Raw genomic sequence first — 72089 nt, forward strand, 5'->3', positions numbered from 1 at the left:
ATTCCTCTTTTGGTAGTCCTTCAATTTTCAGTCAGTTAACACAATCTTTTCCAGTTCCAACAAAGTTTTATAGTTCGGTAAGGTTTTTTTTTTTTTTTTTTTAAGTTTTCAGCTGCAGCCTTTTAGTTTCAGGCCCGAATAATAATAATAATAATAATAATAATAATAATAATAAAACAAAACAAAACTGAGATCTCAGTAAAAATAAAAAAGTGTGAATAAAAAGAATATATTGGATCCCCCTTAGCAAGTTTCCTTGAGTTAATTCCTACCACCCTCCACAGAATGGCAAGGCATCCAGGAATCCACATCCAGAAAAGAAGGCATCCACAACAGCAATGGACATCCCCAGTTGGAGCAGCTTCTCCAGTCCTCAGATGTTTCTCTTAAAAAAAAAACAAAAAAAAACAACCAAGTTTGCAGTTACCACAAGTCCCAAATCATATTTTCATCTATGAATTTTATACAGGCTTAATGAACTGAAATAAACAGTTTGTTTAAGAAAGCATCTCTTCCCTCTATTTTTTACCAAAATTAAACAGCACAGAACACTGGACAAGATTCACAATACTCAAAATGTATTTAACTATGACTCAAATACATTAACATACATATTTACATATTACCTGTACTCTAGGGGCACTACAGACTGTGCGATTTTAGCCATCCTTATTGCATGCCACACTGTGATACGGATCTAATAAACTTGGGTAAAACATCAAGTTCGATGTATGTAGACCAGCGGTGGCTAACCATGTGCCATGGAGAGCCATGTGTATGCAGGTTTTCATTCCAATCCGACTCCACACCAGATGATTTCACTGATACATTCTTCCTCTTTGGTTGAACAGTTGCTCATCAGTGAAATCACCTTGTGTGGAGTCTGGCTGGAATGAAAACCTGCATACACATGGCTCTTCGTGGCATGTGGTTAGCCACCCCTGATGTGGCTGTACGATAACACCTACTGAATTGCAGGCTATGACTCAAGTCCATAAAAACGTCATCAGCATGCATCTGTACACGTAATTAATCTACGCTGCTGGTAGAGCAACATGACACCAAGTAGAAGATGGCCGCCGAGTAGACGCATTATGTACAACTCTCATCAAAATTAGTAAAATTCTAAAATAAGGTTACATTTAATGATAAATACCTTTATAGCGAACTATATGAACTTCATAGTATATTTCTGTTTCTGTCTTTTTTGATGCATCAAACTTTTCTAAGAGGCTGGCAAGTGTGACACAAACACACCAATCGACCACCACCCCTGGCTAACAAACCCACAATAGGCCAGGGGTGGCTAACCATGTGCCATGGAGAGCCAAATGTATGCAGGTTTTTGTTCCAGCCGGACTCCACAGCAGGTGATTTCACTGATTAGCGTTGAAGGGTTGCTAATCAGTGAAATCACCTGGTGTGGAGTCGGGTTGGAATGAAAACCTGCATACACATGGCTCTCCATGGCACATGGTTAGCCACCGCTGCAATAGGCATACTCACTCCCATCCATTTTTGGAGGTATTCCTCTGGCCGGTGAAAAGGGTCTCGTTTGCGGCACGCCATTCTATTACGGCCCTGGTTTCCTCAGATGTCCCTTGATTTAAGTTAAAAGTGTTACAACATTACTCAAAATGTAATGACATGACAGCAGTAGTAGTACTGCTTACCAGGGATCATTAACTATTAAGCCAGGTTAAGTGCTAGCTACTAGCTTAACTACTTAATCTTTCTCAAAAACTAATGTAACGACATCCAAAGAAATTGAATCGAGTGCAACTGGACTTGGTATATATCCGTGAAAACGTTTCGCCTCATCCAAGAGGCTTCCTCAGTTCGTGCCTTTCAGACTAGACCAAGCTAGTCTGATTGGCTGGTGATGAAACTCAGATATTTATCCTCTTTGGAGTTGTTATCCGAGCTAACGATGTCCATGGCAATTTGTATTCCGATGTGTAGCAACGCCCGTCGTTATCAGAGCTATTGATAAGCAGCGACGGTCGTTGGGGGTGTTAGTTTCGACTGAGTGCTGCTGGGCACATTGTCAGCTCTGTTGCAGAGTTCTCATGACGCTCAGTTTGTGTTCCAGAGGGTGGTGTGAGTCAAAAAGTAGATATTGGTCTGTGTGTGTAGGTTTCCTGTAAACGCACACAGACCAGAACTCTGCATCAGAGCTGACAATGTGCCCAGCAGCACTCAGGCCCAACGGGAAGAACACAAACACCTGAAGGGAACTTTAAAAACCTGCGGCTACCCCAGTTGGATCTTTGTGAAAACTGCAACACGTTCCAAAAAGACCAACCAGGTGAGCGATGAGGAGAAATGGAACAGAAGGAACATAGTCATCCCGTATGTTTCTGGGGTCTCCGAGAAACTCAGGAGAATTTTCAACAAACACCGCATCCCAGTATACTTCAAACCCAGCAACACACTCCGACAAAGACTGGTTCATCCCAAAGACCGTGTACCACACACCCAAAAAAGCAATCTGGTGTATGCTGTACAATGCAATGAGGATTGCACTGACCTATACATAGGAGAAACCAAACAACCACTACACAAACGGATGGCCCAACACAGAAGGCCAAACTCCTCAGGACAAGACTCAGCAGTTTATCTACACCTAAAGGAAAAGACACACTCCTTCGAGGAGAGCAACGTACACATTTTGGACAGGGAAGATAGATGGTTTGAAAGAGGGGTGAAGGAAGCCATCTATGCGAAACTGGAAAAACCATCCCTCAACAGAGGAGGAGGTCTGCGACACCACCTATCTCCCACTTACAATGCCGTCCTTTCATCTCTACCCAGGAGACTCAAGAAGTTTAGCCTCCAAGAACAACAGTCGGTCACTAACGGCTCCAACGACTCTCATGACCACTGAATGGAGCACTAACAAAGTCGAAACTAACACCCCCAACGACCGTCGCTGCTTAACATTGGATCACAAAGAGCCACGCATATCAATACCTCTGATAACCACGGGCGTTGCTACACATCGGAACACAAAGAGCCATGGACTCATATCTGAGTTTCATCACCAGCCAGTCAGACTAGCTTGGTCTAGTCTGAAAGGCACGAACTGAGGAACCCTCTTGGATGAGAGGCGAAACGTCTTCACGGATATATACCAAGTCCAGTTGCACTCGATTCAATTCCTTTTGATAACCATGACCTGGATGAATGAGAACATTCACATTCACAGACAGAATAACAGTGGAATGAAAATTCAAAATACCTTAATAGTTGTGGCCCTGGCTTGCCTCTGCCATCCTAACATTGACGTTACTGCTGTGGTTTGTGTCATGACTGTGGGGCAGGAGGAAAAGGAAACGAAGACGGGTGTGTGAGCAGACTGACCGGCTGGCAAGCCTGCTACCCCTGCAGGCGCTGGCCTGCTGGCAAGCCAGTCTGTGGAGCTTCTAAACGCCGAAAATGTTTGAGCAAATTTTCTATTCACCATCAATTTTCGTTAAACTGCTGATATTTGAAATGTACATAACTGATTTCTCACCTGAAAATTTCCAAGAAGTGACTTTAATGGTGAAAAAACACACGAAAATTGTAAAAAAAAAAAACTTATCGTTGCTCGCCTCAGCCGTTCTTAGTGTAATGCGAACTTGTGTATTGGGACAGAACTTGGGCTGCGACTGATGACGTTTTACAAAGACGCAAGCACGCAGTCTGAGCAAGGCCCACTGTGTTGCTCTCACGGTGCGATGCTAAACGTTTTCTAAACATCCAGAGTGACAGAACGTTTCAAGGTTTGAGTCATAGAATAGCCATCATCAACTCCCATATTTTCGTAATGTGTGTGTGTGTGGTCTTAATGTGTGTGTGTGTTAGTTAGTTAGTGTAGATAGCGGGACCGAAAACTAAAGCATTTATGATCCTAATTCTTTTTGGAGGTGGTAGGTATTGTTCCAGAGAGTACGGGAAAAATCCCAGAAAATTAAAATTATGCATAATCATTCAAAATATGCATTTTTCTAAAAATGGCTAAAAACCACTTTTCTTGGCATTTCAGATGATTCTGAGCATTTGGGGGGGGAGTTGGAGTGGGGGGGGGGTTTAGGGGCAGGGGGAAGGCGGTTAGCTGGCAGGATGAAGAGGAGGGAGATTTAGACGGGTGGATAACCAAACCGCTACATTGTAGCGGGGTTCTTCTAGTGGTTTGATATTTTACAATAGTTAATTTCTGCGCTGTTTTTCGTTGTTCCAATTGAGCTGACAGAAAGCGAAACAAGTCCTATTTTCGCTTTCCAAAGATAACCAGCCATCAAGGAGAAGAAACTCGAAGGTTGTCAGAGGAAAGAAGAAGAAAATGGATATCAAGGATAAGTCGGGCAGATCTTACAGATGTAAAATTAGAATCATGCAGAAGTCAAGATACGTACTTTTACAAAAGGGGAAAAAGCAGCTTGGTCCTTTAGAAATTGAGGCAACAAGACAAATTGTGTCTGTCCGCATCCATATGGATCATTGGCCTAGTACGGCTAAATTTTACAATGTTACAAGGCATTTTACCAACAGACTACCTCAGTAAAAAGGATAGTGCTGGTATGACAACAGTGGATAAATAAAACTGCCTTGGTTTCTTGTGCATTGATAAATGTGTGACTCAGTAGTTCCTTCACACTGATACAACGTTCAGGTTATATATTATCCATTGTATAAAGCTGTTATATGATTTCTTAAGAAACAAGCATTTAAAAATAAAGACATTTCAAATTTATTTTCAAATGCGTGTCAATCATCATCTGCTGATGACATCTTAAAATTGAACGGTTTGAATATAAATCAGTGCAAGAGGGAGAGAAACTGCTTTTGTTTTGTAAATGTGTTCACATACCGGCTTACCTCATCGATAAGTGCAAGTTTTTCCATATATCTCTCCTTGGTTTTTCCATCTAAAGCTTGCGCATAATTCTTGATCGACGCCATCGCGTAAGTGCCCGAGATTGGCCCAACAGCCGAAGATCCTCAAATCGAAACCGGTCCTTGGCGCCGTCAGGCCCGAACTTTTACCAAATTTATTTGGCAAACCGCTTTTCGAAGAGTGTGTCCCACCTGCCATGTTTTATTTCCGCACGTCTGTCCGACTTTCGCTTAAAATTTCGTTCTTGTAAACGCATATCGACCATGAGAGCGTCGGAGTGAACAGCGGTTGCTAAGGGTTAGCTGACCTGCAACATGGCGGAGACGTCGGTTGACAAAAGGTCAAGTGATCGGGACGACGGTCTAGATTCCCCCCGATTTCGCGGTTTTTTTTGCGTGCGCGTGTCTCTGCGTGCGTGTGGGGGGGCTAAAACGCGATTTCGCGGCAACTTTTCTAAAAAAAAAATGGCAATGCATTTTGCGACGTTTTTAGCCGGGTTTTTTTGCAATAAAATGGCGGAAGCAAGTGAAAATGAAAAAATCGTCTATATATAGATTTTTTTTTAAAAAATTCATTGAAAATCGAGGCAACGTGTTTCGGTGAGACTAAAACCGCGCTGTTCCGACTGTTTTGAATAACCGTAGCGAGAAAGGCTCGGGTTACAAAAACTCTTAAAACACGCTTTATTATTTGTAAACGGAGGACGCACATGGACTCGAACTCACCTTGAAATCTCTCCGCGCTGGCACCAGATCCGCATACGACAGCCTCTCGTTCATGGCGACCCGTCTTGTCCGTTGTCGACGCATTTCGGCCATTTTGCGTGTGCGTTTTTTGCTGTAGGAAGTATTTTGTCAATCGATTTTTCCTTTTTTGTTCCACCGCAACGTTGCAAAATACCGCCGCTTTCGCGCAGAACATCGGGGGATTGCCTTGCGCGGCCTTTGGCAGTATTTCTAGTTGGTAAAAATGCGAGACGTTCGTGGCGCACACGTCTCCGTCTCCGCAGCGCCACCCTCACAAGCGAGACGTCGAGTGAAGCGGACGGAAAACGGAAGAGGGGTTGGTGCCGCGTGGCTCAGTCGTTGGCGCGGGGGGTTGCTATGATTGGTGAAACTCGCGAAACGCTACGATGATTGGGCCAAATTTGCGGGAACGTTGCGGTGATTGGACAACATTGCGAGGTCGCGCAGAATTCAACGGGGATTGGCTGGGCTGGCGTTGACTGCTGCGATCGCGACGTCGCGCAATATGGCGTCGAAGCCCTTTTTTGGCCAGCGAACTCAAAACCGATACCTACCCGTTGTCTGGAACGCAAATACGCCCATTTCACGCTGCGGCCATCTTGGATTTTTTTTTAAAAAAACCAAGCGGTGGGAACTTAGCCACGCCCCCTTCTTACGTCATTGAAAGCGCTGCTGGTAGCAACATGTCGCACTGCTGTGTACCATCCTAAATTCAACTGACATTAAGATGCCATATGGCTAAATGTTTACTCCTCCTGCTATTATTGCAACAGATATTATGTACATGTAGGCCTACTGTATGCATTGAGCTGCAGAGGTTGCATGTACATTTAACGTTACTGTATGCATTGAGCTGCAGAGGTTGCACCATGTACAGCCAGTTAAATAACATTGGGGTGACCAGTTTAACTGTGACTAAAACATTAGAAGGGAGACAGAAGTTTGACGTCGAAAATTTTTTGCTCCCGTTTGTAGTCGCATTGGTGACTTAATAGCGGAAGAAGATGAAGAGGAACATGAGGGAGATAGGTGAGTTGTTACTGTCAGTACAATACAATTTTTCAAACATGTAGATTACTGCATTGTATAATATGTATGTATATATATATATATATATATTCACTAATCTTTCAATAGTGGATAGCTCTGTTCTGACACATCATCTTGATAACAGGAAAATGTGTGGATTTATATTGCTTCCCACATGTATGACATATCCTCATGTGTCCAGTGAGGTTTGGGCGACTCTACCTGATCATGACTACGACGTGAAGCCCCTTTCTGTGGAAGACCAGCTTGACGCAGTAAAGAAACGCATCGCTTTCCTGGAGGACGAAAATAAAAAGCTGAAAAATGAGCGTTTTGGTCTAGAACGCTTCCAGTGTGCGCCCAATCTGATCAGGTTTTACACTGGTTTTAAGGATTACCACACCCTCAAAGCACTCTTCCTAGCTTTACAGCCTACTGCAGAGTCCATGGTGCGATGGACTCAAATGCAAAGGAACAGCCATAACCTAGAACACATTTCTGTGTCTGGCTTCCATGCAGAGCATTTATCGCTGATTGATCAGTTTTTCCCTGTTCTTGTGCCGTGTGAGGCAGGGCTTTTTTGCTCTGGATTTATCTGTACGATTCAATGTGTCGCCGGCCACAGTCAGCAGGAACTGTACGACGTGGGCCAACTATTTGCTCTTTATGTTAGGGACCCTCCCAATATGGCCTAGTAGAGCAGCAGTAAACGAGCTAATGCCACCAGTATTCAGGGAATTCTACCCAAACACAAGAGTGATACTAGACTGCACAGAGATCCGCATCGAGACAGCTAGTTTGAAGGTTTTGAACACCATGACATACTCCCATTATAAAAGTAACACTACACTGAAATCCCTAATTGGGATCCCTCCCTCAGGGTCAGTTAGCCTGGTAAGTAATCTATACACAGGATGTATTTCTGATAAGGAGATAACTAAGAGGTCAGGTGTTCTGGACCTCTTAGAGTCAGGTGATGAGGTCATGGCCGATAAGGGCTTCCTTATCAAAGACCTGCTCGATGAAATAGATGTAAAACTTGTCATCCCTGCATTTTTAGGCCCAAGTGGACAGTTTAGCTGTGATGAGCTCACAGACACACAGAGTATTGCTGGCTTGAGAATACACGTCGAACGGTCAATAAGACTCATAAAGGAGTACCACATTTTTGATGGAGTCATACCCCTTTCACTAAGTGGAACAGTCAACCAACTGTGGACTGTGTGTGCTCTCCTAACAAATTTTCAGGGACCACCGTTTTAAACCTTTGTTAAATTCAGCTGACAAGAAAATAGTGCACACAAACCTTAGATAGATTGAAACATATTTAACTTCATTTCAGTACAGTCCCATTTTTTTAGCCCACACCTTGAGATGAGCAATCACTCTCTTAGTTTAGTAAACAATTGATGATTTGAGTTGGTAGCGAGTTCCAGTTTATTGCTACACCAGAATGACAGTTGACCGAACATATTTTAGTTTAAAATGAACCAACAGTTTTGTTAAAGTTAAAGGACAAAGAATGAAAATATTGTAGATGGGAAAATCCAATGTATAAATATTGAATGTACAGTATAAAAAATTAAATGTATCTTATTTTTTATTTTATTGTGATTAAACAGCTTCTTTGAATACAGCCCTGTGTGTGTGTCTCTCCTCACTGGCACAGGAGAGGCAGAAAGTACTCGAAAAAGAAAAGATCCAGCTTAGTTTTCATATTCTCCCATTCCTCCGCATCGAAGTAGCTTCGCTCCAGGTGGTAGTCATCTCGGCACTTCACAAAAAAGTCACACCACATCATCCCTGTGATTCCCATTTGTCCCATCATCTGATTGTAGTAGCCATGGCTGTGTTTGAGAGCAAAAGATCCATCTGGTCTTAGAGAAAGGTACTTGCACTCCACAAAGCTGTCCACATCAGGACACTTGATTTCCAGCAGTCCCTGAAGCTGACCGGAGTCATCCACCACCTTTCGGTCAGGGGAGGCACCCAAATGTGGGGCGTTGGGGTTGATGGCGAAACCGCAAGTGGAGACCGAGTGTCCAGTTACTTCCTAATACTGTATAGCTGCAACGGGCTCCAACTCAATTCCTCTCATCACGGCCTGTGTCTGCACAGTCCTCTTCGGTCTCTGCATTCTGGCTGCATTGATTTCCGATTGAGTAAGAAGGGGGCGTGGCTAAGGTCCCACCGCTTGGTTTTTTTTCAATCCAAGATGGCCGCGGCGTGAAATGGGCGTGTCGTCGTCTGTTATGAACGCTGTTCGTGGCCGCTACACGCAGGCAACCTTCAGATGCGAGACGCAATGACTTTAAAAAGTGACTTTAAAATTTATAAAAAGCAAACCAAGCAAATGCGTTCTGTCCGCCATTTAAATGTGACTGACTATGAGGCAATGACTACTACTACTACTACTTTTGGCTGCTCCCGTTGGGGGTCGCCACAGCGGATCAACCGGTTTCATTTCTTCCTGTCTTGGGACTTCTTTGAAAAACAGCTAAAAGTGAACATTAATTTCAGAATCCACAGACTGCAACTGATGCAACACAGACAGAAACCAGATGAGAATATTGATGATTTTGTGACCAGAGCCAGAACACTAGCACAGAAATGTCAGTTTTCAGACGAAGAGCTTAACAAGCGTCTGATTGAGCTTATTATTGCTAGCACTCCCCATGATGCCCTGAGGAATGATCTATACAGCAAACCAAAAGGATATTCCTTAGCAGAGGTTCTAGCCGAGGGACGAAAATATGAAGCCCTGACAGCAGGCAATGAACAGTTAGGCAAACTTAGCCTGTCACACAATGAGAGAATCCACGCTGTGGACAGGGACCGCATATGTCGTAACTGTGGGAGAAGCCACAAACCACGTATGATGCATATGATGATGAATGCAATGCGTGTGGCGCAAAAGGTCACTGGGAGCAGTGCTGCAGGAAGGCCAAACGAGAGTACCATGAAAACTCCAGCCAGAGCAGGAGTGGGGGAAGTAAGTCTCACACACCACAAGACAAACAGCACAAGCGCAAAACCCTATAAAGACAAAAGGCAACAGAGCAGGACTCGCATACATGCTGTAGAGAGTAGCAGTGAAACGGACAGTGAGAACGAAAGTACCTACCAGAAACAGTTCCACTCCATAACTATCAGTGAAAAGTGCATGCATAGCATAGACAGCAAGCCGGCCGGAGAGGAGGCGTACACAGTCCTGAAGGTGACACCACCTGACCTACGTGGTCGTGGACACACACTACGTCTGAAGATAGACACAGGTGCATCAGGCAACACACTCCCATTACGTACTGTTGGGAATCACCTTCGTGGTCCTCGTCCCCGGGTCCGTTGATGTGAAGAAAACAGCCACCCCGTTTTAGGAGATTAAAATAATTTTATTGAGTACAGATCTGGAGACACACTGCCAATCCGTCGTGTGTGTCTGACTTCTTTGTGTGTCCTGGTGGGTTATATAGACCCCCCCTGCTTCTCCTTTACGACACCTCTGGTAACCTACTGACCTTAGCAGGGGGTCCTCCTCGTACCAGACACGGTGTCTCTCCCAAGGCCCCAGGGGAGGGCAACCCCCTCCCCTACCCACATTCTTGTGGGAGACCTGTAATATATTGGTCTACATGTATGTGTCTTCTTCACCCTCTGTTCTGGTTACATACATTGGTTACATACTGAGTAATACAAAATACACTCGGATTATATTTAATATCAATCAACAGTACCTTCAAGCAGATGTACGGTGAAAATTCATGCACCCAGAAACGACTGAAAAAAACCAACAGGAGGTTATCTGCATACAGTGGTCACGCCATCCCCTGCCTAGGCACCATTGACATTCCATGCCAGTACAAAGAATCCAAATGGATCAATGCAAAGTTCTACGTTGTAGACGTACCAGCGCCAGCCATAGTTGGGCTGCCAACATGTGAACTGTTAAACCTAGTGATTGTCAATGTAGATGCAGTGACCGAGAAAGGAAATGCAAACCAGGAAAAAGTCAACACAAGACAGACAAAACCCAAAATGACCATATCTAACAGTGCAGACCTAAAGAGAGCATACCCAGACCAGTTTGACAAAATTGGCAACTTCAGTGGAGACGCCAAGCTCTTCCTGAAAAAGGATGCTGAACCATTCATAGACCCACCACGTAAGTGCAGCATTCACATCAAAGACAAACTGAAAGATGAACTGAATAACCTAGTCGAACAAGATGTGTTAAAAAAAGTAGAACAGCACACAGACTGGTGCTCGAGTCTGGCATACAGCACAAAGAAAGACGGTTCCCTTCGTATATGCTTAGACCCCCAAAAGCTTAATGCCAGCCTTAGGAGCTGCCCACACAAGATTCCTACTGTGGAGGAACTGAACCCGAAGTTTGCAAATGCAAAAATATTCAGCAAACTTGACGCAAAAGCTGGATATTGGTCAATACACCTAGAGGAAGAGTCACAACTGCTAACCACATTCCGAACTCCATTAGGTAGATACTGCTGGAAACGTTTGCCATTTGGTCTCAGTGTCTCTCAAGATCTCTTCCAGAATAAGATGGACCAAATCCTGGAGGGGCTTGACGGTGTCGTCAGCATAGCCGATGATATCGCAGTCTACGGAGCGAGCGAAGAGGAGCATGGCAGGAACCTGACCAACCTGATGGAGAGAGCAGCCAAGACAGGTATTGTGTTCAACAGTGACAAGGGCACAATCAAACAGACAAGCATCTCATTCTTTGGCAACCTGTACACAGACAAAGGTATCAAACCTGACCCAGCCAAAATCAGGGACATCCAGAAAATGCCGACACCCCAGAACAAAGGTGAACAGAGCAGATTCTTGGGGATGCTGACCTACCTGTCGCCCTACATCCCAAAGTTCGCAGACAAAGCACACACACTGAGGGCGCTGCTGAAAAGTGACGTGCCTTGGACATGGGACACTGACTACCAAAAGAGCTTTGAGGACCTGAAATCAGTTATCACCGAACATGACTGCCTGAAGTACTATGATCCAAGCACACCTCTGACACTTGAGGTCGATGCATCACAGAAAGGACTGGGCGTGGCATTAGTGCAGAACAACAGACCCATAGCTTTTGGATCAAAGACACTGGACGACTGCCAATCCAGGTACAGCAACATAGAGTGAGAAATGCTGGCCAAGTGGCCATAGTCTATGGAATGCAGTGATACCATACCTAACTGTATGAGAAGTCATTCATTGTAGTTACAGACCACAAACCCCTCATTGCCATATGCACAAAGCCACTGCATGCCGCCCCGCCACGGCTTCAGCGAATGCTGATAAAAACACAAGGACACAACTACGAGGTCACGTATCGACCAGGAAACCAGATGGTCCTGGCAGACACACTCAGCCGACTACCCAACCCTGAGAACAACAGCAACTTTGAGCAGGACGAGCGCATTGACGGAATAGAGGCAGAAGTCGAGGATCCAGAGATGCTCACTGTTGCAATGATAAACTTCTCTCCCGAGAAACAGGACGCACTCCGCACGGAAATCACCAACGACCCCAGACTCAATGCACTGAAAGGGCTGATCCACCAGGGATGGCCAGACAACATCAAAGCTCTACCAAGACAACGACGTGAGTACTGGTCATTCAGAGATGAGCTCGCAGTTGAAGCAGGAGTCATATTCAAAGGCAGACAGGTGCTCATCCCAGACTCCATGACTGATTCTATACTTGAACAGCTGCATGTAGGACACCAGGGCATCAAAAAGACACGGCGACTGGCGAGAGAAAGTGTCTACTGGATCAGAATGAACGATGACATCGAAAGAGTCTGCAGGTCATGTAGTGTATGCGTGGAACATCAGGATGCAAATCCAAAGCAACCTCTCAACCCACACAACACACCGTCAAAACCATGGCAATCCCTAGCTTGTGATCTATTCGAGATCAATGGACATCAGTATTTACTGATTGTGAACAGATATTCTAAGTTCCCTCTAGTGGATGAAGAGCGCATGCCTGTGTCCAGCCAGGCAGTTGCACAAAAAATGGAAATGTACATGTCTCTTTTTGGAAGGCCTGACGAGATACTTACAGATAATGGATCCCAGTACACAGGGCACGCGTTCCAGAAATTCACGGCTGACTGGGGAATCAGGCACGTGACAAGCTCAGCCCACTATCCAAAAAGCAATGGATTCATTGAGAGGCATGTACGACACATCAAATCCATCGTGAAGAAAACCATGAGACAAGGAGGTAACATACAAGTGGCCTTACTACAGGTCAGAGCAACACCCATCGACAGTAAACTACCATCACCAGCAGAACTGATCTTCAGAGGGCCAGTCACCACCCTGCTGCTGAGTCGAGGGGACCCAGGCAAGGAGGAAAACCGACTCCACCTGGAGCAGAGAACAGCAGACATGAAGGAACATCATGACTGCAGCAGCGGCAGAGAACTACCTCCACTCGGTCCCAGACAGCACATATCTGTCCTAAACAAGGAAAAAGGGACTTGGTATCCAGCCACCGTCGTACAAAAGTGCGATGAGCCAAGGAGCTACATTGTGCAAACATCAAATGGGAACAAACTCAGACGTGGCAGGAGCCACCTGCGGGAAATTCACCACCCCCGTGCACTGAGGAGCGCAAGAACCCGCTTCACACAAAACAGTACGCACAAAATATGGAAGAGCTGTTTCCAAACCAGCTCACTACAAGGACTATGAGTAGAGACAATCACACACAAAATGAGGACTCTGAATATGTTTATTGTTTTGTGAGATGGAAAATTCTGAGTTGTGTTGTCTAAAAAAAGAAGAGAAAAGAGAGAAGGCAACCTCTGTAATGACTGTACAATGTTGATCAATGATTGTACCACATTGGAATTGTGTGATAGGTTAGTTTATACATATAACCGAATGTTATTGAGTATTTTGATACTGAAAAACTTGAGAAGTGTTGTTAAATGCACTAGTTGACTGCTACATAGTGATGTTTACACTGATTGATCAGATGTTACATTCTGCACAATTCTGACAAGTGTTATTCGAATGTATGTTATTGCATGCAGTTCTGTCAAGGATGTTTTAGTTACATTGTTTGAAGCCAGCAGGACATTCCAGTTAAACAGGGGGTATGTAATGATATAATGTTATGTATATCCACTGGAACTACACTAGGTGTTATGTACTACCCGGACTGTTATTATGGTTACGCCACTACCATGTATGGCTATTACGTCTGCCTACTGAGCCACAATTAAACCTGAGTTCTATAACCCGGTGTGGTCATTGATCCTCTACCAATACTACCCCAAGTATTACTTCAAATATGACAAAAGGAATGATGCCTTATGACGAGTTAGTACCTCAGATGCCTTCACTTTACATAGACAGTCTCGATTTTACGGAGAAAAAAAGTGCACAAACAAAACTGCAAGGGGTGCCCTTATCTCTGTACTCTTTCCTTTCAATTAAAAAAATATCCTAAAGAGATCGTAGTATTAGAACCAGATACCTCACTCTCCCTATTTCACCAAAAGCGAAATAAACTCATTTTAAAATGATAAATGGTATTTATCCTTGTAATGAGTTTCTGAGACAAAGATTTAACATTGAAAAAACAATTGTATGTTTTGTGATTCTGTTATCGAAACGTTAGAACATTTGTTTTTTTACTTGTAATTATACTAGAGCCTTTTGGAAATTATTTCAAAATTGGATATCTGAAAAGGACTCTCATTTGCCTAATTTAGATTATAAGGATATTAAATTTGGAGTTATAATGGGAGGGTAAAAATATGGAAATGTTGTACAATAGCTTGATTATTATGGCTAAACAAATTATCCATGGATCTAGATTTATTAATGCCAAGCCACTATTCTTAGTCTTCGTGAATGAATTAATATATTTTAAGAAAGCACTGAAATGTATACAAACAAAACAAGCTTTGCATATTTACAGAAACACATATGTTGATTTCTGATTAGACCTCTGTCTTTTTATTATTATTTTTTCCTTATTTTTTGTGAAATACAAAAAAATTTGTAATAGCTCAGTCTGAGTTGTACCATTTGCTAATTTGTTATCGTTATGGCCAGATTTTGTTTATATAATAATGGTATTACAAATTAAAAAAAATGAGGGTTCTGTCCACCATCAGTTTTTTTTCCCCAACGGAAGTTCTGCTACGTCACGTTCAGTTCAGTTCTCAAACCTGTCAAAATGCAGACACCGGTTCTCAAAATGCACCAAGGGAGAACTGGCTCCGCACCGGCACCATTCTGGTGGATAAGAGGTATCTGACTCCCCGTTCAAACCAGCATTCATACCTATCGAGGATGTGCACATCCTCATCCTTGAAAGAGTGGCCACTGGCCTGTAGATGGTGTAGACTGTGGAGTCCTGGCCTGGCGTGTTAGCTCTTCTGTGTTGTGCCATCCTCTTGGTCAGCGTCTGTTTGGTTTCCCCGATGTACAAATCACGGCAATCCTCCTAGCACTTAACAGCATACACTATACTGCTGTTTTTGCCGGGGGACCTGGCAACCAAACTTCACATCTCAGTTACTTTCAAACCCCAAAAGATGCTGCGCCAGAAATTGGTCCACCCCAAGGATCGGGTTTCCTGACACAAACGATAAACGTTGTGTCCAGATCAACTGATTTAACTTTCTGTTTTGTCCTTACCTGGATTATTGAGCACGCATGAAGACATTATACATCTACATTGAATGAGGGGGACAGCCCGGCCAACAGTAGGGGGCGGTCGTTGGTAACCCAGGCCTCGACCAATCCGGTATGGACATCTTATGATCCGCATTATTTGATTGGTGGTTGAAGGTGGCTGTCATGCCAGAGGAAGATGCAGAGGACAGGAAGAGATGGAAACGGATGATCTGCTGTGGCGACCCCTAATGGGAGCAGCCGACAGTAGAAAAAGAGGGGGAAGAGCCAGGGCATATACATTTCATTGCATTTATGACAGTAAACTGAACTTGAACTAAAGTGAACTTGGTTCATAATTTTCAAAGCCAGGTTATGGTTGACTAAGTTTTTCAATCAGCTAAAGGTGTAACAAAAAGAAGGAATAATAGCATTCCCTACTCTAAGGATCATCATGGAAATTTTAGTCAACAACCTAGCATATGGTGTCACACAAGGAAAGAAGGTATATCCTTTCAATCAACAGCAATATTTTTTTCTCAGTTACTCAAAACCATTACAGATTCTTCTTTTTTTTTGCAAAATGTACAAATTAAAATTGTCCACCCACAAAATGTCTGCATCACGTTGAGAATACAAATAAAGGCAAAGTTGGTATTGGCCATCATAGCTCCGGCTGTGCTACTTGTGATGACAAATTTAGCAAACAGTTTTACTGGAACACACATGGCACTGCTGTATGCAGACCGCATCTGATCTGGACACTGTGCATGTACTCACAGAGACAGCTGTACCATAAGACACTCTTGTGCACTTGCTTTAGTGCCAAATACTAATTCTTCTTAGCATCTATCTTCCATTGGTATTGTGATTTTTTTTTTTTGCAGCATCCAAGTAATTATGACAACAGATTTGAGATCAGGAAGTGGGCTGGGGATAGCTGGATCTTTGAACATCTTGGTTCTCAGCCAGATTTTCTCCTGCTCTACTTGTCTTTGAAACTGGCCTGTCTCTTCTCCACAAATGCCGACATGCCTTCCTTACGATCCTCCTGAAGGCACAAACAGACATGCGGATCAATGTCATATCTCTCTTTCTCTCTCCCTCTCTCTCAAATTCAAATGGCTTTATTGGCATGACGTAACAATGTAAATATTGCCAAGTCTCTCTCACCGTGGCGAACGTAGAGTGGAACAACCGTTTCTCCAGCCGATTCCCCTCTGCCAAAGTCAGTTCATAAGCTGCAATTAGAGATATATCAACAAATTAAAAAAAACAAAAACAAAGCCACAGGTCAAAAACCAACTCAAACCAAAGTTGCTGCTTGGTTTTAAGGATTTCAGGTTCAAACAGAATGGCAGAATGAACCTGGCGCACCTGCGTTAACAGCCTCCTTTGCCATGGCCGACACCAGCTTGGAATTACTTGCAATTTTCTCTCCACACTTTATAGCTTCCAACACTAGTTGGTCCACTGGACAAATTTTACTGACAAGACCTGAGAGACAAAAAATAAATAAATAAATAATCTGCTCTGCTTAGAGAAACTAGCTGTGTGCAGCACGTAATTGGATTCCAGGTATGAGGATTTATTTTTCAATCAATTAAAAACAAACCTTTATCTTGATGTTTGACCTCATTAGACTCAAAGGGTGATTCAACTGGATTAATCAGTTTCAATTACAAAATTCTGATGAGCCCATGCTTAGATGCTGTCTCCAGGGTCAGGCGTGTGTCTATAAAGAGAAGTCTTTTACCTGACTGCTTGGCTTCCTGGGCATTGATCTTATCTCCTGTTAGCACCATTTCCATAGCCAGGGATTTCCCCACTGCACGGGTCAACCGCTGAGTACCACCCGCCCCTGGAGAGAAGAACAGAAATGAAAAAAACAGGCAGATCCATGTTAAACTGACCAACAAATAAGGCACTGAAGTTCACAAAGGAATAATGATAAGTGGGAGAATGGTTTACCAGGAATGGTCCCCAGCAGGATTTCCGGTTGGCCAAACTGAGCCTTCTCTCCGGCATAGATGATGTCACACATCATTGCCAACTCACAGCCTCCACCCAGCTAGAAACAGCAGAAGACAAACTATGTAGAGAAAAATAGGAGCACCTAGACAACAGTCAGAGATTTTCAACTAAAGTACGCTGTCCGTTTGAGAACTTTGAATTCGACTCCATTTAGGAGATTTGGACAGGAAAAGTTCAATATGTCACAAGGCTTGATGTGAGATACTCACAGCAAACCCATTGACAGCAGCGATCACAGGCTTCTTCACTGTGGAAACTCTGTTCCAGTGGGACAGGAAGTTTCCACCGTAACACTCCTGAAAGGTTCTGTTCTGCATCTCTTTTATGTCCGCCCCCGCTGAAAATGCAACACAAACCTCAAATGGGGCAATTCTGGGCTTTCTAATTACATTTGGATACAACTAGTATACTTAACGTCTCACGAATATGTGGACCACACATATTCTGGCACGTATACACACACACTCAGTCCCCTCACCAGCAAAGGCTCTGTCGCTGCCTGTGATAACAATCGCTCCAACGCCTCCATCAGCTTCGAAGTCATCAAGAGCCTGTCCCACCTCTGACATCAGCCCGTCGCACAGAGCGTTGAGAGCCTTTGGCCGGTTAAGTTGAATAAAACCGACATTCTGCTTCTCACCACGCTTTTCCACTATGATGTAGTCATACTGACCACCTGGATGGACAGAAAACCCCAGAGACAAATGAATTGCACACCTTTAGATGCCTATCATCTGGCACCAAGCACCACGATGACACACAGAGAAGGGTGGTATTTAGAAATCAGCATTCTGTTATCATTCATGTTACTGAGCGATCTTAATGGCACAAAATGAGTTTAAAGATACTGGTATGTGTAGGTTCTGAATGATTTATCAGTTTAATAGTGAACTTTCTGATGTGTGAGTGTAACAGTTAAAATGACACAAATAGATGTGGGCTGATCCACTTCAGGGTGCCGGCAATGCAGTTTATCAAATAATCTACTAAAGTGGTCCGAGTTTAACTGACCCTTCTCTAGACCCTAACGATTAAACATGGCCATCAGGAGGTGAGATAAGGCAAGTCCTGGTTAATCATTCCAGAAAATGTGAAGAATCAACACACTAACAACCTCATGTCCAGAACTTAGCATGTGCCCCTCATACGTATGTCTTGTGGGGCAAACGCTACAACCACTTATAAAATACTACAAGTTCAAGGTTATATTTTTGCCAAAAACTGCATCTTTTGCCCGTAGGTGTAATATCCTGTAGCTAGATATAGCCTAGGATGTAACTGGCTGACACGACGCCTCATTTGCATACGTCAGGGTTATACGAGGATGCTTGCTGCATGACTAAAACACACAAGATGGACGCTGCAATAAAGAGTAGTCAGACGTGATATCGTCTCCTGTCAAGTTCCTATAAGACCACTGTAAGAGTGACTATAGCGAAACCACAAAGTATTACATGGTGTCAGAATAGTGGACTCATCGTCTACCATTCGAAATGGATTCCTCGAGTGTTCCAGTACCGAGATTGGATTGGGACTCGACCAGTTTACCGGAGTCGTGGAGAAGGTTCAAGCAACATGTGCAGCTAATGTTCACTGGACCGTTGACGGCAACGAGCGAGGAGGATAAGTGCAGCTACCTCCTTCTGTGGGTCAGAGACAAAGGACGGCATATTTTCAATACATGGACACTGACAGCGGACCAGGCCAAAGGTACTGCAAACGTACTATGATAAATTCGAGGAGTATGTTATCCCGAAAGCTAACCCGATCTTTGCTAGATATAAATTTCAAGAGAGAATGCAAGGTGCTAGCGAATTGTTTGGACAATTCGTTACAGACTTGAAACTGCTAGTCAAAGACTGCGGCTATGCTAACGCAAACAGAATGGTTAGGGACCGTATTGTTTTCACAACCAACCCGCCTAAAGTCCGAGAGAAACCGCTTAGCCATGGAGCTACACTACACTTAGCAACCAACTTGCCTAAAGTCACACATCCACTGCTCTATCCCATTGGAATAGAGCAGTGGATGTGTGATTTGGTTTAGACAACGGTACTGTTCTAAGATATGCATTTGCATGCACATACATATAATGTATATATAGGTACATTGGGTATGCGTTTATGTTGGTGGGTATGCGTGCAAATATAACAATGTGTGGGTGCATGCACCCTGGACTGTGGCCTCGCGAGGTGCAGGTGGCGTTTGAGGGCAGATTGTCATGTTGACTTGGTGCATTACCAATTGTCCATACCTTCTTTTTTTTTTGGTTATGTATGTTTTATGTATGTACAAGTATTTTGTACTTTGTATTTGCTTATTTAATTCACTCATTTATTATCATTATTATTATTGCTGTTGTTGTGGTTGTTTGTGATGTTAGCTATTAGGGGGGAGACAATGTCTTCCCCTTTTATACACATATATATATTTTTTTTCTTCTTTGTATTGTGTGCTTTTGTTGAGATGCAGGGGTTGGGTGGGGTGGAAGGGTGGGTGAGAAAAGGAAATATGAAAAATGGTGACTTGTATTCCCAGTCTTGTTTGTTGTTTGCTTGTTTTTCACGAATAAAAAATATATATTCAAAAAAAAGAAAGAAATATGACATCGCCATCATCAGTCGTCCAGGTAAAGATATTCCTGTCGCAGACACTCTCTCCAGGAAGTCAATAGCCTTCAGTGACCACACTCTGAGCGAGGGCATGGATACTCAGGTTCACACAGTCATCAACAACCTGCCAGTGAGTGACAGAAAGCTTGCTTACATCAGAGCAGCAACTGAACAGGATGCTCAGCTCACCGTGTTGAAGCAGACGACACTGTCAGGATGGCCTGAGGTGAGAAAAAGATGCCCGCCCATCATAGCTGAATACTGGAACCACAGGGACGAAGCATCCGAAATGGATGGAATAATATTCAGAGGTGAGAAAATCATCATCCCACACTCTCTCAGAGCAAACATGCTTACATGCATACACACTCCACACCTGGGCAAGGAGAAAAGTAAGCAGAGAGCCAGAGACATCCTGTTCTGGCCAGGAATGGGAAATTAAATCGAAGCCATGGTGGAGAAGTGCGCCATCTGCCTTGAACATCGAAAATCAAACCCAAAAGAGCCAATGATGTCACACGAAATTCCAGAGAGGCCGTGGCAAGTCATTGCCACTGATCTGTTTTCCTGGAAGGGAGAGGACTATGTAGTAGCTGTTGATTACTAGCAGGTACTTCGAGCTTGAGAGGCTGTATTCTATCACCTAATCAGCGGTGATCCGAAAGCTGAAAGCCATGTTCTCCCGGAATGGCGTTCCTGAAGAGGTCATCTCAGATAACGGCCCGCAATATAGCTCACAGGAATTCAAGAACTTTGCGAGTGCATGGGACTTTAAACACACAACAACAAGCCCCCACTACCCGCAAAGCAATGGGCTTGCAGAAAAAACAGTCCAGACCGCCAAAGCGATGCTGGACAAGGCACAGACTGAAAAGACAGATCCCTACCTCAGTCTGCTGGAGTACCGGAACACTCCAGTAGATGGCTTCAAGTCACCAGCACAGCTGCTTATGAGCCGAAGGTTGAGATCCATTCTCCCCACCACAGCGACACACCTGCAAACCCAGGTCGTCTGCCAAAAGTCAGTGAGAGAGAGGCGACAACAGCGGCAACTCCAGCAGCGCCAGTACTACAACCGAAATGCCAGGCTGCTGTCAGCATTGCAGGCTGGAGACACTGTACGCTACCAACTGGAAAATGGACAGTGGAAACCTGCAACCATCCTTAAACATGCAGATACGGTCAGGTCTTACCACATCCGCACTGCTGAGGGCCAAACTTGCCGCCGCAACCGCCGTTGCCTGCTGCAGAACAAAGAATGCGAGCTACAACACAAAGCTGAAGTGTGTGACGGGCTGGACATTCAAACAACCCAGAATTTACCTGCAGACACCACTGGCACTGAGGACTCTGCCATTGACGGGCAAACACTTTGTGTCATTACCAGGTCTGGGCACAGAGTCAAGCCGAGAAAAGTGCTGGACTTGTAATTGTAAAGAGTGTAGGCCGATCACTGCCCTATAAAAAAAAAAGAAAAGAAAAAAAATCCTGTTGCAATGTTCATTGTAAGCTGAAATGTGCTTGTTCAACATACCTATTACTTACCTGTTCTGCAAGGAGAAAAGGGGCAATGCACTGTTTAGCATAGTGTTCAAGTGAAACTTTGAAAGCTGAAAGTATTATTATGATTAGATCTGCATTAGTTGTTGTCATGTACTTCAAGTGATAAACTGTTGTCACAGAGTTACTAAACAGTTATTTTCTAATGTTATGTTCTTTCATTACAAAAGAAGGGGGATGTAATATCCTGTAGCTAGACATAGCCTAGGATATAATTGGCTGACACGACACCTCATTTGCATTTGAGGATGCTTGCTGCATGACTAAAACACACCAGATGGACCCTGCAATAAAGAGTAGTCAGATGTGATATCGTCTGCTGTCAATTTCCTACAAGACCACTATAGTGAAACTATAGTGAAACCACAAAGCATTACAGTAGGTAGTTAACTAACATAAGAAAGTGCCACAATAAAATCTGCATCTTTTTGGAACCAGATCCTCATTAAGGCCAACCAGGCACTGTAGAACTATTGATATGTTTACAATAAACACATGTCTATTGGAGACACAATTTATATAAGGGATTTTTTTAAAACAAATGCAAGGCCATCCATTGTCTTAATCCCTTATCCTGCTCTTGGGGATGCTGGAGCCTATTCCAGCAGTCATTGGGCAGGGAGACACCCTGGACAGGCCGCCAGGCCATCACAGGGCCCACAGGCCATCACAGGGCCCACACACACACATTCCTAGGGACAATTTAGCACCGCCAATTCACCTGACCTACATGTCTTTGGACTGTGGAAGGAAACCGGAGCCCCCGGAGGAAACCCACGCAGACACGGGGAGAACATGCAAACTCCACACAGAGGACGACCCCCAAGGTTGGACAACGCCGGGACTCGAACCCAGGACCTTCTTGCTTGCGAGACGACTGCGCCACCGTGCCGCCACAAATGCAACGACTTAACTGTATTCCCAAAATATGACTATAACGATGTCTAATGTTGCCATACCGCGTCTATTTCATGAAATCATCAATAGTTCATCATTCAAGACTGAAAAGGGGAATACTGCATTGAAAAACAATATAGAGAAGATCTCGCCGTTTTAACAGTTAATGGGAATCTCGGGCAGGAAAAGTTTGGGAACCTCTGTTGCAGATCACCCAACAGATGCAACGTGTGACTGAACCAAGAAACGGGTTCTCCCTTTCATCACACCAATTTGCCATTGCGTAAAAGTCACCCATCGTTTTTTACCTGACACAGGATCCATGAAAGCGCATCATTACGCGTCGGTGTTATGTTGGAAAGCCCGGCACGCCACGGGAGTCGTCGCACACTGAGTGACGCAGGCTCCGTGACATTGTGACAGGGACACTGGACGTGGGTAAAACAAAACGGAGGCCGAAATGTGGTTTGAAACGTATTACCTGAGCTGTACTGACGCGCCGCTGCGGAGATGCAGGCTGCGACGGGTCTGGAGGGCTTCAGGAGCAGGTACGCGGCGCGGCAGAACAAGGCCATGACAGCAGCGACGAGCGGCCTCTCGTTGTCGTCGATGAAGTGTCTTCTTCGCGGTCTCTTCATGGGACGTTAAACGCTCTCTACCGCCACCTGGTGCATTCGGAGCCCCGCACAGTACTTCAGATGGACAGCCCCCTTTCTAAAATTTGACTTTGGCTCCTTGTGTACTGTTATACACACTTGTGGGAGCCCATATATATGAAGAACAGTTGACTCACATTACACTAGTACACTCTGTATGTGGCAACTGTTATTTGATTTGAGATGGTTTATTGTCTTGAGAGAGAAAAGTCTTTTTCACGGTCGGGGCAAATGCCACAAAAATACACGCACACACACACACACACACACACACACACACACACACACACACACACACACACACACACACACACACACACACACACACATATATATATATATATATATTCAATTCAAAACTTTATTGCAGACTCGGGGTCTATAACAGACAAAGACAAACAGGTAAAAGACAAACCCCAGACAATACAAAGAGTAAACACAAGAAAATAATATAAATGGAACAAGTCAGTGTGTTATAAGAAGGCACGTCCATTACCAGTGGTCCCACTGCCGGGAGTGGTAGCGTGTGGCACTGAATCTTATATTAGTTAAACCCATGATGATTACATTATCAGAGTCATTGAGCCGGCAAATAAATTTATACATGAGCTTTCTTAGAAGAGCCTGAAAGGCGCTGACTCCTGCAGCCACAAGCATTTCACTTGCACTACACCATCTAGGTCTTTTTAGCAGTGTTCTCGTAGCATCATTATAAGCCACTCGAAGCCTCTGTAAGCTTGCTTTTTTATAGTTTGACCACGGGTGTGCAGTATAGAGTGTTGCACAATATGCTCTGAACAGATACATCTTCACACTAACTGAACACATACCAACCTTGCATGACAGCGTTTGCTTGTTTGTGTTTATTTAGATCCCCATTTGCTGTTACATCATGCAGCACTGCCTATAAATATCATCATCGTCTTCTCCAAAGGAGTTGAATCGTGTGAAACTGGACTTGGTATATATCCGTGAAGACGTTTCGCCTCTCATCCAAGAGGCTTCTTCAGTTCGTGCCTTTCTGACTAGACCAAGCTAGTCTTGACTAGCTGGTGATGAGACTTGATTCAACTCCTTTGGATAACCATGACCTGGATGAATGAGAACATTCACAGACATCATCATTGTCTGTCATTTGTTCAGTAATATAGTGCCCACTGCCTCCCTCAGTCCTACGCCCCCAAGGATCTGCTGTCGGCCAGGTACGTCTTCATCCGCCACGACAGCCACCGTACCCCCCTGCAGCCCCCCTACGACGGGCCCTTCCGCGTCCTGGAAGCGGGGCCTAAGAACTTTGTGGTGGACATGCGGGGGGGGGGGGAAGCCGGAGCGGGTCTCGGTGGACCGTCTCAAGCCTGCCCATTTGGACCTGGGTGGGCCGGTCGAACTGGCCCTGCCCTCGGGGCGTGGACGCCCCCCTTCTCAGGCCCCTGGCCCAGCCTCGGGCCCCTGCCAGAGCTCCGGCTCTGTCCCCTGCCCCCGCCCCCATACCCATTCAGCGCAGCCGTTTTGAGCGCCTGGTCCGCCCCCCCCCCGAGACGTTGACTGTTTCACTGAGTACTTTTGTGTTGCATTACCGTTTTGCGTTTTTTCTTGATGGTGTAACCCAGTGTTTCTCAACCCAGTCCTCAAGGAACCCCTATCCTGCAGATTTTCATTGTAACCCTGCATAGGTAGCCCTGCTTGTACTTACTCGACCAATCATCTCGTAGCACTTAATTATGCAAGGTGTGCAACATCTGACAAAATTCATTGCTGATTGGTTGAATAACTACAAACAGGTACCTATTCAGGGTTGCAAAGAAAATGTGCAGGATAGGGGTTCCTTGAAGACAGGGTTGAGAAACACTGGTCTAACCGGTTATTTTCTTGCCCGGTGCGGGATTCGATACGGTGTGTACTGCACCACAAGGCGACATCACTAACCGCTCGGCTGAAGGGTCAAACCCGTCCTAGCTAACGGGTCTTATTAGTAGTTTACAGTGGTGAATTCTGGGGGGGGGGGGGCTGTGTGGTGATACACATTTGAGGGTAGCTTCACCAGGGGCTGCTGCTCCTTTAAGGCGGCCATTTTAGAGTGCTGACGTAGCTCTCTCGTTTGATCGGTTGACTTTGTGTCGAACACATCTCAGCAGAAGCGGACTAGAGTTTTTATTATGATCAGGTAACAGAACAGCCAGTGTAAAAAGTGACCGGAAGACACGCAGGGTAAGTTTCCCTTGTTATATTCATTATTTTTGTCATAAATTGTACAGGAAAAATAAATTGTTTTCCTGTGCCGTTGTCCAGCGGCGTCGCCGGGTCATTTCGCCGAGGCGAGAAGACGGCCGTTTGGATTTTCAAACTTTAATCACTTTGTGGGGAAAAAAAACAAAACATACCGACCTGCCGCTCCCTGAATTCTCGTAAAACTGCATGTATTTGCATTAAAATGAGTTTTAGATCAATCGCACACAAAAAAAAGGTTAGGATGTGGTGACCCACATATATATAACGAGAGACATTCACCTAAGAGGACGGTGTACTTTTAAGGGAAGAGGCGAGGGGTCAGATAATGCACTTCCGCTTCCGGTTCACGGTTCAGTGTCGTTGTCGAATGTATGACATGCTAAGTTGGAGCTAGTAAACTACCTCGACTACGTCTACTCTCACGTCTCCTGTCTCGTTGTTTTCTAACTCCACAAGGATAAGCTCTACGTAAAACGACCATGGGCGGTCAGCATGACCGCCGTGATCGTGGCCGTCATGTCGTGTGTTGGTCGCGTCATTTCCTTCGTGAAGTTCGTTGCTCTGTCCTAGAAACACACTAGCGCCCTCCAGCGGAGAGGAACAGTCTAAACTTGATTCTTGATTATTTCCAACATGTCTGCTTACAGACGCACCGTGACTGCCACCGACGCGATGCGGTATTCACGGGCGTTTGACAGCGGCCATTTTAAATTGTTTGAAAAATAGTATTAATTAAAGTGTTAATTTTGGTGTCAGTTAGCGTCATAACAGATATACTAACCCCGTAATGCAATAATATCTCAGTTGGGTATTTATCCTGACAGAATATAGAGTTTAAAAACCGCGGCGGTCAAAATGACCCCCGTGGTCGTTCTAGTAGTTTTTTAAGTTCTGGTCGTTGTTTGGGACTGTTTTGATATTTATTTTCAGTTTTTGTTTTTATTTTTACATTTCACGTTTTATAGGCCTTGTCACGTTTGCTAGATTAGCGATATGTATTTTCCGTTTTGATTTTATATATTATAACGTACACGAATAAGTAGACGCAGTAGCCCTTGACTAAGGGGTCGGACCCTTTAGTCCAGTGTTTCTCAACCGGGGGTCCGCGGACCCCTAGTGGTCCGTGGTGTAATTGCAAGGGGTCCGTGAAAATAAAATATCTTTAAAAAAAAGATCCTATGACATTTATAGAAATAGGATTATTTTACTCGAATGTGACTGAGACCTTTATCTACCTAAACTATAAAGGGTAACAGGACTTTTTTCTCAAATTACATCTGTTTCACAAATGTAATTTATTGTATTTTAATAAGAGATCTCGCTCCCGTTTGCATTGTTAAAAGTTACTGCATAAAAATTCTGTTGTTACATATATCTGAAAGTTACTGAATACATATTCTGTTTTGTTACATACACTACCGTTCAAAAGTTTGGGATCACCTAAACAATTTCGTGTTTTCCATGAAAAGTCACACTTATTCACCACCATATGTTGTGAAATGAATAGAAAATAGAGTCAAGACATTGACAAGGTTAGAAATAATGATTTGTATTTGAAATAAGATTTTTTTTACATCAAACTTTGCTTTCGTCAAAGAATCCTCCATTTGCAGCAATTACAGCATTGCAGACCTTTGGCATTCTAGCTGTTAATTTGTTGAGGTAATCTGGAGAAATTGCACCCCACGCTTCCAGAAGCAGCTCCCACAAGTTGGATTGGTTGGATGGGCACTTCTTTGAGCAGATTGAGTTTCTGGAGCATCACATTTGTGGGGTCAATTAAACGCTCAAAATGGCCAGAAAAAGAGAACTTTCATCTGAAACTCGACAGTCTATTCTTGTTCTTAGAAATGAAGGCTATTCCATGCGAGAAATTGCTAAGAAATTGAAGATTTCCTACACCGGTGTGTACTACTCCCTTCAGAGGACAGCACAAACAGGCTCTAACCAGAGTAGAAAAAGAAGTGGGAGGCCGCGTTGCACAACTGAGCAAGAAGATAAGTACATTAGAGTCTCTAGTTTGAGAAACAGACGCCTCACAGGTCCCCAACTGGCATCTTCATTAAATAGTACCTGTTAGAGCCTGTTTGTGCTGTCCTCTGAAGGGAGTAGTACACACCGGTGTAGGAAATCTTCAATTTCTTAGCAATTTCTCGCATGGAATAGCCTTCATTTCTAAGAACAAGAATAGACTGTCGAGTTTCAGATGAAAGTTCTCTTTTTCTGGCCATTTTGAGCGTTTAATTGACCCCACAAATGTGATGCTCCAGAAACTCAATCTGCTCAAAGAAGTGCCCATCCAACCAATCCAACTTGTGGGAGCTGCTTCTGGAAGCGTGGGGTGCAATTTCTCCAGATTACCTCAACAAATTAACAGCTAGAATGCCAAAGGTCTGCAATGCTGTAATTGCTGCAAATGGATGATTCTTTGACAAAAGCAAAGTTTGATGTAAAAAAAATCTTATTTCAAATACAAATCATTATTTCTAACCTTGTCAATGTCTTGACTCTATTTTCTATTCATTTCACAACATATGGTGGTGAATAAGTGTGACTTTTCATGGAAAACACAAAATTGTTTGGGTGATCCCAAACTTTTGAACGGTAGTGTATATCTGAAAGTTACTGCATAAGAATTCGGTTTTGTTACATATATCTGAAAGTTACTGCATAAGAATTCTGTTTTGTTAACTATATCTAAGTTACAACTGAAAGCTCTTATTTTTGCCCCAAAGAGTGAATAAATGCTATAATGCAATTTAAAATGCAGTTTCTACTGTTTCTATCAAATTGCAACCCCCCTCCCCCAAGATCAGGTGGAGGGGTCCTCAGGGTAGATCAAAAATACGCAGGGGGTCCAGGACCCCAAAAAGGTTGAGAACCACTGCTTTAGTCGACTGGTTAGCCTAGTCGCCCGTGGTGCGGGAGCCTCGGATTCGTGTCCCGGTTGTGGCGACGGTCCCCGGCTGCCCCCCTGGGTTCGCTACGATATTTTAAAAAGGTAAATTTTGCAATTCAAGTTCGACCGTGTCTTTCTGAAGTTCAAATTGTTTAAAAATAGTATTATAGTTGTTAAAATTTTAATTTTGGTGTCAGTTAGCTTCATAACAGACATACTAACATATGCAATGCATTAATATCTCAATTGGTATTTATCTTGACAGAATATTGAGTTTAAAAACCGTGCGCGGTCATTGCGACCACCCATGGTCGTTTTGAGTGTAGCCCCGAATATTTGTGTTTGTGTGTGTGTGTGTGTGTGTGTTTCTGAGTGAAAGAACATTTAATATTTCAATTAACTAATGTCAACATAAATACATTTAACTTTTTTTTTCTCTAGTCTGGTACTGTAGCATGTCAGCAAATGTTTAATGATAGCAGTTGTGAAGTATCCTGCTTCTACTCAGTACTAATACTAATTAGTAACAACTACTAATATTTTTAACACCACAATTCATAATTAACTGGAGAGTAAAAACAGTTTTTGAGGCACACATGTCAATTTTTCAATGATTAAAACAAGTACTTTGAATGTAAATAAGGTGCCAGAGTGCATAAAAAAGCCTTAAAATAGGCTTGTTTATAAAAAAAAAAAAGTTGCGTGGGAGGACCCCTTAGATCCCCCTACGGAAGTCCGGGCTAAGCCTCGAATGTCCTCAGATCCTGGAAACACTCCTGCTCTTGTCATTAGTTTCACTTACAACCACTGGTCATGGTTTTGTGTCATTTACCACACTAATTAAATCCATTTTATTTGTATAGCCCAATATCACAAATTACAAATTTGCCTCAGCGGGCTTAACAGCAACACAACATCCTGTCCTTAGACCCTCTCATGGGATAAGGAACAACTCCCTAAAAAAACCCTTTAACAGGGAGAAAAAAATAGGAAGAAACCTCAGGGAGAGCAACGATCTCTCCCCCAAGACGGACAGCGTGCAATGGATGTTGTGTTCACGCAATTTATATAATACAACCTTTAAATAGGATAATAGAATTATAATGGACATAAGATTTATGAAGAACATGATGCACAGGATGCCAAGCAGTGTCCACATGCCAACGGAGCAGTCCAGGACCCAAGCCACGCGACCAGCATCATCATGTAATAAAAGAGATATTTATGTGAGGAGTGGAAGGGCAGGCAGCATCCAAATGGCGACCACCATCACCACGGAGACCTGGGAGGAGAACCGACTGCACATGCACGCAAGAGAGACTCACATGACACCATTCAAACACAGAAAAAGAGAAAGGAGAAGACATCATTCAGAGAGAGAGAAAAGACTTGTTAGAGAAGAGAACAGTTTGCAATAGTCATTAGCCATAATCAATTAAGTCATCAATTAGTCATAATCTATACTCGATAATCTCGTCGGCAGAACAGCGGTTGGTAAATTCATTGAGACTGAAAACCAACCCGCCATCCAGTGCAGGTTGTGAAGCACTCAACTTAAAGGCAACTAATTGTAAGCTAAGGCCAAAAGATGAGTTTTAAGTTTGGATTTAAAGGACTCAACAGACTCTGATTGTCTGATGGCAGCAGGCAGGTTATTCCACAGCAATGGAGCCCGATAGGAAAAGGCCCTGCCACCAGCTGACTTCTTTTTAACTTTGGGTACACACAGGAGCCCTGTATTTTGAGAATGAAGTGCTCGAGATGCCATGTAAGGTTTAAGGAGATCAGACAGGTAGGATGGGGCAAGCCCATTTAGGATTTTATAAGTCAGCAGAAGCACCTTGTATTCTGATCTAACATGGATAGGAAGCCAATGAAGGGAGGCAAGAGTTGGTGTAATATGGTAAAATTTCCTAGTTTTAGTTAGGATTCTAGCAGCAGCATTATGAACCATCTGAAGACTTTTAGTACTAGAATGTGGCAGACCTGAGAACAGAACATTACAGTAATCAAGTCTAGATGAAACAAATGCATGTGTTAGAGTCTCTGCATCAGCCATGGACAGAAAAGACCAAATTTTACCTATGTTACGTAAGTGAAAAAAGGCAGTCTTGGTGATTTCTTTAATGTGCTTATCAAAGGAAAGGCTGGGATCAAACGTAACACCAAGATTTTTGGCTGCCACACTTTGTGAAACCACAGAGTTGTCGATTGTTATCGTTACTTGATCAAATTGGTGTCTGTGTCTAGCAGGGCCAATGACTAGCATCTCAGTTTTATCTGAATTTAAAAGCAGAAAGTTAAGTGACATCCAGTTTTTCACAGTAGCCAAGCGGGCCTCTAAGTTAGTGATTTGAGTATGATCATCAGCCCTTATAGGCACATACAACTGAGTATCATCAGCATAGCAATGGAAATTTATTCCATAACGGCGTATAATTTGGCCAAGATGTGTAATGTAAAGAGAGAAAAGTAGAGGGCCCTGAGGCAAACCATATTTGATGTCAGAAAATTTTGATATAATATTATTATAGCAGACACAATATGTTCTTCCAGATAAGTAGGACTTAAGCCAAGAGAGAGCTAAGCCAGAGACACCAAAATTACAATTTAATCTATCTAAAAGTATACAGTGATCAATGGTGTCAAAGGCTGCACTGAGGTCCAGTAGTAGAAGCACAGAAGTGGAATCATAGTTGATAGCCAGTAGAAGATTATTTACCACTCCGGTCAGAGCAGTTTCAGTGGAGTGACAGGGCCTGAAAGCCGACTGAAAAGGTTCATATAGATTGTTTTCTTTTATATGGGTCAAAAGTTGTTGATACACAACTGTCTCTAGTACTTTAGAGAAGAATGGAAGATTAGAGACTGGCCGATAGTTATTAAGAGACCCTGGATCAAGGTGCGGTTAAGTAGAGGTTTAACCACAGCTGTCTTAAAACTGCTGGGAACAATGCCAGTAGTAAGAGATAAATTAACGATGTCTAGCATTGTAGGGCCAAGAAAAGGCCAGAGGTCTTTAAAAAGTTTTGCTGGTAAGGGATCAAGTAGGCAAGCAGTTGGTTTAGAAGCTGACATGAACTTAGTCAAAGTATCAAGTGAGATAGTCTCAAAAGCTGTAATAACTGGAACTGTCAGTGACTCATTGTGTAGATATGAATTTAGTATGACAGGATCTGCAGGAGTAGATGGAGTTGAAGAACTAATTTTGTTTAAGATCTCATCAACCTTATTGCAGAAAAAATCTAGAAATTCATGGGCTGTGAATGGTGAGCAGCTAATAGACGACTGCTTTTTAGTAAGTTTAGATACAGTGTCAAAGAGAAATCTGGGGTTATGTTTATTAATATTTATTAAGTGAGAGAGATACGATGTTTTTGCAGTAGATAAAGCATGCTTGTATTTCAATAAACACTCGGGCCACGATAGGTAAAAAGCTTCCAATTTTGATTTTCGCCATTTATGTTCCAGTCTCCTGCAGGTCCGCTTAAGAGCACGTGTCTCATCATTAAACCAGGGTGTAGGCCTCTTTAGTTGCCTAGCTCTGGTAGTGAGAGGGCCAACTGAATCGAGGAGACTAGAGGGGGCCACATTTAAGTCACTAGTGAAATTTTCAACAGAGTCATTTACCACGGTGAAAGGAGCCAAGATTTCAGGCAGCTGCTGGCCAAATGCAGCTACAGTGGAGGGACCGATATGGCGAGTGGCAATTACATCTGTGCTGACATTAACTGGACAGGCCAATAATGCTTCAAATTTGATGAGAAAATGGTCAGACACAGCAGATGTGGTTGGTAAGATATCCAGATCAGAAACAGCTATTCCTTTGGATAAAACCAAATCAAGGGTGTTACCACTGCAATGAGTCGACTCTTGGAACAAACTGAGTGAACCCAAAAGTATCAGCTAGTGCCAGAAAGGCTTTACTTAGAGGATCAGCAGCCTTATTCAGATAAATATTGAAATCACCTAGAATTAGAATCTCATCAGAGTGAGTAACAAGGCCCGAGACAAATTCTCCAAATTCTTCCAAGAAATAATGAGTAACAGCCAGGAGGCCGGTAGAGTATTCCAATTTGGACTGAGCCAAGTCTATTCATGGCTGAGGGAGATGGACCAAGAATAAGAGACTCAAAAGACTGGAATTTAGATTCAAGTCTAGAAGTCAGATTGAAAATAGATTTATATATTAAGGCAACACCCCCGCCTTGTTTATTTGCCCGAGCTACATGGGCATACGTATAGTCAGGTGGGGAAGCTTCATTTAAGGGAAGGAAAACATTTGGTTTCAGCCATGTTTCACATAACCCAATCATATCAAAACTATGTTCAAGAATCAGATCATTTATTAGTAAGGCTTTGGTAGACAGTGATCTGATATTTATGAAACCAAATTTAAGCATCTTGTGGAAGTGATCAGTAGTAGGCAGAGCTTTAGAGCTACCAATAGGTGAAAGATTAATTAGAATTAGACACCTTGTTGAGAATTTTGGCCACCAACACTTTGGACGATATGTGGTCACATTCTTGATAACATTAGCTGTTTGGTTTTGTAGATTATTAGGTACTTTGTCGCACATCTCACCACTACCAGTGGTAGGAATAATTACTAGATTATTGTGATTCACACATTTAGGAGAGGAGAGCTTGGGAGCAATACAGCAGCAGGGTAGGGAGACAGTCTCAATGTTATAGACCAAGCTATCAGGCTGATAATCTACACTATGAGAAATTCCCTGACTAACATTAATTAAACTACTTGACTCCACATCCGCACTACATTTAAACCTAGCAGGCTCTCTAATCACCTGCAACCTGCTGAATGTTAAGTCCCTAGTGTCAAACTAAACGTAAACAACTATCTATATTGCTAGACAAAAGAGCGGCGCCGTCCCCAGTAGGGTGAATGCCGTCCGCTTTCAGCAGGTAAGGGCGGCCCCAGAAAGAAGGCCAGTTATCAACGAAGCCGAATCCCTGCTCATTACAGTAACACGCCAGCCAGCGGTTCATTGAGGTGAGCCTACTGTACATCTCATCATTACCCCTCACAGGTAAGGGACCAGAGACAATTAATCGATGCCGACACATCTTTCTGGCAAACTCAAGCATTCTGACTAGGCTGGCTTTTGTGATCTCTGATTGCTTCATCCTAGTGTCTGTTTAGGTGTCTTCTCCTTCTCCTTTCCAACCACAATGTGTGTTACGCACAGCAATTAAAGAGATAGTACACCTATTTTTCCAGCCTCTATGTATGTATGTATGTATGTATGTATGTATGTATGTATGTATGTATGTATGTATGTATGTATGTCCATCGATTTTCTCAACAACCGCTCATCCGAACAACTTCACACTCGACACTGCACTTCTGTTGGTCCCCAGCATTACAGTTGCCAAGTGTGAAGTCGATCGGATGAAAGGTTGGCGAGTAAATCGAAGGACAGGATACATACACACATACATATACACACACATACACACACACACACACACATACATACATACATACATACATACATACATACATACATACATGCATGCAGAGATTCCTTCCATTATAGTATAATATAACTGGATTTGAAAAGTTCCCTGACACGTGAAGGGATGTGTTAAAAATACAACACACAGGGTGGTACAGCATCCCAATGCTGAATTTAATGGTGGTAATCCTGCTGTTGGCTCTCCTATATACAACACATATAAACATGGAAAATATTAAGTCTTAGTCATATAGATTTGCTCAAAGGTGTACATAGTTGATGCTGTCATGTTTTATGACACAAGATGCTAACCCTGTTTGTTGTGTATCCATCCTTTCCTACGTTCAGATGGGTACTCCAGGATCCTTTGAGATTCAGACAGGTGATGTGCTGTGTGCCACCTCCACCAACTATGTGGTGCAGGAGTTTCTTGGAGAAGGCGGCTTCAGCAAGGTCAACAAATGTGTACAATCACGCAGCGGCAAAGCTGTGGCTGTGAAAATGATAACAAAGAGGCCAGATATGATCCTCCAGGCAAAGCAAGAGGTAAAGCAGGAGACTTTTTATCCAAGTTTGTGTACCAAAGTATCTTCCTAACTTGCTGTTAAAAGCTGTGTGATTTTGCTAACCATACTCTTAGATAGCCATACTCACCAGACTGAAGGCCCGGGACACCGATATGTGCAACTTCGTGAAGTGGAGTGGCTGGTTCATCCACCAGGACTACATCTTTCTGGAGTTTGAACACTTGGAGATGAACCTTGTCAAGCTCATGCAGCTCAGAAAGTACAAACCTCTGCATTTGAAGGAGATCAGCGGCATTCTGCATCAGGTCAGCTGAACTTTGCTCTTCTCATGCTAACATATTCATACACCATGAAAAGCCATTGAAAGAACCCCTAAAATTTGGCTTCATCCCCTAGACAAACCTTTAGAAAAATGCAACATCTTGTTCTGAGAGCATACTAAATGTTACATTCAAGAATAAAATGTCTGCAGCATATAAATGACTAGTGCAGTGCCCGTTCGACTTGCAACTGCTGTGGACATTTGTAATCTGAAGGTGGGGACAGTTGAGCTGTGGTATTTATACCCATTACATCATCACGTGCAGAACGTCTTCACGTCTGTATCATGCGCGTGACCTCGTCACATCTATGCGTTTGGCATGAACATATAGCATGCTAAGCTTAGCCTAAGCTAGCTAGAGAGCTAGAGAACTGCTCATCAAAACAACTTCACACTTGACATTGCACTCCCGTGGGTCCTCAGCAATACAGCAGTCAAGTGTGAAGTCGATCAGATGAACAGTTGTCATGAAAATCGAAGACAGACATACATACTACATACATACAGAGTCCCTTCCATTTGATGTGATAATTGGTAAATACATAGAGGAATAACTAAATAAATGATTTAGAAAACATTTCTGACTCATCCAGCAGTCATTGGCTGCTAGTGTATCTGCTATCCATGGCTACTAACGCTCCTCTCTCACTCCGCTACTTCGAGAAACTCAGGAGAATTTTCAACAAACACCGCATCCCAGTATACTTCAAACCCAGCAACACACTCCGACAAAGACTGGTTCATCCCAAAGACCGTGTACCACACACCCCAAAAAGCAATCTGGTGTATGCTGTACAATGCAATGAGGATTGCACTGACCTATACATAGGAGAAACCAAACAACCGCTACACAAACGGATGGCCCAACACAGAAGGCCAAAGTCCTCAGGACAAGACTCAGCAGTCTATCTACACCTAAAGGAGAGGACACACTCCTTCCAGGACAGCAACGTACACATTTTGGACAGGGAAGATAGATGGTTTGAAAGAGGGGTGAAGGAAGCCATCTATGCGAAACTGGAAAAACCATCCCTCAACAGAGGAGGAGGTCTGCGACACCACCTGTCTCCCACTTACAATGCCGTCCTTTCATCTCTACCCAGGAGACTCCAGAAGCCTAGCCTCCAAGAACAACAGTCGGTCACTAACGGCTCCAACGACTCTCATGACCACTGAACAATGAAGTCGAAACTAACACCCCCAACGACCGTCGCTGCTAAACAAATGCAAATCGACAGCTCCGATAACGACGGGCACGGCCAAACATCGGTACACAAAAGAGCCACTCATACCTATGGCTCTGTTAGCGACGGGCGTTGGTAAACATCGGAACACAAAGAGCCATGGACTTCTATAGCTCTGACAACTAACGTTACGTTCGCTAACGTTAGTTGCTTGAATGAAAACCACAGCAGAGCTAGACAAAACTATTGGAAATACTATTGGAAATACACTGAAGATACTCACTCTTTATGCCCCCCAATCCAAGATAATAGCGCAGGTAGCAGGTTGACGCTCTCTCGAGTCTTGTCTGCCTGGTGCGGTGAACTGACCCTGACCCGTGAGCGTGAAGCCAGTCTCTTTTGATGTCAAGTCTGGGGAAGCCAGACAGCAGGCAGGTGCGGGTCACGTGAGGACGCGATATCGTTCAAACTTTTAGAAAAAGTAAAGTAGTATCAAAATAGAAGAACGACTTTATTTGCGATTTATTTTGTAATGCTTGTGAATTGGCTGCATCATGTTTTTTGTTTTAAATTTTACTGTGACAAAAAGGTTGAAATTACTCCTGTCTACAGAGTGCCGGATCTCAGCTCCGGTTGACCCGGGGGAGGAGGAGGAGGGGAAGTGCCGGTGTCGGGATCCGGGTAGCTCCGGCCCACTTTAATCACTGCCCCTGACGTAACCAACACGGCTTGAGTTGGGTGTTTCCCTACTGTACCCGGTATTAAAGTGTCCCCTGCTGTCACCAGAAGATAACAACATTTAAATAAATTGACGTACAGAAAGAATACTATTTATAAAGCAGCTGGCGATTTACATGTTTTAGATTTACAAATTTAAAAAAAAAATAAGGGGGAGGGGGTGTCAGTTTTTATTCAACTTCTAATAGAGGCTATTTTCCCATCCTCTACATACAGACTGCCGGAAACTGATTAGATTAAGAACAGATAATGAATCCCTTGTTCGCGCCTCAGCTCAATAGGTGGCGGTAGTGCAGTTTTTGTGATTAATGTCAACCGCTTTTCTACTTCAAGTGAAAGATAGAAAACCAGTTACTCTTTACTTTTTTTTAAAGCGGCACAAGTTTGATGGTAGAATTTAATAGGGTAAAATGGCATGATGTGACACTCCTGTACAGTAGGTGGCGGTATGCACCTTAAAGTTGTTTGCGAGCCACCAGTAAACTGGTAGAAGAAGAAGAAGAAGATAGGGAAAAACAGCCACGCGCGACACACTTCCAACAAAAATCAGTTACGTGCGACATAGTGCCGTTTGATTTCAACTCGTTTTATTTTCCCAGTGAGCAGCCGTGAGTAGTAGTAGTATTTGCAGTAGTACTACTAGTAGTAGTAGTTTGCGGTGTCCAGAATGAATCTTTTAAAATCGTTCGTCATCGAGCGACTAAGTGCAGCAGCTGAGGAGATATTAGGAGCTTTCGAGAGGACAATAGAAGAGCGCGAGAAAGAGATTGATCGACAGAGGAGACTGCTGGACATCATCCTGAAGCCCAGTGTTACCTTACACAGAACAGGTTGGTCAAATCAAGTTTGCGTGTGTTTCATCCATAATCAAAACATTCTTGCATTTCTTCTTTCAGTTTGATTTCCTTGTTTATTTGCTACGGGAATCAACACAGATCTGTGTGACTGTAGTTTGTGTAACCCCTTTTCCACTGGTGGGCAACGCCAAGCACATTTAAACGAGATAAAAGCCTGATGCTCCCAGTTACTAAAGTGTTACAATACACATCAACAGCGCAACAGGATCCTGAGTTCTCAGCGGTGGGATGGTGAGCTGGCTGAACCTCCTGTGTACTAGTAGGCTAGTGCCACTAATGACAATATTAGTGATTATTTACAATATGAATAATTAACCAAGATAATAATAAATTTAGTAGCGCGGTGCCTCCACTGTGAAAATACTACACTTACCGAAGGCTAGTGAATGGTGTATCTTCCCAGAATTAAACACGTGGTTAATGCAGATCTTATAACCCTGCTGTGTACTGAATTACTGTACAAGCTTATTACCAGCACTCTATAAGGAACCTAGGCTTTGAATATGCGGAAAATGAGCTGCCAATACACCCGAAATATAATTAATAATAATAGGATTTATTTGATAATAATGAGAGAGAAAGAGAGAGAGAGTACCACACGAGTGTAGTATTGTTGATTAAATAAACATTAATTAAAATTACACAGGGTTTGACAACCGGTCACAATAAACAGGAAGAATGTATCAAAAGAACATAAAAACACCCAGCGCTTTCCGTTGGGGCCCATTGGTGCACATTAAAGCAGTTCTCTGAGCGGAGGGCAAGGCAGCCACCGCTACGATGCCCAGGCGACGAGACAAAAGTGAGTTTGTGTGTGAGTATAAATGAAAATTTCGGGTTACTCACAACCCATCGCTCCCTCGACCGGGAGGCTGTGTGCAGTCCAGAGGATGGAAGGCGTAGTGCTAGCTGTCGGCTCCCCGGTAGCGGCCTCCACCCGCAAGATGGCCACAGGTTGCAATGTTCAGACAACCCTGGCGAAGATAATGGTCCTCCGGTGGGCCCAGCGCCGCAGAGCAGATGAAGCGAGTCCTCTTTGGACAGCAGACAAGTCCCAGGAATGGAGCAGAGCGGCTCCCCTAGTTAGATCACTGTGCAGCGCAGCCCGATGACTTCTGGCTAGCCTCCACCACTCCAGTCGGCTAACACACTAGCACTGGATGCTAAATCCACTTACCTAGCTAGCGGCGACACTGGCTATGGGGCAGAAACAAAATAATCGGCATACAAAAACAACCCCACCAGCAAGCATACGACCGCAGGCCAATCGCAACACTCCTGACCTCAAATGCGGGCCTAGTACCCGCATTTGCTGTGTATAAAGTCTCCGCGAAACGGGTGCTTAGATGGAGCAGCAGAAAAATGGCCCTCTCTCTTCGTCGTACTCCTCGGACCGCCTAACTCCTCCCTCTCCGTGAAGAGATCGACCGTTGCGAACCTCGTGATTTCGCGGGCATAACAACTCCACACCACATCATTGGCTAATAACAAAATTCAAATAAAAATACAAAGAGCAAATACATTCCATTGGTTTACATGTTTAGAAACTTATAAGAACATAGGAAATGTTTAAGACACAAAGCTTGCTGGTAAATGAAGTACCACAAAGCATGTACAGTAGATTTTAGAGGTCCTTACATTTATATCTATCAAAAGGCTAACGAGAATAACGCCTCTGAACGAAACTTTCAAACTGTGCAGTGTTGGACTGCAGCTCACTCTACCAACTCATTTTCGTCTATGTGAGAGCGTAGTCCTGCGTGTTCGTTGATAAAACAATAGAAGATGTTCGGTCTCAAAACCATTCATTTTATTTAGCAGTAAATGGATAAAGCATACAGAGCTCTGGGTCTAGATCTTCCTATCCCTGACAAGCAACAGATTGTGTCTGACTCTCTCTCTTTTCCCTGACCCAGTCTTTATACTATACAAAGTGTTGACTAAACATGATAGACACAATCCTCTTGGGACATCTTATCCTGTTCTTTCCCCCCACTTCTCTTCCTATAACTTACTCTGCATTTCTCTGTCTGCTGACATACTCCATACTTTTCCACTGCCACTATAGCCCCTCATGTCCTTGCAACAAGCCTTGTTCCTTATGCATATGATTTCCCAATGATTAATCTATCCTTATATCCCTTCTTCCAATCAATATGTTGTAATCATCATTATTAAACATCACACCATTGCATTTATCCACAAGTAATCGTCATTATTCAACATCACACCATTGCATTTATCCACAAGTCCCCCTTTTGGTCTCATATAAATGAGACCAACCAACCAATCAGATTCAAACATCACATTCAGCCTCTGTGTCACTGCCCAGTTCTTCACACCCTCCGTCCTCCATCAGAGCCACCGTCTCTGTCTCGACTTGAGCCATCTGATAGGGTGATGGGGGACTCTTCTTTTCGATGGCAGTGACGATCAACCTTTCAAACAGGGATCTGATACAGGGGATACAACAGCATCCACACAACTCAAGTGCAGTCATCATGCCTACCAGGGACAGAAACACAGACACTATCACACCTTTCTACTTCCCAAACCACTGTTCTTATTCCTCCCAGTGGGTTGTTTATACCTGAGTGTTCATGCATCTCCTCCGACAGGGTCCTAAGTCCTTTTAGGGCTATAGTTACCGAGCCATCTGGAGCAGTGTTGTTGGAGATGAAAGTGCAGCATTGATTGTCAAACATAGAGCAAACACCCCCTTTTTCAGCTAATAACATGTCGAGGGCCATTCTGTTTTGAACTGTCATCAACAAGGTGGCAGCTAATTGTTCAGATAAGCCTGCTACAGTGTCCCTAGTTTTATTGGCGAGCCTCAGGACGTTCTAATGGATATAATTAATTCTATCCACATTCTTATTGGGAGTGACTGGAAATAGCGCACTAATGATTGGGATGTTCTCAAATCCTGCTGCCACTTGATTTACCAACTTATACTCATCGGAACGCCCCTGGGAACGCCTATGGCATCTGTGTATGTGGTAGAACCATAGCCAACCTCAAATATGTCTCTCCTGTGGCAGGTATATGTGAAATTTGCCTGTTGGCGTGGCCCTAGCAAAAACAGGGGTAGAACCAACCTGACCATTGCACACGTTCCAGACCAATCTGCTGGCAGGCTGATATGTAGAGTCCTGTCCCCGCAATACCAAAACAGGTCAGCCCTTCCCCACACCATAGAGCTAGGGGTCGACCAACTGTTGACATCAAGTATGTTTTTGCACCAGCCGTCAGGCATGTGTCCCATCTTCATACCGGAGCTGGAGCTCCTAAAAAAACACGTATAGTTATTAGCTCTCGGGGTGAACGCCGGCGGCACCGTGGAGTTTTTAACGGGTGGAAAAATAGAGCTGAGAGTATTACAGTTAGGGGGTTCAGCTTGCATAGTTAGGGCCATCATGCAATGAAATCCTATAGGATCTGTATCGGGAAACAGAGGTACTGGGGCGGTGAAAAGAGTTGGTCTGGCCGAAGAACATGCAATACAATTACTCCTGTTCATGGAGGCAGCAGTAGCTGCCATCCAATCTAACCACAGGTTTTTGTCCCCATATCCAATAGCCAATTTGACAATATCGCCTCTCGTTAGTTTATTGTAATCTATGGTGATTACATCCTTGCTCTGTCTAGGTTTAATTTCGAATGCGCTAGTCGTGGCGTCTGTTTTCTTGGGGGACGGAGGTGTTAACAAATTCACCTTAATGAGACCCATGGTGTCCATGCCATCTTGATGTACTCCCGCAACCACATAGAATGCCTTTTTCTGACCTGTCATGAATGGATCATCCCACAGGTCGTGTATTGTCAACAACAGGGGATTAACCCAACCCGACTTATGTCGTAGTTGGCCGCGTATGAAACTAATCTTGTTAACCGTATCTGGATGTTTGACCGCGGTTTTGGTAGGTGTCCATGATGGACCAGTATACTGCCAAACCAGTTCCCATCCGGTACACAAACTGCCCATGCCAGAGTTCCTAAGCGGATCCCCCTGCCTTAGACAACTGGAGTGAGTTTCTGGACTTCCGCACAGGTATAAATCATATCTTCTCCACCTCTCCTTGTGTTTCCCACAATTAATAACATGGCATAAGTCAAATTGAAATGTCATGTTCGTTCCCAGAGTATAGTCTACGTCTATACCGCCATATGTTTTAATGCAGTAATCTGGTTGGCTCTGGCCTTCCCTCTTTGTTCTGTTGTGGTGTTGGTTTTGATCTGTGTGTCTGTCTCTGATGGATGATTCCCACATCCATATTGGAGTAACTGTTACCATAGAAATGACCCCGCACACTCCCAACCACCACCATTTGGCTTGGTGGGGTTTTCCCGTTCCCTCAAACATCTTAATCAACATATATCAAAAATTCTTAGCAAGCAAAACCTTCTTGTGTTCTGGTTATCAGTTCCTTGTATCCTAGAAAAACCTTTTCTGGGAGAGCTTTTGACCTTCTATAGTAACATCAGAACATTCTTTCCGCACCTGGCAAAACTCTTCATTCCAATCTTGAGTATATTGTGGCTTGCCTGAGTATATGCAAAGCCGGTTACTATAAATCTTATCCAAAAGTGATAGCTATAATAACTGTCGCCACGGATAGTGGCTCGTGTCTTTACACTTATTCAGAGTCAACTGTGGTGTTTCTTATCTCTTCCAGTGACCTAGCGGGTGAATCTGCTGCTGCACACTGGCTCCAGTGGTACCAGCTGTCTCCTTTGCCCTGTAGTTGGACCGCGTGTGATGTCCTCTCAACCACCTTGTAGGGCCCTGTCCACCTTGGCTCCGACCACTTCCTCTTGATCACCTTCAGCAGAACCCAGTCCGTAGTGGGCGGTGTCTGACCCTCTAGGTTCCCCTCTGCTGCTGCGACCTGTTTTGAGAAAGCTGACACCAAAGCTGTTAGTTGGTCATAGTAAGGTTTTTACTTCAGCGGATCTCTTTCCTTTTCCGTTGTTGGGATTCCAGCTCCTGGTCCCGGGAACTGCTGCCCTGTTGTCAACTCACATGGAGTGTAACCTGTGATGGAGTTTACTGAGCTCCTAATTGACATTAGAGCTAGGGGTAGGGCATCCACCCAACTCATTTTTGTTTGAGCACACTTTTCCTATTTTTCCTTTAATGGACTGATTCATTCTCTCCACCTTTCCCTGTGATTGGGGGTGATACACTGTTCCAAACGCATGTTTCAGTCCTAGGGCCGCTTCTACTGCCTGCAGGTCTTTGTTCTTAAAATGTGTGCCATTATCTGACCTGATTCTTTTTGGAAACCCATGCGTTGGTATGTATTGGTTGATTAGGAATTTGATTACCGTTTTGGCATCTTCCTTTTTAGCAGGTACTGCTTCTGGCCAGCCAGTGTATGCATCCACGGCGACCAAGAGGTACCTATACCCATTTACTCTTTCCAACATGTCAGTGTAATCTATTATGATTTCTTTACCTGGCATTTTTGGCAAAGGAAAATTTCCCTCGTGTGGCTTTACTGTAGCCCTGATATTGTATTCTGTACATATTTTACATTCCCTGATATGGTTCACAATCATTGCGGGCAAAAATGGATGCCACCAATGGGTCAGATGTCTCTGCATCTGTGCCTTCCACAATGTGTTAGACCGTGCGCCTCCGGTAACACGGAAGCCATCCACCCTTGGGGTAACACAGGTCGGCCGTCCGGCGACCTCCACACTCCTTCGGAGTCCGTTGCCCCTCTCTCTTTCCAAACTGTGAACTCTTGAGGAGAGGCTTTCTGTTGTTCCTTTATTAACATAATTACATCGCAGGCAGGTAGTAAATCATACACCGTTTTCCCCACCTGCATCATCATGTATTGGGCTGTGTAACCTGCTGCCCTTTTAGCTGCAGAGTCTGCCTCCTGATTTCCTTTTGCTATCATTGTTTCAGTTTTGTCGTGACCTCTGCACTTTATTACTGCTACCTCTGTTGATTTCATTAGAGCTTCTACCAGTCTCTTGATGTCTTTCTCATGTTTGATTGGGGTTTTTGCTGCTGTCAAAAATCCTGCTCTGATCCACTGACTGAGCTCCACCTGTATTGCTCCTACCACGTATGCCGAGTCTGTGTAGATGTTTACTTTTTTCCCTTCTGCCCATTCTAATGCTGCTATCATTCTCTGTAATTCAGCTAGCTGCGCTGATTCTTTTCCTATTACTCCTCCTGTCACTACCTCCTCAAACCCTTCATCTGTTTGTCTTACCACTGCATATGCTGCCTTCAGTCCCCCCGTGGGATGTCTGTAACAACAGCCATCTGTGAACAGCACTTCCTCTGGGTCAGCTAAGGGTTTTGCCCGTAAATCTGCTCTGACCTTAACATCTTTCTGTTCTCTTTCTTCACACACATGTGGCTCACCTTCCCCCATGTTATCTGCCATCTTGAGTCCCTCGTGTGTGAATGTTATGTGTGGTGCATTGAGGTTTTTTCCAACCTTGTCTGTCTTAGTGATGTCATGATGAATGCTGCGGAGTTCACATAGGCCACTATGCTGTGTGTTGTCAGGACTGTTAGAGTATGTCCCATGACTATGTGTGCTACTTTAAGAATTTTTGCTACCCCTGCTGCATGTCTTGTGCATGGTGGATGTCTATTTTCTGTTGGATCGAGTGTCACACTTGCATACATCATCACCTGCCTACCTCCCCCTTTTTTTCTGAAAAACACCATTTACCGTATGTGATTTTTCTGAAACATCCAGATAGAATGGCTCTTTGTAGTCAGGCACTGCTAAATCAGCAGCGTTTGTGAGAGCCTGTTTGAGGGAAACGAAGTTGTTCTCTGCTTCAGTGGTCCATTGTAAGCTTGCTGGCAAATTTATCATCCCCTGCTCATTGACCATGGCCCTTAAGGGGTGCGTGAGTTCCCCATGTGATCCTATGCACTGTCTGCTGTAGCCCGTCAACCCCAGGAATGAGAGCATGTCTTTCACTGTGACTGGTTTAGGATGGTGTAGGATTGAGGATCTATGGGCTGGGGACACACCTGTTCCTCTACTAGAGATAATTCTCTCCAGGAACGAGACCATCTGTCTGCAGCACTGGAGTTTGGTTTTTGAAACTTTGAACCCAATGTGATACAGCTGAGTTAATAGGGATTTGGTGGCTGCTAGGCAGGAGACATGATCTGGAGCTGCCAGAAGGATGTCATCCACATACTGAATCAACACCACCCCCTTTGGGAGGGTGAGATCAGTGAGCTGCTGTTTCAGAAGCTGATTGAACAGCCCAGGAGACAAGATGAAACCCTGGGGAACCCTCGTATACCTTAGCTGTTGGCCTTTATAGGTAAACGAGAAGATGTCTCTCACATGGTCAGCTAGTGGTAGGTAGAAAAATGCATTGGCCAGATCAATACAGGAAAACCATTTGTGTTCTGGGGACAGTGCAGACATAGCAGTGTATGGATTTGGTACTGGGACTGTAGGAGTTGACACAATACTATTGACCCGTCTAAGGTCGTGAGCCATTCTGTATTTCCCTGTATTTTGCTTCTCTATTGGTAAAATAGGTGTGTTCCAGCCAGATTCTGAGGGCTCCAACACCCCCATCGCCAACAACAGTCCCTCAATAGTATCTGTGATCCCTGCTTCTGCCTCAGGTTCGTGGGAGTACTGTTTCTGCCAGATCGGAGTGTGATCTGTCAATTCAAAAGAGATTGGATCAACATTCTTGCAGTGGCCTACATCAGTTGGGCCTGCTGACCATAACACCTCAGGGAGAGTGTCTATCATGCTTGCGGCGTCAGAGTGATCAGCCTTCTCTCTGCCATGAAATCTCTCTATTTGTCTATGTTCTAACAGCACTTTGTCAGCCGTCTTGTGCATGATCCTGTAAGCTTTTTCGGATAGGGAGTACTGTAATTCAGGGAGTTGGGTCCAAACCCAGTCTGTCAGTGCCATCAGACGCTTGCACATTGGCCCAAGATCTCTAGCCTGGTGTTTAACATGCACTGCTAAGGTGATATGGGGCACCGCCTCTTCAGACATCTCATAGCACTCAAATTGTTCTGGTGTCAATTCAACAGCAGCTGCCACACCTTCATTCCCCACTAGAGTACAGCTAGACAATACTTCCCACTGTGTCCCTTCAATGTCATTGTAAAAAGTTTGCTGATAAATTTCATCCCCGTCCCTATCATAGTACAGAGTAACATGGAGGGGAGTAGGGATGTAGCATTTGGACCCACGGCCGCCACTGATGATACAGAGTCTGTACGCCTTTGCTTTGCTTGCTTTCAGGTTCTAGGAGTCCCCAGTATATATCTGCCCAGAGTCCTTCAGCCGTGGGTGAAACATCAGCTGACAACAACATTTGAGAGCTGGACTGGATCATTGACAGAGAACAGTTCACAGAATACCCATTGGGAAAAGTCACTACCAGTCCCTCTGGCCCACACATGACTGATGCCCCACACCTCACCAACACATTCCGCCCCATCAAATTGACTGGGCACGCTGGTGATGAAATGTATTGATGTAAAAAAGTCTGTCCTGCCACCGTAGTAGTCAGAGGTGTCGTCAACAGCAGATTTTCTGGTTTACCCGAGAACCCTACTAGCTGGACGCTAGAGGATGAAAGGTTGGACTGAGACATGGCGCACGTGATAGTGGAAAACCTTGCACTTGTGTCAACTAGGAAATGCAGATCCATGTCCATTACCCTTTTTTGCAGGTAGGGTTCTGCCAGCCCCACCTGCCCTTGAGTTCCCGGGCCCCTTCAGTACTCATACCCCTGACCACCCTGCATGGTCTGGGGATATTGTCCCTGCGGTGGAGCTGCTGCTGCATGAGGGGCTTGATGAAGTGGAACCATAACTGGAGGCGGCCCTTGGACCGGGGGCTGCACATAACCACCCTTGTTGCTGGCTGGACCTTGACCTCCCCTGGGTCCCCACAGCACGGGACACTCCCTTCTCCAGTGTCCAGGCTGGTCACATCCAAAGCATGTAGGTGGCATACCTCTGGGTCCTCCGCGACCCCTCCCTCTACCTCTCATGCCTCCTGTTACCCCTACAGGCCTGCCCCCATAAGGGGAACTAGGCACTCATTCAGGCACTTGGTACAAATTTGGGGTGAAGTTTTGTGGTGGCGGCTGTTGAACCATCTGATTGGCTACCTTTTGGTTTGTCTTTTTAGCATCATTTACCTTTTTCCTTGCCTCATCCAATTGGAGCTTTAGGAGCTGTACCTGGGCTGACTCTGTGCTCTGTCTATCCTCAGCCTGTGTAGCCTTGTGTCTTTTCATATGATGAATCAGATGTTTTTCCCATTGCTCAGTAGAGCAGCCTGGGATGTCTGGATTGCCCTCCATGGCATCTTGTACTGCTTTGGGCATTCCAGCCATAACAGCTTTTCTAAACAGTGTGGTCTGTAACTGTCCTGAACCTGGATGGCTTCCTGTGGTGTCTGTCCATATGCCTTTGCATCTGCCTAAAAATGCTGACATGTCTTCTCCGTCTTTCATGGAAAAGCGGGAATTTATCCCTCATTGCCCTTCCCACAACTGTGGCTTGTCTGGTAAATGGTTCTGAATCTGGTAGATAACTAGTGCCTGCTGCAGCCTCAATCTGCTGTATTTCCCACATAGCTAGTTGTTTTCCCAATAATGCTCTCCAGTCTCCCATAGCTAATTTGTGTCCCAAGGTGTGTTGGCAAAATTTCTCCATCCAGGGCCCTCCTCACTCAGTGGGAGGGGGCATCTTATCCAGGATGCAATTCATGTCTGTGAATGAGAATGGTTGATACACATCCCCCGTTTGGGGTCCTTTATATATCAGTGGCAGTTGATGATATCTAGCGGGTGGTTGTATCTGTTCTCTGTCCCTAAGCTGGTGTCTATGCCAGTGGTCAGCACGGGGCGCTATATGAGTCTGGTTGTGCCTGGTTAGTGCCCCTGCAAATTGTGACTTTGTCTTTGTCTTCCTCATCACTCCTCATACCCCCTGCCTCTGTACCTGCCTCCGATCGCTCCTCGGGACCGTCTGCCCTATTCACTTCCTCTCTTATCTCTCTGAGCTGTCTCTCCTGGAACCCATCCATTGTTTCAACCCCCTGACTCTGTATCCTCCACTGTCCAGCTCCTCCCCCGTATGGGGTGGAGCATGCTTCTGGCCCTGTCGTGGGTGAGCTTCTTGCCTGGTTTATCTCTTCCTGTCCGCTTATCTGTTCATGTATTGTCCTACTCGCTTCTCTGGCTTCCTGCACCCAGCTCTGTCTCCCTCTCCACATCATCCACCTCTAATATACTCCTTTTTACTACTTCCTTTAACCTCTCCCTAGCCACTCTGTAGTCCTCCTTTCCTATTGCTGTAATTTTCATTACTCCTTCTTCCACATGCATGAGTGGTCTTTGCGGTGTGGGATAAGGAGGGGGTTGTATTCCGGGTATTTTGGGATATATTGGCGCCGATGCTTCTGTTTTTTCATTTCCTTTATCTTTTTCTTTGGTTATTTCTGAGTGTTTTTGATTAATTTCTACTGCCATGCAAGCTAAGGTCATGTTGTGTAAGTGGGCTCTTCTCTGTTCATTTTCCTCTCCGTCTTTTTTCCATTTTCTTTTGATTAACATGGAAACTTTTTCCGCCTTCTAGTGTTCATCTGCTTTCTTATTAGCTTGTTTTTCTGCCTTCCTTAGGTATAATATCAATCTCTTCCTTTCCTCCTCGTTGGGGACCTTACCCTGTGTTTGTAAGTCTTTCCATATACTGTCATACACCCCAATCTTGGTGTCTCACTTGTTCTTAGGGAGCCCTGCAAAAATGTGACTCCTGCTTCTTTCCCATTGTTGCTTAACGGTCAACATAACATTGGGAGGGCAACCTCCGTATTCTTCACACTCCCTGTCAAATTCCCCTTCCATTGTGTTTTATCTATCCTCTCTCAGTAGCCAGCTGGTTTGTATGACACTTGCGTTCTGAGCCACCAACCCAATCAGAGAAGAGTTCAGTAGCCAGTCAGTTTGTATGGCACATGCGTCCCGAGCAACTGACCCAATCAGTGAGTTTTATCAGGCAGTTTACGTTGACACCAGTTAGGTTTCCACTGCTGATTCTTTCTCACTGAGACACTCCCTCCTTCCTCTCTGAGACACTACTGAGTTTCTACCACCCTTACACACAGTTTTATCAAACAACACACTTTTTAATCATACAAAATATCAAACATTCCCGCTTGCCGTTAAAACACAGCACATATCATAAACAAGTGAGCGCTGCTTTTATGGGGACTTTTTTTTTTAACCCCAAGGGTCTCTAAACCTATTCACTCGGGCCTCTAATCCCTTATACGGACATGCGCTGCTTTTATGGAGACTTTTATCCCATGGGTCTCTAAACCCGTCCGTATTTCCCACGTGCATGCGCTGCTTTTATGAGGACTCTAACCTCATGGGTCTCTAAACCTGCACGTCTTCTTTTCAGTACTGTTGTTGCTTTCAAGGGCCTCTAACCCCCGGGACTTTAAACCCGTGCGTTTCAATGCTTTATTCATCCACTTTAACTAGGAAACTTGTCGTATAATGACAACACACAATTTGGTATAGCCAATAACAGAACTTCGATAAAACAGGCGTCTGTTTACCTTAGTTTTTTTCAGCAGCCACTTGTTGTTGCCATCACACTGCAGTTATCCGTTGTCTTTTACTTCTGTGGTCAGTCCGTCACTTCTCCATCTTTATCACGTCGGGGTCACCAAATTGTTGGACTACAGCTCACTTTACCAACTCATTTTCATCTATGTGAGAGCGTAGTTCTGCGTGTTTGTTTATAAAGCAATAGGAGAAGATGTTCGGTCTCAAAACCATCCGTTTTATTTAGCAGTAAATGGATAAAGCATACAGAGCTCTGGGTCTAGATCTTCCTATCCCTGACAAGCAACAGATTGTGTCAGTTCACGAAGTCTGACTCTCTCTCCTTTCCCTGACCCAGTCTTTATACTATACAAAGTGTTGACTAAACATGAATGTGTGGTCTTCTTTGTGATTGGTCCGTTGATCTGACTCCATTTCCACCTCAATGATATCCGGACTCCAAGTAATCTTCTTCTGCAGCTGCTGTGACCTCCTGCTCCTATTTCTGAAAACACAGATCACAGCACATCCTGTCTCTACTCCCCCAAGGCCACAGCACCCCTATTGTTTTCTTTTACCATTTAGAGCCGCTAAGGTTAGCGACCCTCACTCGTTTACCTTCTCTGGAGATAGACACAATCCTCTTGGGACATCTTATCCTGTTCTTTCCCCCCACTTCTCTTCCTATAACTTACTCTGCATTTCTCTGTCTGCTGACATACTCCATACTTTTCCACTGTCACTATAGCCCCTCATGTCCTTGTAACAAGCCTTGTTCCTTATGCATATGATTTCCCAATGATTAATCTATCCTTATATCCCTTATTCCAATCAGTGCGTTGTAATCATCATTATTAAACATCACACCATTGCATTTATCCACAAGTAATCATCATTATTCAACATCACACCATTGCATTTATCCACAGCAGAGACTTCAATCACTATCTCCATCCGGTGCGCCGCGGGTCTGGACGGGTTCGTGCTTGTTTATTTATGTGAGGGAATATTTCTGTTGCACAGTCCTAATATGAAGCTGAAAGCTGCTAATGCAAATACAAGTATAGTGAAGTTCAAGTACCGTTCATTTTCTAAATACTGCACCTTATATGTATGTTCATTTTGATATTTTATTTACGTGAGGGAACGTTTAAGTAAGATTTACTTTTTTATTAGTAGGTTGCAGCCAGGCGTTCCTCCAGATTTGATGTGCATGATTTTAGCAATGAAACGGCTGTTTAAAAAAAAAACTCTTATTGAAACGCAGTCACCTGGCCACTCCTAATGTCCACACTCCCATGAATACTTTAAAGCATTGTGAAACCAGAGCAGGCCCTGCCCCTGATAATGACCTCTTCAGTCTAAACTGTCTGCAAGTATCCCATAACAACTGAAACCAACGACATTTCATATGCAAATATGGGAGTGACTAGTAATTATCGTTTCAATGGGTTTGTGTACTATTCAGAGAGGATTCAGCCATGTTTGCAATCACAGCATAGTAAGATGGTGACAGTTGCAAGCTTACCCCCCCCCCCCCACACTTTTTCAGGGATGGTCGCTCTCTCTTCACATAGATGGTCTCTTTGACTCCTCATTCAAACTAGCGTTCCACCCTATCAAGGATGTGCACGTCCTCATCCTTGAAAGAGTGGCCACTGGCTTGTAGGTGGGTGTAGACTCTGGAATCCTGGCCAGCGTCTGTTTAGTTTCCCCTATGTACAAGTCATGACAGTCCTCCTCTTGTGTTCCAGTGGATGATGAGAGTCAAAGCTTAAGTACTGATCAGTACATGTTGGTTTATGGTGTTGGACTGCAGCTCATTCTACCAACTCATTCTCGTCTATGTGAGAGCGTAGTCCTGCGTGTTTGTTGATAAAGCAATAGGAGAAGATGTTCGGTCTCAAACCATCCGTTTTATTTAGCAGTAAATGGATAAAGCATACAGAGCTCTGGGTCTAGATCTTCCTATCCCTGACAAACAACAGAGTGTGTCAGTTCACGAAGTCTGACTGACTATTCTTTCCCTGACCCAGTCTTTTATACTATACAAAGTGTTGACTAAACATGAATGTGTTGTCTTCTTTGTGATTGGTCCGTTGATCTGACTCCATTTCCGCCTTGATGATATCCGGACTCCAAGTGATCTCCCTCTGCAGCTGCTGTCGTGAGATCCTGTTCCTGTTTCTGAAACCACAGAGCACAGCACATCCTGTGTCTACTCCCCCCAGGGCAACAGCACCCTTGTTGTTCCTCTTACTACTCAGACATTATTGTAGCCGCTTCCTTCTAACGGTTAGTGCCCCCCAGTGCCCCTCAGTCTTTTACCTTCTATGGGGGTAGACACAATCTTCCTCATGGGACATCTTATCCTGTTATTGTCACCCACTTCTCTCCCTATGGCTTACTCTGCATTTCTCTGTCTGCTGACATACTCAATACTTTTCCACTGCCCCTATAGCCCCTCGTGTCCTTGTAGCAAACCTTGTTCCTTATGCATATGATTTCCCAATGATTAATCTGTCCTTATATCCCTTATTCCAATCAATACGTTGTAATCATCATTATTAAACATCACACCATTGTATTTATCTACAACGGTAAGCATCAATAATCAAATGTCCCCCATCACCAATTGCAATTTCACAGTCTAAAAAGGCTAACCTGTTGTTTTGCACATCCTGCCTGGTGAACTTGATGTGGTTGTCCACCGAGATAATGTGGTCAGATACAGATTAGACGCTACACGTAGTCTAGGTTTACCTAAGACACGTTAACAGGATGTGCCAGTATGGCAAAACTTCAGTAGGTATCCTGAATCAAATTTAACCTACCTCTGTAGATGTAAATAACAGCATTGATCTTGTTTTTCCCTCTATCCAGACTTTGTACAGTTATCTGATCAGCAGCATTGTAAGCAGGAGAGAAACCCCATTCTGGCCAAGGAGGAACAACGGGAATTCTGGTTCAGTCCACAGGAAGACCAACTTCCATTGCAGGAGGTAGCTGATACCTCTGAGTCCATATTTATCCCTCTTTGTGATGGAAATAATGTTGATCAAGATCAGCCTCTGCCCCCGCAACTCTACCAAACCCAGACAGAGGGAGACACAGAGCCCCCAGCTGTCACCTCATTTGAACTGAAACAACTAGAAGCCAAAGAAGACAACTTTTTAATATCAGAACCAACAAGTGACCACCAAACCCTCTCTAACTGCTGTCATGTAACTAAGAGTGAAGCTGACCATACTTGCAGTCACCGAAACTGTGAGGCGGTGGGTTCAACTCGGAGAACAAGGATGAAATCTTACAAAAAACCCTACAACAAGTGCAAAATTTGTGGGAAAGTTCTTTATAATTTGGAAATTTTTAAAATTCACATGACATTTCACACAGGGGAAAAGCCTTTCAAATGCACCACTTGTGGGAGAGATTTTACCTGGAAGTATGACATGGAGAGGCATACAAGGACTCATGCAGGGGAGAAACCATTCAGATGCACCATGTGTGGGACAATGTTTACCCACAAGTCACTTTTACAAAGGCATGTAAGGACTCATACAGGGGAGAAACCATTCGGATGCGCCACATGTGGGAAAATGTTTACCCAGAAGTCACATTTACAAAGGCATGCAAGGACTCATGCAGGGGAGAAACAATTCACATGCGCCACATGTGGGAAAACGTTTACCCGGAAGTCACATTTACAAGGGCATGTAAGGACTCATACAGAGGAGAAGCCATTCAGATGTGTCACATGTGGGAAAATGTATACCCACAAGTCAAATTTGAATAAACACATGAGGACTCATACAGGGGAGAAGCAATTCACATGCGCCACTTGTGGGAAAATGTTTACCCAGAAATCAGATTTACAAACACACATAAGGACTCATACAGGGGAGAAGCCATTCAGATGTGTCACATGTGGGAAAATGTTTACCAGCAAGTCATATTTACAAATACACATGAGGATTCATACAGGGGAGAAGCTACTAGATTGCGCCACTTGTGGGAAAATGTTTACCCAGAAATCAGATTTACAAACACACATAAGGACTCATACAGGGGAGAAGCCATTCAGATGTGTCACATGTGGGAAAATGTTTACCAGCAAGTCATATTTACAAATACACATGAGGATTCATACAGGGGAGAAGCTACTCGATTGCGCCGCTTGTGGGAAAAGGTTTACCCTGAAGTCAAGTTTACAAATGCACGTAAGGACTCATACAGGGGAGAAGCCATTCACATGCACCACTTGTGGGAAAATGTTTACCCTGAAGTCAGAATTAAAAACACACATAAGGATTCATACAGGGGAGAAGCCATTCGGATGCACCACGTGTGGGAAATTGTTTTCCGACAAGTCAAATTTACGAGCACACACGAGGAGGACTCATACAACTGAGAAGCCATTCGGATGCGCCACATGTGGGAAAATGTATCCCCGCAAGTGTGATTTACAAACACACTTGAGGAGTCATACAGGGGAGAAGCCATTCGGGTGCACCACGTGTGGGAAATTGTTTTCCCAGAAGTCAGATTTGAAAAAACACATGAGGATTCATACAGGGGAGAAGCCATTCACATGCGCGACTTGTTGGAAAATGTTTACCCGGAAGGCACATTTACAAAGGCACATAAAGACTCATACAGTGGAGAAGCCATTCAGATGCACCACGTGTGGGAAAATCTTTATCCGGAAGGCATGTTTACAAAAGCACTTAAGGACTCATCCAGTGGAGAGCCATTCAGGAGCTGTGATTGTGGAAATGGGTTCAGCTCAAGATGGCATCTCAAACAACATGTCATGATCCATACTGGTGAGAGGCCTCACAGGTCACTGCAAAAAAGTAAACTGACTATTCATCTTAATCATTTCATATTGCAACATATGTCAGAGGATTCAATTGAATCATTATATGGTGCAACTGCACAAACAATATATGATGCCTTTATGATAATTTTGTTAATATGGAGAAGTCACTTAGATGAGCGATAAAACATTTCTTTTAGGAAAAGTTGTGCCCAGATGAACTGATTCGACTTTCTTTGATCTTCTTACCTGAATTATTGATCATGCATAAAGATTTACTGGTCATGGATAAACAGCATCACTATGGTGTTACTACATGTGGAACAGGATACTGTGAAGTGCTAGTCACAGACCAATTTACAGCTGAGGGCTTGAAACAGTCTGCAGTCTGGTACCAAAAAGATGGAAAATCCACATTCCATATAGATGCCGGTTGGCCACCAGGGCATCAATCACAGATATGTAAAGATATTGATAACCCCACAGTAGCCACTCAGGCTGTTGAAAACCCTCTAATGCATGTAAGGTGCTTTGATACTGTAGATAAATGCAATGGTGTGATGTTTAATAATGATGATTACAACGTATTGATTGGAATAAGGGATATAAGGATAGATTAATCATTGGGAAATCATATGCGTAAGGAACAAGGCTTGTTACAAGGACATGAGGGGCTATAGTGGCAGTGGAAAAGTATGGAGTATGTCAGCAGACAGAGAAATGCAGAGTAAGCTATAGGAAGAGAAGTGGGGGGACAATAACAGGATAAGATGTCCCAAGAGGAAGATTGTGTCTATCCCCATAGAAGGTAAAAGAATGAGAGGCACTAACCGTTAGAAGGAAGCGGCTACAATAATGTCTGAATAGTAAGGGGAACAACAAGGGTGCTGTGGCCTTTGGGGGAGTAGATACAGGATGCTCTGTGGTTTCAGAAACAGGATCTCACGACAGCAGCTGCAGAGGGAGATCCCTTGGAGTCCGGATATCATCGAGGCGGAAATGGAGTCAGATCAACGGACCAATCACAAAGAAGACCACACATTCATGTTTACTCAACACTTTGTATAGTATAAAAGACTGGGTCAGGGAAAGAATAGTCGGTCAGACTTCGTGAACTGACACACTCTGTTGTTTGTCAGGGATAGGAAGATCTAGACCCAGAGCTCTGTATGCTTTATCCATTTACTGCTAAATAAAACGGATGGTTTGAGACCGAACATCTTCTCCTATTGCTTTATCAACAAACACGCAGGACTACGCTCTCACATAGACGAGAATGAGTTGGTAGCATGAGCTGCAGTCCGACAATACCTATAGGGGAAATCTGCCAATAAGATGAAAGAATGGGCCACGTCTCGTGACTTTACTAATTGTAGGATTCGTCAACAATTACCTGCATCGTCTCAAACACCTATAGTACTTCCAGTACTGTCGTCTACAGCGGACTTTAAGATAATCAGTGTTAATCTGTTTGACACCTCCTCAGTCTGTTGTGTCTCAGGGCTTGTTCATTATGATCTACCCTAGATTGGGTTAGATATAATCTTATTTACCTTGTCTGAATTAAGTAAAGTTTTTACAGGCTGCACGAGTTGAACCTCACAGTATTGTGGAAGGAAACTAAATTTGAAAGAACAATAAATGTTTCTGGCCGTGCCTGCTAATTACAGTAACGATACAGGAAGTAAGATAACTGAGTCAGTCCTATCATATTGTAGCTGGGGTGTATTCAGGCCCATGGATATTGCAAATACAGCTGGTATTTTTAGATTTTACTGTATATAATTCCTCTAGGCCAATATTCTATGCTAAGTCTTTGACTCGAAACTGTTAATTTACTTGGCCTACTGTTTGTGTGTTTGCCCTGCTTATGTTTCTTTGTGTGTACAGGACCCCAGTTATGAAATCACATCAGACACTACTCTCTGTAATAGGACAGTAAAGATAACCTTCAGTAAACAACCTGCACTGCCTGAAAAGGCCTATTTGATTTGTGGTGATCAGGCTTATAGCTGTTTCCCAAGGGAAATCCACAATCGGTGCTACTTTGCATTTTTGGTGCCCTCTTTGTTGTGTTGCTCACTGACATCCGTGTGTTGCGTGTCCTGGAGCTTTCCATTGAAGGATGTGGAAGAGCAACTGAGGAGTATTTCAGGACCAAAACAAAGAACAAGGATGTCCAGTCTGTCCTCTCCCAGGGTGAGGACAGGGTGAGGTGACCTCTGTGTTGTCCATCTGCTGATGGCCCACTTCACTGAGAACACACAGGGAGACTGATGCTTCTTATTGGCATTAGTTTAGCGTCCTACTCTTGGTCACAGTACATGTGTTTCCTATGGTCTTATGCACCTATTACATTATTTTTGTTTCCTTGGTGGATATTTAGGTTGAGATGGAGGCGTCTACTATACGTTCCCTTTTTCAGCCACTTTTCCACCAGCTTTAGCCCAAACACCATGTCTAGACTTAAAGCCGTCTTAAGGCTAAAACATGGCTGTTAAAGACGTGGTTCTCTGATTTCCAACCTAAAATGTGTCTATGTAGATATTGTCTTAGATCTTTCACAGCTCAGACAATATCTACATTGATGGTGGTATGCTGAGTCTTAGATCATAGGAATAAATCTTGTTTTTAAATGTTTCCTTTTTTTAACCCTGATATATACAGATGGGTGACAAGTGAATGTAAAAACCAACATAAATTGTCTTAGTATAAGGTCTTGGTCCACCACGAGCCTCCAGAACAGCTTCAGTGGTCCTTGTCATTGATTCTACAAGTGTCTGAACTCTACTGATGGGATGGACGCCATTCTTCCAGAAGATATTCCCTCATTTGGTGTTTTGATGATGGTTGTGAAAAGCGCTGTCTAACACGTTGGTCCAAAACCTCCCATAGCTGTTCAGTTGGGTTGAGATCTGGTGACTGTGACGGCCATAGCATGTGATTTACATCATGTTCATCCTCATCAAATCATCCAGTGACCCCTCGTGCCCTGTGGATGAGAGCATTGTCATCCTGGAAGAGACCACTCCCATCAGGATAGAAATGTCTCATCATAGGATAAAGGTAGTCACTCAGAATAACTTTGTATTGATCTGCAGTGACCCTTCCCTCTAAGGGGACAAGTGCAGCCAAACCATGCCAGGAAAATGCCCCCCACAGCACAAGAGAGCCCCCGGACCCCCTCACTGTAGGGGTCACGCATTCAGAGTTTTCCTTAAACTTGTCACCTGTCTGTATGTCTGATGTTTTTATTTTGAAACTGTTTGTTTGTGTAAACATGCACCATTCAAGTTGTGCCTGCAGGGTCGCGCCCTAAACCAGTACCCAGCACCACATGCTGCTCTTTGTACCATTGTCCAATATATATGTATTAAAAATAAAAGAAAACAAAACGTCCCTACCTGCTGCAACAACTTGTGGTTTAATCTATCAAAACATGGTTAAGATAATGATACCATTATCCCTATACAATTCCACATTATTAGTAAATACTGGGGATTATGTGCAGCAATATGTGCAATAACCACACTGTACCCTCTGCACACTCTTAACTGTATTTACTAAATTCATGTTTTCCACACCTGTGTGTTTAGTTGTATTGGTATTTTATTCTGTACCCTGATTGTCTTATAGTTGTATATCCTCTCTATATAGGTTCAGTTTTATATTTCCATGTTTTGTGCTACTCAGTAGATGTGTTTACCTCCCTCCCTGCATGCCTGCCTGCCTACCTATACATTAGAGAGGTTGCTATCGTTTTGTGATCTGTACGGCTCACAACAAGTAGTATGAAGGGGTTGAACGTCATGCTGCTGATATCTATAACCTGGCTGATAAGGACCAGACAAAGCTCACAGTTGGGTACACACTGACTTGTCTAACACAATATCCTGTTCTTTAATCACACATTGTCCCACTTAAGAGACAGAGGTTTGAAGAGACAACACAGTCCAGTATGGCAAAGGGTACTGAAAGAGTACTAATACTTTGCAGCAGAATGCTGCTGCATATTGTTCAGGTGCATGATGGTCTTTTAGTTGAAGTGATCAAACAGTGCAGCAGCACACTTGCACTTCTGACACACCACACTGCACAATTAGATGACGTGACCAAAACTTTATATTTAACAATTTAACAGGGCTTATATGGATTCACTGATAGGTCAAGATGCCTACAAAATGACCCAACTTTAAATTACATCCGTGTATGATTTGCATCGTAACGTCAAAGAAACTCAAACTAAGCTTATATTAAAACCAAAAACATGTTTGTTTTAATTAGTAAATGGTTGCTGAGAGTATTATGTTGGCTGTGTGTGCATCTGAATTTCTGGGCTTGTGCCTCAAGCACGCGCTGGGTTCCCCATGCTGCCCCATGGCATCATGGGTGACTTGCACATGTGTGAAGGCACCATTAATGCTGAAAGGTACATACAGGTTTTGGAGCAACATGTGCTGCCATCCAAGCGACGTCTTTTTCAGGGACGTCCCTGCTTATTTCAACATAAGTCTTTTTATTAATTTGATTTTGAACATGCATACTCCATAAAAATTGGATAACTTTGCAATGGAAATCTTCACATTTCATTTTACATAAATGTTGTGTGAATAAAGCGTTCGCGGGGGCTTTTTTTGTTGGTCAAATTACAAAGGACCTCAAAACAGACGAGCGGAATTCAGAATTTAAAAACGAACAACATCCTGTTTGACATGCAAATATTTTCTTTGAGAATGCGTTAAAGACACCATTTATATAGGCTAAACAGCAAGTCCTTGTCTGTGGAGGGCAGCGTTACGTTTTATAGTGTGCATGTTACCGGCCTCAGGTCTAGGGGTGCCTGAGCCAGTAGCTAAAGTTGCTGCACAGTCCAGAAATGGCTGTGGAGCAGCAAGGAACAAACACGTGTTTAGTATGTTATCAACTCAAGCGCCATATTTATGCTGCCCCTGACGTAACCAACACGGCTTGAGTTGGGTGTTTCCCTACTGTACCCGGTATTACACTCACCCCTGCTGTCACCAGAAGATAACAACATTTAAATGAATTGACGTATAGAAAGAAGACTATTTATAAAGCAGCTGGTGATTTACATGTTTTAGATTTACCAATTAAAAAAAAAAATAAGGGGGGGGGTCAGTTTTTATTTAACTTCTAATAGAGGCTATTTCCCCATCCTCTACGTACAGACTGCCGGAAACTGATTAGATTAAGAAGAGATAATGAATCCCTTGTTCGCGCTTCAGCTCAATAGGTGGCGGTAGTGCAGTTTTTGTGATTGATGTCAACCGCTTTTCTACTACAAGTAGAGGATAGAAAACCAGTTACTCTTCACATTTTTTTTAAAAAACGGCACAAGTTTGATGGTAGAATTGAATAGGGTAAGGGGGGTTTCGAGAATTGGGTGGGCTTGCTTTGAGGGACGGGTTTTTGTATCACTAGCAGGACAATTATAACACTGTTGTCGTGATTGTTCCACTGCTAACACAGTCATTCTTAATTCTACTGTATAACTGTATAAATGCACCTGCCTTCCTGTGTGAAAAGCAATAAAATTATTTAAAAAAAAAATTTTTTTAATAGGGTAAAATGACATGATGTGACACTCTTGTACAGTAGGTGGCGATGTACACCTTAAAGTTGTTTGCGAGCCACCAGTAAACTGGTAGAAGAAGAAGAAGACATAGGAAAAACAGCCAGGCGCGACACACTTCCAACAAAAGTCAGTTACGTGCGACATAGCGCCGTTTGATTTCAACTCGTTTTATTTTCCCAGTGAGCAGCCGTGAGTATAGTACTAGTAGCAGTCGTAGTTTGCGGTGTCCAGAATGAATCTTTTAAGATCGTTCGTCGTCGAGCGACTAACCGCAGCAGCCGAGGAGATATTAGGAGCTTTCGAGAGGACGCTACAGGAGCGAGAGAAAGAGATTGATCGACAGAGGAGACTGCTGGACATCATCCTGAAGCCCAGTGTGACCTTACACAGAACAGGTTGGTCAAATCAAGTTTGCGTGTGTTTCATCCATAATCAAAACATTCTTGCATTTCTTCTTTCAGTTTGATTTCCTTTCCAACGCCGAGCACATTTAAACGAGACAAAAGCCTAATGCTACCAGTTACTAAAGTGTTACAATACACATCAACAGCGCAACAGGATCCTGAGCTCTCAGCGGTGGGATGGTGAGCTGGCTGAACCTCCTGTGTACTAGTAGGCTAGTGCCACTAATGACAATATTAGTGATTATTGATAATATGAATAGTTAACCAAGATAATAAATTTAGTAGCGCGGTGCCTCCACTGTGAAAATACTACACTTACCGAAGGCTAGTGAATGGTGTATCTTCCCAGAATTAAACAAACACGTGGTTAATGGAGATCTTATAACCCTGCTGTGTACTGAATTACTGTACAAGCTTATTACCAGCACTCTATAAGGAACCTAGGCTTTGCATATGCGGAAAATGAGCTGCCAATACACCCGAAATATAATTAATAATAATAGGATTTATTTGATAATAATGAGAGAGAGAGAGAGAGAGAGAGAGAGAGAGAGTACCACACGAGTGTAGTATTGTTGATTAAATAAACATTAATTAAAATTACACAGGGTGTGACAACCGGTCACAATAAACAGGAAGAAAGTATCAAAAGAACATAAAAATACCCAGCGCTTTCCGTTGGGGCCCATTGGTGCACATTAAAGCAGTTCTCTGAGCGGAGGGCAAGGCAGCCACCGCTACGATGCCCAGGCGACGAGACAAAAGTGTGTTTGTGTGTGAGTATAAATGAAATTTTCGGGTTACTCACAACCCATCGCTCCCTCGACCGGGAGGCTGTGTGCAGTCCAGAGGATGGAAGGCATAGTGCTAGCTGTCGGCTCCCCGGTAGCGCCCTCCACCCGCAAGATGGCCACAGGTTGCAATGTTCAGACAACCCTGGTGAAGATAATGGTCCTCCGGTGGGCCCAGCGCCGGAGAGCAGATGAAGCGAGTCCTCTTTGGACAGCAGACAAGTCCCAGGAATGGGACTGGTGCTAGCTGGTGCTAGTCTCATCTAGACAACCAGAGGGGTCTTCATGTTGGAGGATTGGCTGGGCCAGGAGCAGACCACCCTCACCTCCTCTCTCACCCGGAAGCTGACCGGGACACCTTGGAGACCACCCTCACACAGACACAGCTCCTACAGCCGCGTTATGTGGCGGGTTGCTCTTTGTTCTGTCTAGCCGGGAGGTTGTCTTTCCGTGGAGCATACCCCGGGCCCCTGGACCCGGTACCACGGGAGTGGGGGTGTTACCCAGCCCATCTGGAGGAGGGGGAGGAGCAGGTGGTGACAATATCTGGAGGGAAAATTTTCAGAGAACAACTGCACAACACTGAAAACACTGTCATTCTAGGATTCTGAAGATTCGTAGTCAACTTGATTCAGTGTTCTTCATGTAAGGACCTTTAAAATCTAAAAATCTTTGGTACTTCATTTACCAGCATGCCTTGTGTCTTAAACATTTCCTGTGTGGGTGTGGTTTCCAAAAACATGTGGACCAATGGGATGTATTTGAATTTTTGTCATCGGCCAATGATATGATGTGGAGTTGTTCTGCCCGCGAAATCGCGGGGTCGCAACGGTCGATCTCCTCGTGGGAAGGAAGGAGCTTGGAGATTCGTAGCAGGACTCCAAGGAGAGAGATCCCATTTTTTTATCTCTCTCTGCGGCCCCGTTTGAGTGCCCGTTTCGCGGAGACTTTGTACACAGCCGTGTACTGGGCCCGCATTTGAGGACCGGAGGGTTGCGATTGGCCCACGGTCGTGTGCTTGCTGGTGGGGTTTGTTTTAGCCAGATTGCTTTGTTTCCCACCGGAGGACCATTGTCTTCGCCGGGGTTTTCGGAACGTTGCGACCTGTGGCCATCTTGCGGGTGGAGGCCCTGCCGGGGAGCTGACAGCTAGCACAGCGCCGTCCATCCTCTGGACTGCACACAGCCTCCCGGTCGTGGGAGCATTGGGTTGTGAGTAACCCGGACAGATCACTTATACTGACACACACACACACGCACTTTTGTCTCGTCGCCTGGGCATCGTAGGGTGTCTGCCTTGCCCTGCGCTCAGAGAACTGGTTTAATGTGCACCAACGGGCCCCAACAGAAAGCGCTGGGTATTTTTGTGTTCTTTTGGTACTTTCTTTCTGTTTATTGTGAACGGTTGTCACACCCTGTGAAATTTTAATTAATGTTTAGTTGATCAACAGTACCACCCTCGTGTGGTACTCTGTTTTTTTTTCTCTCTCTCTCTCGCTCTCTCTCTCAGTATTATCCAATAAATCCTATTATTATTAATTATATTTCGGGTGTATTGGCAGCTTATTTACTTTTAGAGTGCTGGTAATAAGCTTGTACGGTACTTCAGCACACAGCAGGGTTACACGATCTGCCTTAACCACAGGATTGTTTAATTCTGGGAAGATACACCATTCACTAGCCTTAGGTAAGTGTAGTATTTTCTCAGTGGAGGCACCGCGCTACTACATTGATAAATATCTTGGTTAATTATTTCTATTATCATTCATCACTATTATTGTCATTAGTGGCACTAGCCTACTAGTTCACAGGAGGTTCGGCCAGCTCACCATTCCACCGCTGAGAACTCAGGATCCTGTTGCGCCATTGGATTTTCTTGTAACACTTTAGTAACTGGTAGCATTAGGATGTTGTCTTGTTTAAATGTGCTTGGCGTTGCCCGCCAGTGAAGAAGGGGTTACATTCAGATACTTCTGCTATGATCTAAATTCGTATCCGTTTGTTTCTTATGAAGTAAAAAATCAAAGAAAACTGTACAGAAGAAGGCTCACAACCATTCTAAATTTCAATTCCTCATTCCCCCTACCCCTCTTTTACACAAGAACAGAACACATTGTGTCAACCCATTTAACCATGAAGAACAAAAATGAAATTATGATATGATCAGTTTGTATGTTAGTTGTTAGTAAACCAAAAACAATTTTATGCAATGAAATGAATCTGACTTTCATTTCATCCAAGCTGTCCACAAATGTTCTGAAGTCTGTACTGTTGTACTTATCTGAAATAAATTGTCTTTAAAACTAAAACAGACGAGGGATGATAAAGATAGTTGTTCTCCCAGATCCTGAACGTTCAAATAAAACCTAAATTAATAAAATCATAAGGTATCTTGTAAATCATTGAAACAATGAGCTGTTTGAAGACAAAAAACAAATGCCCCCCCACCTTAACCAAATGAAACAACAAGAAGCCCCTTTTCAAGGCCCCAAAAAGAGGGGCGGTGGGGTTTCAAAGGAAAGAAACGCTCAATTAACAATACAAAGAAATTGATGTACCCAGCCAAAACCAAATAAATCAAACCAAAAATGAGTCTTATGAGGAGGCTCAAACTCACGGTAAAAAATAACATAAACATAGCCATAGCATAGACCTTTAAAACGCAGGACTCAGTAGGTTTCATTCATATTCAAATAAAATGTAATTGTCCTCCACACAAGAAATTGTCAAAGAAATGAATACCCTCTAAAAAAAAACATCATAAAATTCACACCTTAGTGTTGAAAAACAAAAACAAGTTCAATTTAACACAGAGGAAAGTCAACATAAAAACAAATGAACCAATGGGTGTCTTCTAATGGAAAGAAAAACAACAACAGCTTAAAACAACATAACTGTGGTTTACATTGTCCCTGTTACTCTCAAGGCAACTCCACATTCCCCCAAGGTGTGAAATGGGTAGGCAGTTGTTTCCCACTAGTTATTCTTAAAAAAAAATCTCAGTAACGGAAAGAAAAATAGAATAAATAAAATTACAAATATTGCAACTGTGGCGTTGGACATAACAGAGCTCTGCTTAACAGTTCAGAAAATTAAATAGGGACAGGAAATCCTTCGGTTTTGGGGAATCCTAAAAGAAGTGAGGACAGGATCAATTTAAAGTGAAAATATACACAACAATAACTTTTCAATGCAACAAAAACAAAATACAAAAAAACCAAATGGATATATCACATTTTATATGAGGTACCTCAAAAAGAAAAGAAATAGATTTCTTGAAAGGATTTGAATAATCAGTGCTTCAGGTTGGTGACTTTCTAAAGCTAGTTGTTAATCAAACAGGAACAGAAGCCGGGTTGGGTCTGATAAGGATGCTAAATGAGGGGGTCTCTGAAAAACCCCTCTCACACCCCAATTGTCAGGAAAGCAAAAGGTTTGGAAAAGCCAAAACAAAACCTCCCCCAGCTTTTATATCCCCATTTAAGCCACTCTCAAGGACTTGCAACTTCTAAACAACACAAAATGGCCAGACGGACAAACACGGGACAAACTATGAACACACACACAGACCAGTCATGTCAAACACAAAAGCCAGTCAGGGTCCGTCAAGGCGCGGTTTGGTACCAACGGTTTCGTGTCCTAGTCCTCTGTAGCTTTTCTCTTTCCCCACTTTCACACTCTTTCTCTTACATTCCCAAAATTCTTTCTTGCTCTGCCATATACTCTAACCATGTTGTAGGAATCTTTTTGCTTTCTAAGATCTTCACTTTTCCCTTTTCATGGACTGTCGGACTTTCATTAGTTTATTCTTGCTCAAAGTTCCTTCAACAGGAACCTCATGATCCTGTATCCAGTCTAAAACATGTTTTACCGAGTCTTCACCATATTTCCTTATCATTATCTGATAGATCGGACCCTCCATATCTATCGGGGGGCAGTTTACTGCCCTTGTTTCCTTTTTTTCTTTATTATTTCTATTTTTTTCACTTAATCCTGCCAGGTAACCACTCTTATTAGTTCGAGACCGAGGATTTTTGCGTGAGGTTCACTTAATCCTACCAGGTAACCACTTTTATTAGTGCGTGACCGAGGGTGAACAACCGCTTATTATCGCGCTGGTTCAGTGATCCTACCAGGTGACCACTTTAGAAGTGCGTGACCGAGGGTAAACAGCCGCTTATCGTTGCGCTGGTTCACTGATCCTACCAGGTGACCACTTTAGAAGTGCGTGACCGAGGGTAAACAGCCGCATTATTGTCAGTGCACGACCTCATACGCGTTTTTAATTGATCATTTTATCCTTTAAAGAATTCTGCTTACCTGTGCGATGAATCTCCCAGGGTTTTGCTGAGGAATCTCGGCGACACCGACCAAACGGACCACCCGCCTCTCCCTTTCTTCTTCTCAAACCTGGTGAGGTTATTGGGAGATCGGTGACTATGTCCTTGTCCCGAGATGATCAGTCAGCCGGTTGTCCGTTTGGCGAGCGACGTGAGATCCCACTTCTGACACCAAATTGTTGTGGATATTCCTATCCTTTTAATGGGCTCTTGCCCCAGCAACCTCTGGGAAGAATAATCATCGGACAAATATTGGAGCAAACAGAGAATCTTTAATGCATCTGCAGATGGAGAGTCATATGATCACAGATGTCAGTCTGTGAGGATATGCTCTAACTTGAGCTGGAGGTAGTGGTTTTTTATAGAGCAGTCCGTCACGTCATACCCTATCTTTCTTGCGTTAACCAAGGTGTTGTCCTACAAAGGAATGCAGGAAAACATCTACGTTAATCATGCCCTGCGTCTGGTGTGTATCTGTGGGTCCGTTACCCTTATCTTTGCTGTCCCAGGCCGGAGAGGCCCTCATGATTTAGTGACCATTTGTTGTCCACGGTGTGTGGGGATTTAGTGGCCATGTGTGTGTGTCTGCAGAGTGAGAAGTTTCATACACACAGAGAAGTGGAAAACTACAGAGTACATACGGAGTGCATATGGAGTACAATTTGTACTCCACACACTGGCTATGGGGCAGAAACAAAATAATCGGCATACAAAAACAACCCCACCAGCAAGCATACAACCGCAGGCCAATCGCAACACTCCTGACCTCAAATGCGGGCCTAGTACCCGGGCTGTGTATAACGTCTCCGCGAAACGGGTGCTTAGATGGAGCAGCAGAAAAATGGCCCTCTCTCTTCGTTGTACTCCTCGGACTGCCTAACTCCTCCCTCTCCGTGAGGAGATCGACCGTTGCGAACCTCGTGATTTTGCGGGCATAACAACTCCACACCACATCATTGGCTAATAACAAAATTCAAATAAAAATACAAAGAGCAAATACATTCCATTGGTTTACATGTTTAGAAACTTATAAGAACATAGGAAATGTTTAAGACACAAAGCATGCTGGTAAATGAAGTACCACAAAGCATGTATAGTAGATTTTAGAGGTCCTTACATTAATATCTATCAAAAGGCTAACGAGAATAACGCCTCTGAACGAAACTTTCAAACTGTGCAGTGTTGGACTGCAGCTCATTCTACCAACTCATTTTCGTCTATGTGAGAGCGTAGTCCTGTGTGTTTGTTGATAAAGCAATAGGAGAAGATGTTCGGTCTCAAAACCATTCATTTTATTTAGCAGTAAATGGATAAAGCATACAGAGCTCTGGGTCTAGATCTTCCTATCCCTGACAAGCAACAGATTGTGTCAGTTCACGAAGTCTGACTCCCTCTCCTTTCCCTGACCCGGTCTTTGTACTATACAAAGTGTTGACTAAACATGAATGTGTGGTCTTCTTTGCGATTGGTCCGTTGATCTGACTCCATTTCCACCTCAATGATATCCGGACTCCAAGTGACCTCCTCCTGCAGCTGCTGTGACCTCCTGCTCCTATTTCTGAAACCACAGATCACAGCACATCCTGTCTCTACTCCCCCAAGGCCACAGCACCCTTATTGTTTTCTTTTACAATTTAGAGCCGCTAAGGTTAACGAGCCTCACTCTTTTACCTTCTCTGGAGATAGACACAATCCTCTTGGGACATCTTGTCCTGTTCTTGCCCCCCACTTCTCTTCCTATAACTTACTCTGCATTTCTCTGTCTGCTGACATACTCCATACTTTTCCACTGCCACTATAGCCCCTCATGTCCTTGTAACAAGCCTTGTTCCTTATGGATATGATTTCCCAATGATTAATCTATCCTTATATCCCTTATTCCAATCAATACGTTGTAATCATCATTATTCAACATCACACCATTGCATTTATCCACAGCAGAGACTTCAGTCACTATCTCCATCCGGTGCGCGCGGGTCTGGACGGGCTCGTGCTTGTTTATTTATGTGAGGGAATATTTCTGTTGCACGGTCCTAATATGAAGCTGAAAGCTGCTAATGCGAATACAAGTATAGTGAGGTTCAAGTACAGTTCATTTTGTAAATACTGCACCTTATATGTATGTTCATTTTGATATTTTATTGACGTGAGGGAACGTTTAAGTAAGATTTACTTTTTTTATTAGTAGGTTGCAGCCAGGCGTTCCTCCAGATTTGACGTGCATGATTTTAGCAATGAAACGGCTGTTTAAAAAAAAAACTCTTATTGAAACGCAGTCACGTGGCCACTCTTAATGTCCACACTGCCATGAATACTTGAAAGCATTGTGAAACCAGAGCAGGTCCTGCCCCTGATAATGACCTCTTCAGTCTAAACTGTCTGCAAGTATCCCATAACAACCGAAACCAACGACATGTCATATGCAAATATGGGAGTGACTAGTAATTATCGTTTCAATGGGTATGTGTACTATTCAGAGAGGATTTAGGAATGTTTGCAATCACAGCATAGTAAGATGGCGACAGTTGCAAGCTTACCCCCCCCCTTTTTTTCAGAGATGGTCGTTCTCTCTTCACATAGATGGTCTGTTTGACTCCTCATTCAAACTAGCGTTCCACCATGTCAAGGATGTGCATGTCCTCATCCTTGAAAGAGTGGCCACTGGCCTATAGGTGGGTGTAGACTCTGGAGTCCTGGCCAGCGTCGGTTTAGTTTCCCCTATGTACAAGTCATGACAGTCCTCCTCTTGTGTTCCAGTGGATGATGAGAGTCAAAGCTTAAGTACTGATCAGTATATGTTGGTTTACGGTGTTGGACTGCAGCTCACTATACCAACTCATATTCGTCTATGTGAGAGCGTAGTCCTGCATGTTTGTTGATAAAGCAATAGTAGAAGATGTTCGGTCTCAAACCATTCGTTTTATTTAGCAGTAAATGGATAAAGCATACAGAGCTCTGGGTCTAGATCTTCCTATCCCTGACAAACAACAGAGTGTGTCAGTTCACGAAGTCTGACTGACTATTCTTTCCCTGACCCAGTCTTTTATACTATACAAAGTGTTGACTAAACATGAATGTGTTGTCTTCTTTGTGATTGGTCCATTGATCTGACTCCGCCTTGATGATATCCGGACTCCAAATGATCTCCCTCTGCAGCTGCTGTCGTGAGATCCAGTTCCTGTTTCTGAAACCACAGAGCACAGCACATCCTGTGTCTACTCCCCCCAGGGCAACAGCACCCTTGTTGTTCCTCTTACTACTCAGACATTATTGTAGCCGTTTCCTTCTAACGGTTAGTGCCCCTCAGTCTTTTACCTTCTATGGGGGTAGACACAATCTTCCTCTTGGGACATCTTATCCTGTTATTGTCACCCACTTCTCTTCCTATGGCTTACTCTGCATTTCTCTGTCTGCTGACATACTCAATACTTTCCACTGCCCCTATAGCCCCTCATGTCCTTGTAGCAAGCCTTGTTCCTTATGCATATGATTTCCCAATGATTAATCTATCCTTATATCCCTTATTCCAATCAATACGTTGTAATCATCATTATTAAACATCACACCATTGCATTTATCTACAACGGTAAGCATCAATAATCAAATGTCCCCCATCACCAATTGCAATTTCACAGTCTAAAAAGGCTAACCTGTCGTTTTGCACATCCTGCCTGGTGAACTTGATGTGGTTGTCCACCGAGATAATGTGGTCAGATACAGATTAGACGCTACACGTAGTCTAGGTTTACCTAAGATACGTTAACAGGATGTGCCAGTACGGGCAAAACTTCAGTAGGTATCCTGAATCAAATTCAACCTAACTCTGTAGACGTAAATAACAGCATTGATCTTGTTTTTCTCTCTATCCAGACTTTGTACAGTTATCTGATCAGCAGCATTGTAAGCAGGAGAGAAACCCCAGTGTGGCCAAGGAGGAACAGCAGGAACTCTGGTTCAGTCCACAGGAAGACCAACTTCCATTGCAGGAGGTAGCTGATACCTCTGAGTCCATATTTATCCCTCTTTGTGATGGAAATAATGTTGATCAAGATCAGCCTCTGCCCCCGCAACTCTACCAAACCCAGACAGAGGGAGACACGGAGCCCCCAGCTGTCACCTCATTTGAACTGAAACAACTAGAAGCCAAAGAAGACAACTTTTTAATATCAGAACCAACAAGTGACCACCAAACCCTCTCTAACTGCTGTCATGTAACTAAGAGTGAAGCTGACCATACTTGCAGTCACCAAAACTGTGAGGCGGGGGGTTCAACTCGGAGAACAAGGATGAAATCTTACAAAAAACCCTACAACAAGTGCAAAATTTGTGGGAAAGTTCTTTATAATTTGGAAATTTTTAAAATTCACATGACATTTCACACAGGGGAAAAGCCTTTCAAATGTACCACTTGTGGGAGAGATTTTACCTGGAAGTATGACATGGAGAGGCATACAAGGACTCATGCAGGGGAGAAACCATTCGGATGCACCATGTGTGGGACAATGTTTACCCACAAGTCACTTTTACAAAGGCATGTAAGGACTCATACAGGGGAGAAGCCATTCAGATGCGCCACACGTGGGAAAATGTTTACCCGGAAGTCACATTTACAAGGGCATGTAAGGACTCATACAGAGGAGAAGCCATTCAGATGCGCCACATGTGGGGAAATGTTTACCCGGAAGTCACATTTACAAGGGCATGTAAGGACTCATACAGGGGAGAAGCCATTCAGATGTGTCACATGTGGGAAAATGTTTACCCACAAGTCAAATTTGAAAAAACACATGAGGACTCATACAGGGGAGAAGCAATTCACATGCGCCACTTGTGGGAAAATGTTTACCCGGAAGTCAGAATTACAAATACACATAAGGATTCACACAGGGGAGAAGCCATTCGGATGCACCACGTGTGGGAAATTGTTTTCCGACAAGTCCAATTTACGAGCACACACGAAGAGGACTCATACAGGTGAGATGCCATTCAGATGTGTCACATGTGGGAAAATGTTTATCAGCAAGTCACATTTACAAACACACTTGAGGACTCATACAGGGGAGAAGCCATTCAGATGTGTCACATGTGGGAAAATGTTTACCACCAAGTCATATTTACAAACACACATGAGGATTCATACAGGGGAGAAGCCATTCAATTGCACCGCTTGTGGGAAAAGGTTTACCCTGAAGTCACATTTACAAAGGCATGTAATGATTCATACAGGGGAGAAGCCATTCAGATGTGTCACATGTGGGAAAATGTTTACCCACAAGTCATATTTACAAACACACATGAGGACTCATACAGGGGAGAAGCCATTCACATGCACCACTTGTGGGAAAATGTTTACCCTGAAGTCAGAATTAAAAACACACATAAGGATTCATACAGGGGAGAAGCCATTCGGATGCACCACGTGTGGGAAATTGTTTTCCGACAAGTCAAACTTACGAGCACACACGAGGACGACTCATACAGGTGAGAAGCCATTCGGATGCGCCACATGTTGGAAAATGTATCCCCGCAAGTGTGATTTACAAACGCACATAAGGACTCATACAGGGGAGAAGCCATTCGGATGCACCACGTGTGGGAAATTGTTTTCCCAGAAGTCAGATTTGAAAAATCACATGAGGATTCATACAGGGGAGAAGCCATTCGCATGCGCCACTTGTTGGAAAATGTTTACCCGGAAGTCACATTTACAAAGGCACATAAAGACTCATACAGTGGAGAAGCCATTCAAATGCACCACGTGTGGGAAAATGTTTATCCGGAAGGCATATTTACAAAAGCACATAAGGACTCATCCAGTGGAGAGCCATTCAGGAGCTGTGATTGTGGAAATGGGTTCAGCTCAAAATGGCATCTCAAACAACATGTCATGATCCATACTGGTGAGAGGCCTCACAGGTCACTGCAAAAAAAGTAAACTGACTATTCATCTTAATCATTTCATATTGCAACATATGTCAGAGGATTCAATTGAGTCATTATATGGTGCAACTGCACAAACAATATATGATGCCTTTATGATAATTTTGTTAATATGGAGAAGTCACTTAGATGAGTGATGAAACATTTCTTTCAGGAAAAGTTGTGCCCAGATGAACTGATTCGACTTTCTTTGATCTTCTTACCTGGATTATTGATCATGCATAAAGATTTACTGGTCATGGATAAACAGCATCACTATGGTGTTACTACATGTGGAACAGGATACTGTGAAGTGCTAGTCACAGACCAATTTACAGCTGAGGGCTTGAAACATTCTGCAGTCTGGTACCAAAAAGATGGAAAATCCACATGCCATATAGATGCCGGTTGGCCACCAGGGCATCAATCACAGATATGTAAAGATATTGATAACCCCACAGTAGCCACTCAGGCTGTTGAAAGCCCTCTAATGTGTGTAAGATGCTTTGATACTGTAGATAAATGCAATGGTGTGATGTTCAATAATGATGATTACAACGTATTGATTGGAATAAGGGATATAAGGATAGATTAATCATTGGGAAATCATATGCATAAGGAACAAGGCTTGCTACAAGGACATGAGGAGCTATAGGGGCAGTGGAAAAGTATTGAGTATGTCAGCAGACAGAGAAATGCAGAGTAAGCTATAGGAAGAGAAGTGGGGGGACAATAACAGGATAAGATGTCCCAAGAGGAAGATTGTGTCTATCCCCATAGAAGGTAAAAGAATGAGAGGCACTAACCGTTAGAAGGAAGCGGCTACAATAATGTCTGAATAGTAAGGGGAACAACAAGGGTGCTGTGGCCTTTGGGGGAGTAGATACAGGATGCTCTGTGGTTTCAGAAACAGGATCTCACGACAGCAGCTGCAGAGGGAGATCCCTTGGAGTCCGGATATCATCGAGGCGGAAATGGAGTCAGATCAACGGACCAATCACAAAGAAGACCACACATTCATGTTTAGTCAACACTTTGTATAGTATAAAAGACTGGGTCAGGGAAAGAATAGTCGGTCAGACTTCGTGAACTGACACACTCTGTTGTTTGTCAGGGATAGGAAGATCTAGACCCAGAGCTCTATATGCTTTATCCATTTACTGCTAAATAAAACGGATGGTTTGAGACCGAACATCTTCTCCTATTGCTTTATCAACAAACACGCAGGACTACGCTCTCACATAGATGAGATTCAGTTGGTAGAATGAGCTGCAGTCCAACAATACCTATAGGGGAAATCTGCCAATAAGATGA

The 72089-nt window shown here is 43.7% G+C and overlaps 3 protein-coding genes across 4 annotated transcripts in view; 2 read left to right on the forward strand and 1 right to left on the reverse strand.

Annotated features, from left to right (window-relative positions):
* Nucleotides 1-14265: 14265 nt before the first annotated feature.
* Nucleotides 14266-23036, reverse strand: echs1 (enoyl CoA hydratase, short chain, 1, mitochondrial). The gene is made up of 8 exons (XM_056292449.1): nt 22899-23036; nt 17827-18024; nt 17558-17685; nt 17286-17385; nt 17071-17175; nt 16692-16811; nt 16488-16555; nt 14266-16365 (listed from the first exon to the last, which is right to left on the reverse strand). The coding sequence occupies exons 1-8, from the start codon at nt 22990-22992 to the stop codon at nt 16300-16302; spliced, it is 879 nt and encodes a 292-aa protein (XP_056148424.1). The 5' UTR covers nt 22993-23036; the 3' UTR covers nt 14266-16299.
* A 14045-nt stretch (nt 23037-37081) lies between these two features.
* Nucleotides 37082-53820, forward strand: LOC130122563 (gastrula zinc finger protein XlCGF57.1-like). Its single transcript, XM_056291495.1, has 3 exons — nt 37082-37282; nt 51791-53012; nt 53097-53820. Exons 1-3 carry the CDS (start codon nt 37120-37122, stop codon nt 53722-53724), a joined length of 2013 nt encoding a protein of 670 aa, XP_056147470.1. The 5' UTR covers nt 37082-37119; the 3' UTR covers nt 53725-53820.
* A 5598-nt stretch (nt 53821-59418) lies between these two features.
* Nucleotides 59419-72089, forward strand: part of LOC130123269 (oocyte zinc finger protein XlCOF6-like) — a 14699-nt gene continuing 2028 nt past the window's right edge. The window contains exons 1-2 of one of the 2 annotated variants that reach the window (XM_056292419.1): nt 59419-59717; nt 68727-71960. In XM_056292419.1, coding sequence (XP_056148394.1) covers nt 59555-59717; nt 68727-70747 — 2184 coding nt within the window. In that variant the 5' untranslated portion in view covers nt 59419-59554 and the 3' untranslated portion in view covers nt 70748-71960. Of the gene's footprint in view, nt 59718-68726; nt 71961-72089 lie in introns of those variants that run through there. The other variant, XM_056292420.1, reaches the window with a different exon arrangement.

The sequence above is a fragment of the Lampris incognitus genome, chromosome 13 (assembly GCF_029633865.1).
Source record: "Lampris incognitus isolate fLamInc1 chromosome 13, fLamInc1.hap2, whole genome shotgun sequence".
Lineage (NCBI taxonomy): Eukaryota > Metazoa > Chordata > Actinopteri > Lampriformes > Lampridae > Lampris > Lampris incognitus.

Excerpts from the sequence above, each read along its gene's own strand:
- echs1 (XM_056292449.1), bottom strand. The coding sequence starts at position 22,992 with ATGGCCTTGTTCTGCCGCGCCGCGTACCTGCTCCTGAAGCCCTCCAGA. Across the intron at positions 17,386-17,557 it reads CTGCTGTCAATGGGTTTGCT|CTGGGTGGAGGCTGTGAGTT; the intron begins GTGAGTATCTCA and ends TGCTGTTTCTAG. Across the intron at positions 16,812-17,070 it reads CCAGGAAGCCAAGCAGTCAG|GTCTTGTCAGTAAAATTTGT; the intron begins GTAAAAGACTTC and ends TTTGTCTCTCAG.
- LOC130122563 (XM_056291495.1), top strand. The coding sequence starts at position 37,120 with ATGAATCTTTTAAAATCGTTCGTCATCGAGCGACTAAGTGCAGCAGCT. Across the intron at positions 37,283-51,790 it reads TGTTACCTTACACAGAACAG|ACTTTGTACAGTTATCTGAT; the intron begins GTTGGTCAAATC and ends CCCTCTATCCAG. Across the intron at positions 53,013-53,096 it reads TGTGTCACATGTGGGAAAAT|GTTTACCCTGAAGTCAAGTT; the intron begins GTTTACCAGCAA and ends TTGTGGGAAAAG.